The sequence below is a fragment of the Asterias rubens genome, chromosome 19, assembly GCF_902459465.1.
Source record: "Asterias rubens chromosome 19, eAstRub1.3, whole genome shotgun sequence".
NCBI classification, from domain to species: Eukaryota; Metazoa; Echinodermata; class Asteroidea; order Forcipulatida; family Asteriidae; genus Asterias; species Asterias rubens.
This window is the reverse complement of record NC_047080.1, coordinates 7,611,896-7,683,984: the sequence shown is the minus strand read 5'-3', so window position 1 is coordinate 7,683,984 and position 72,089 is coordinate 7,611,896. Positions and strand designations below refer to the sequence as shown.

Sequence of the window (72,089 nt, the reverse complement as noted above, 5' to 3'; positions counted from 1 at the left end):
CAAAATGATCATGACACACAACTGCTATACAGTGTTAGTAACTATAATAAAACAGTGCAGTCAATAGGCCTAAGGCCTAGTAAGTCCTAAATTGTAAAATGGTAAAAATTCTATCTCAAAAACACAAAGTCTCAACGACTATGTTGACGCGGCACCAGACTAACATTTTTCTAGGTAGGTGCTACAATTTTTAAGTCCCAAAAGACAGTCACTGCCCATGTTCAGAAAGCCCCAGTAAAAATAACGTAAAATATATGCTACATGTACAGTGCAAAACTGCAAGTACATGTACAAAAACTACAAGAATACCAGTGCCAATATATTATACCAGTGCCAACACATCTACTGCTAAGTAAAAATAGACACTACACATTAGAAAATGTAAAAACATGGACAGTTCTTTAAAAAGTTTAACTTAAAGTTGCATAAAATAGATGCCATGCAATGTTTTTTGCCCAACCAGTAATACTTTTGCAGGAACCCTACTCAAAAGTTGGGCATGACTAAATTTGGCATGTTTAAAATAAAATTCAACTTAAATTTGCATAAATGACATGTCATGCAATGTTTTTTGCCCAACTAGTATTACTATTGCAGGAACCCTACTCAAAAGTTGGGCATGATGGGTGTTGACAATGCCCAACCTTTATTGGAAGAAATATCCCACTCAAACATTGGGTATTACGCATATTACAATAACCCAACTAATGAAAGAAACTAGGACTTTTGCCTAAAAGTTGAACGTTAGTAGCTCTAACATTGCTCAAAAGTTGGACAGCAAGGCTTAACTTACATGACATGAGTTATGGCAAGTTGTCTGCTGGAAATTGTAAAAAAAAAAATTAAAAGCAAAAAAGCAAAAACAAAAGGATGAAAACCGACAAAAAACCACACACACACATACAACTGAACCAAATATCTACCAAACAAACAAGCAAAAAAACGCCATACCATATTTTTAACAAACGCATACATTTTTTGTCGGTTTCATCCTTTGTGTTTTGCTTTTTTGCTTTTAATTTTTTTTTTACAATTTCCAGCAGACAACTTGCCATAACTCATGTCATGTAAGTTAAGCCTTGCTGTCCAACTTTTGAGCAATGTTAGAGCTACTAACGTTCAACTTTTAGGCAAAAGTCCTAGTTTCTTTCATTAGTTGGGTTATTGTAATATGCGTAATACCCAATGTTTGAGTGGGATATTTCTTCCAATAAAGGTTGGGCATTGTCAAACCCATCATGCCCAACTTTTGAGTAGGGTTCCTGCAATAGTAATATAGTTGGGCAAAAAACATTGCATGACATGTCTTTATGCAAATTTAAGTGAATTTATTTTAAACATGCCAAATTTAGTCATGCCCAACTTTTGAGTAGGGTTCCTGCAAAAGTATTACTGGTTGGGCAAAAAAACATTGCATGGCATCTATTTTATGCAACTTTAAGTTAAACTTTTTAAAGAACTGTCCATGTTTTTACATTTTCTAATGTGTAGTGTCTATTTTACTTAGCAGTAGATGTGTTGGCACTGGTATAATATATTGGCACTGGTATTCTTGTAGTTTTGTACATGTACTTGCAGTTTTGCACTGTACATGTAGCATATATTTTACGTTATTTTTACTGGGGCTTTCTGAACATGGGCAGTGACTGTCTTTTGGGACTTAAAATTGTAGCACCTACCTAGAAAAATGTTAGTCTGGTGCCGCGTCAACATAGTCGTTGAGACTTTGTGTTTTTGAGATAGAATTTTTACCATTTACAATTTAGGACTTACTAGGCCTTAGGCCTATTGACTGCACTGTTTTATTATAGTTACTAACACTGTATAGCAGTTGTGTGTCATGATCATTTTGCTCAATTTTAAGTTTAAGTGCCTCATACTAAATTAAAACAATTAAATTAAATCACTAGGACATGTTATAGTACACAAAAACATTCAGCTGTTTTCATAACCCCAGCACTTGAGAAAACTCTTCTTAATGTATTTACATTTTTGTAACTAGTAAAACATTCTGAGTAGAAAATTTAGTATCAGTTATGTTTTATTCATTTTTCACACAGATAATGCAATAGATATAGAAGCCTTGGAGCTGTTAAGAGAAGAGGACATTACACCGCTAATTCCAAAAGTTGGGTTGCGAGTTAAGTTCTTGGCAAAGTGGAAAAAGCAAGTGAGTTGTTTGCCTTTTTAGTATTGTAAGAAGAAACTATGTTGTGCTACAAGTGCTTATCTGAAGTCCATGGGGGAATTAAGGGTCTTTTCAATCACCTAAAATACATCCATAGTTTACATTCTGGTGCATCAACATTTGTCATATGTAGACAAGATGGCTGTTTGGCATTTTCTCATTATCGTTATCGACGTCATATTGGCAAAGCATGCAGACATGCAAGAACATACCCAAGGTGAAGAATCAGAAAATGAGCATGGCGTGGTGGATATGAAGGAATGGACGTGCAAGATAATGAAAGTTTGGATGAAGATCGACAAACATGCAAAGATACCCTTGCTGAAGCAGTTTCTTATTTTGTAGCGAACATGAAAGCAACTGCTATACCATATCCAATGTGCAACAGATCATATATGAAGTTGAAGGGCTGGTGGAGATCATTGCTAATCATCTACAGCATAAGCTTTCCTCTATTGTGGAAGAGGTTCAAACACAGTTCAAGGAGGCAAATCTCTCAAAATTTGAAACAGTTTTTCAAGAATGTGAGGTTGTAAAAAAAACCTTTGAAGGCCTTCGATCACAGTACCAACAGGACAAATACTTCAAAGATAAGGGATATTTCATCAGCCCAGAGGAAAGGGTGCTGGGTCAGTCATTCACATCACAGAGTGATACCTCAACTGGAGGAGTAAAACAGAAAGTAAAAAATGACAGCTTCCAATATGTTCCCATGAAGAAAACACTCAGGAAACATCTGGAGCAGCCAGGAGTGATGGCTGCAATTCTTCATCAAAACCCTGTGAGGATGGCTTGTGTTACAGTCCTATCGCGATGGAAGTTACTTTAAGGGTAAATTTTCTGCAAGTGCCGATGTTGTCATCCCTATTCTATTGTATTGTGATGATTATGAAACAGGGAACCCCCTCGGTTCTAAAAAAGGAATAAATAACTCACTGGCTTTATATTAGTCTGCTTTGTCTGCCTGCTCAGTTCCAGGCTTCTCTTAGTAACATTTTATTGGCAGCGTGTGCAAAAAGATCTGAAGTTGCCAAATATGGCATTGACAGCATACTATCAGTGATTGTGAAAGACCTGAATGATATCGAAAGACAGGGAATAGAAGTTTCTTGTCAATCCTATTCAGGCTTGGTAAGACCAGTTGTTTTTCAGGTGATAGGTGACAACTTAGGGCTTCATGAAACACTCGGTTTTGTAGGTAGCTTCAGTGCTAACTATCCTTGTCGGTTTTGCAAGGCACCAAAGGAGATCACTAAAAAGCAACTTGTAGAAGATGTGTCACTTTTAAGAGACAAAAACAGCTTTGAAGCGGACCTTGTGTTGGACAATGTCTCAAAGACAGGGATCAAACGGTCTTCTGAACTGAATAAGTTGACTGGCTTCCATGTCACCGACAATCATGTAACATGATGTAATGCATGACTTACTTGAGGGTATTTTCCCACTTGAAATAAAACTTACTCTTGGTGAGCTCATTGGAAGGATGTTTTACTCTTGAAGAAGTAAACAATCGCATTTCTTCATTTGGCTATGGGTTTGCGGATAAAAAAAGTAAACCAAGTATAATTCAGGATTCAGCACTCAGGAATCCATCAGGTTCAAGTGGTCAGAAGGCTGCACAGACAAGAATCTTAGCTTTGTATCTTCCCTTGATCATTGGTGACTTGGTAGATGAGGAATCTGATGTGTGGGAGATGTTCCTGTTGCTGCTTGACATATATAAAATCGTAGTAGCTCCACGCATTAGCCATGCAGGCGTATACATTTTGAAAGCTTTGATTGCAGACCATCATCGGCTCTTTCTGAGCCTCTTTCAAGACCGTCACCTTATCCCGAAACAGCATTTTTTAATCCACTACCCTCGGGTAATACAACTTCTTGGACCTCTGGAACAGTACTCAAGTATGCGCAAAGAGGGCAAGCACAAACCTTTTAAAAGGTGGGCTAGAGCTTGTAACAATTACAAGAATGTTGCAAAGACAGTCAGTATCAGGCATCAGCAGCAACAAAGCTATACTTTCTTACTGAGGAAGCCATTGAACAGTGAATTAGAAGTAAGGGATCAGATTTCTGTTCTGGTTTCTTCTCTGGATGAAGTGAATGATGTGTGTTCCTTCCTTGGGTGTGGAAAAGATGCTCAAGTCATTTTGTCAGGAAGTGTTTCCATTCAGACATACATACAAACCAAACTGCATGATTCTGGTTGACTGGACTGCCAAAGAGCCACAATTCTCACAAGTAAAGCATATCATAATAGTTGAGAGCAGTATCTACTTTGTCCTACGGTCATGGCATACCAAGTATTACAACAGGCATAGACACTCTTATGCTGTGGAAGAGTCTGAAAGTGTTTTCATCAAACAGCCCAAAGAACTTCTCGTGTGCAGACCATTCCATGCAACTAAGTGCAGTGGTAAGGACGACTCTTCGTGGTACATCATAACACCATTCAACCTTGTATGATGATACTGTACTGGTATGTTTAATACAGAACCATTATTATTACTTTTTTTCCTCACTAGGAAACATAAAACAGACTACTGTAAGAAGCATGGTTATTTTTGCTTTTCTATGCTTTTCTTTGAGACAATTCCAATTTCATCTGGCAGAAGGAGTAGTGGTAATTTAGTAAGTAATCTATATTTAATCTAGCCCCTTTTTGTATTTGTTGTACAGTTTGGACCTCGGGTAACAGCAATACCAATTCAGCTACCAAGGGATATGCTTGACTTTGGACCGGAAACGGCTTCTTTTGATTGTCAGTCAATGCTGAGTTCCAGTTCGGACTTCAGTGAAGTTGCACCTGTGTTAGGCACACCAGTAACAGGGGATGTTTCCAGTGCAGCCTCTTTGTCAGACTCGGGACAGTTGGGCTTCTTTTCCATTGTCACAGATGTCACCCCCACCCATGAAAAGAACGAAGAGACTTTTGTTTGTAAGTAAGACGTTTGTTTTTAAACTTAATTATCTTTAATTTTTATGCAGATAGAGCTTCTGTTTTTTCATTGTGTTGTAGCTCAATGGTTGTTTGCTGATTTTGTTTTAATAGTTTTACAGCAGCTTTGCTAAAAGATGATTGAGCTTCATGAAGTCGCACAAGAAAAGTGAAGACAAGAAAGGTGTTCCCAATTATTGAATAATCACCCTACCATCTATGCCGTTGTGTTGGCATTATAAGTATACCAAGGGTAGAATTGAACATGATATTTGCATATTCTTGTGTATCCCTTCCTTACCCATAATGTATAAAGAGACTATTACCATCTTTACCACACACAGTTTCCTTTAGGACAATGCCACAACTTGCTATGGGTAAACCCCCCGACATTCTCAGTTTTTAAAAGTGACCGAATCTCCATTGGGAAAAACAATAGGGGCCTGGGAACAGGGACAATTTTGAAATGATATGTATGAAAGCAATTTAAGATAATTTGAAGGACTCCTCACCTTTTTCCAGTGTGTACAACGGTTTACCTTGCATACCAATCTGTAAAAGACTATAGCAATATATCCAATCTTCATATATATCACTGTTCAACAGGATACCAAGAAGATTCTTAGTGAATCTCCAGAAGGAAAGAGTGTCACTCGGAGCATCGAGCAATCTGGATTCTTGACGAAAAAAGTCAGGCATCAACTAGTCAGGATATTAGTGAGCTACTTGATTTCCCATCATGGAAAAAAGTAAGTACATGTCTATAAGGCCATTCGAATATAAAGTTGGATTTTGTTAATGACAACATGGATATGGGAACCTTCACACCAATTTTGTGAAAAAGAGAAACATGTTCAAATGACAAGAATGATGTTCATGATTGATACGTGCTCCAAAAAGGTTTTAAAATAAAAAGAAAAGAATATAAATTTATTTGAAAAGTTACAGTGTCATTTGAAAAGTGTTAGATTTACGTAACCAAGAATGACAGAATGGCCTGGAAAGGGATGACAGAAATAACAAAATAAAGTTTTCAAATGCTGCTTAATCAAAATTCTCAACCCAGAGTGTTTTTGGGGCAGTCAAAACTTAAAAACTAATGAGGTTTAAAAGAAATTACATGTTCATGACAGTAAAATAAGTCTTGCATGAGCAAGGCCAGCCAATAAGTCATAAACATGCTTGTTCCTGTTTGTTGAAATGTGCTTGCTGAAATTGTTGTTAATTCATATACCTTCTACAAATTGATGACAAAATGTTTGTCCTTACTATACAATTCCTGAAAACACAGACCAAAATATATGGCAGTGTACTAAGTACTTCATTTTGTTGGTACTATTCCGTTAAATCCTCTCCCATGTCACACTTTATGCTCATTATTATAGAAATGGCTGTGTTTTAAGCAAGTATTTTCTTTGATGTTACAGCCCTGGTGCATTTGAAAAGAGTGCTCTGGCTGAGAGTGTGATTGCTGCATTCCCAAGCCTGAAAGACCCTCAAGGAATCACAGGATATGTAAGTATTAATGTTTGCCTTATTGAAGGGCAACCCATCCGAATCAGAGAGGCTTGTACATTGAATGGCCCTAGTCATCACCACGACTATTAAAGCTTTTATCTGAAGATTGGAAATAGTATGCACACTTGGTTCACTTAGCTTATGAATATTCATATATTCTACATTAAATTTCAATAATTATTAAAATTTTGTGTACATACTTTCATCTTGGAAGGTTATGAGACAATCAACTCCATATGAAGTATGGCAAATTGTGACTGTCCACCACAAATGGGCTTTAAAGTAGGTATAATAATATTGAGGTATGTCCAACAATAGAAAACACAAGATTTAGTCACAAGCGGTGACGTTTTATTTTCTGTCCACCAAGCAACACAAACACACAATGTACAATTTTAAAACTTATTTTCAGGAGTCTTAACTTGCCAAATAATCTAAAACCCAACTTTTTAGCCCATTCCTGGTGGATGGTCACAATTGTCAGTGCATGTGAAAAACAATTAGACCTGTCTGTGTAATTTACATATGCTTTGTCATTGTTTTACTAAAGGAAGCCTTTTACACTAAAGGATCCAAAGGATGCCCTGCAGGTGGTTATCTTGAAGAACACTTGCGTTATGTGAGGAAAAATATGATAAGAAAGGAGGAAGTTGGAGAGCATCAAGGAAGGAAGGAGGAAGTTGGAAAGCATCAAGGTAATTGACCTATTACCCCCCCCCCCCAAAAAAAAAAACAAAAAACAAAAAAACCCATCGACGACAACAACAAAAACTCAAAAACTAATATAAAAAAAATATAACAAAATAACAAAATCCCCAATGCCCCATAAACAAACAAAAACTATGCCACATAAATAGAAAACAAAATTAATTAGAAGGCCCCATGCCCGTGTTACAACCACAGATACTAAAGGATTCTTTATCACAGGTCTTGTTTGCATTGCTTGCTTGGAATGTGTAACAACAGCACTCAAGGAAGTTTGTGTTTTAGGGGCTGGACAAAAAAAGGAAAGTGGTATTTCTGATGCACAAGTATCATTGTCATGTCATATAAATAGAGTGTGCTCATAGTTTTCAACTTCACGAGTTGCCTCAGGAGTACCCAACCAACTTGGTTCAGGACATGGAAGCAAGGACAAAATTTAATGAATCGCTATAACAAAGGGACTGAATGGATATTATTTAATATAATTTATCTGGAGGTTATAATAATATTGATGTGTTTGTACTTTTTAACAGTTAATGCAAGTGCAGCAACTCCTGATGAACCCGATGAGAAGCAAGAGACAGCCGAAGATGTACTTGCAAAGGTTCAGTGGCTAAAGGACAACTGTGCACCTACTACCAAAGTCAAAGAGTACATGTCATTGACATCAAAGCACAGGGCAGAATGGGTGAAAGATAGGGAGAGAACTGTTGCAGAAATCTTGGAGGAGTTCCCCAGGCTGCTTGGTATTGGGATGGTAGGTTACTACAAAGTCAAATCATTTCAAACTGTGGTAGTCAATATTCTTCTTTTCTCGAGCTCTTTATTTGTCAAAGCAGTGAGAATAATATTGTCTGCATTACATTTATGGGGTGTGAGAAACTTGGTTAATGATTATTTAGGAGGCTACCATAACAGTCTTGAAAACCATCCTGGTAGTGCTGTAGCTATCACTCAGAAGTCCTGGTTAATTCTAATTGTCTTTGCTTCGCACTAGTTAAGTTTTATACATCATTTTCATAACTCTTTTGTGTACTCATAATGCTTTACATACCCTTAAAACCAGTCAGTCCTAGCTAATGCTGACTTTGATTTTCTTTGTTTCTGAAGAGTTTGCAATATTGGTCAGCATGTAATTTAGCTTTGGGGAAGTCAATGTAGTGCTCCACAACCAACAAGAATGTTTCATTTAATCACTTTTACTTAAGATTGAGCAAGACTTCCAGCTGATGTACCCAAAAGTTGCTGACAGACTGACTGACAAATGGGGCGGCTTGTCGGACTCACTGATAGATTATGCCACACAGATGTTTCCTCTTTGGAAGGATGTGTTAGGTCTTGATGCCAGTACTGATGTAAAGAAACTGACAGAAGGTATTTTTCACATTTTGAGAATGTCGGGTTGTCCGATCATTGCTTAATTCATTGGAAGAGTTGGTAAATTTTCAGAATATAATTTTGAGTGTTCTCAAGACAACCATCCTCCAGATTAATTTGAAGTGGCTGAGGATTTCCAATTAAATGCTGCATTGACGTAATTCCCTTACGTAAATATGATTTCCTTCATTACGGTGATAACTTGGGTAAGACACACAGAATGTAGGCCTTTATCATGCTGAATTCATTTTGGCCATGCGCCATAGTATCCAATAAAAGTAATGATTGCCCATATTTATTTACATATAAAAAGGAACCAAACTATTTGTCCTTTCAGCCTCGGTTTGGTTACATGACTTCAATGGGAGAAATACAAGATGGCCTCACAATGATAAAGGTCTATTGAAGTTGATCCTAATATGGCAAAGTTAAGGCGGTTGATGATTACTGTTTTGGACCATTATCCTAGTGTTGATATAACTTGCTCAAATTTCCATACTCTCTTTTTAACAGATGAGAAGATCAACCTGTCATTCTTTGTCATTCCAATGATATTTGATGGCTGCGACAAAAAGAAAACTGGTGGCAGATTTGGGCCAAAGGAAACAATGAAAGCCTTTATTGATGTACAACTGGTGAGTATTGTCTTGCAAAATGATATTAAAACAAGTATCTCGCATTCCTTTGGCGGATCTAGGGGGAAGGGACTATGTGGCTTTAGGGCTCCCCCCAAAAAAATAAAGTAAAGAAAAAAAAATAAGAAAAAATGTTGAAAAACAAAACTGCCCTTTAGGGATCACACCTCAGTTAAAGTACCCCCTTATGGTGTATCCAGGCACTGCCTCTTCCCAGGTTTATCGTTACTTGGATGTGATCCCTGGCCATAGGGCAGTGTTTGGTTTTATGAATTATTACTGCCATCCAAAAAGAAAGGTTGCTGACAATAAATAGGGAGACCGTAAGCATAGGTCAGTTCCAGTGTCATAGGGAAATCTGTTCCATAGTAGCTTGACCCCCTCCACAATTCTTTTTTTTTGGAGGGGGGGGGGGGGGGAACAGTTTATTCGAGGGTTCAATTTAGCTGTCCCCACCAGCATACCAACCCATAGGTGGCAGATTCAAGTCCTGCTCCAGTAAATTTGTCTATATTTGCTAAAAATTGATATTTTCTTATTACTTTGACTTTTCGCAGGATATTGTGCACATGCCAACGTACTTAGAAAAAATTGACGCGACAAAACATCCTCAGCCATTCCTGCTCGTCCTGTACAGTGAATCAGTGCTAAAACCTTCCAGTGTATTTGTGATTATTGAGAAGAACACAATTCCGCAACCATCCCTACTGAAGGCCATAGATGTCTGCTATAAGGCTCACTTCATACTCGACTGTAAATACCAGCAACTTTGCACAAGTGTGTGGAAATTCTTTGAGAGGTATATTTTCAACCAGCCTGGAATTCCAACAAACAAAGACAGTCCAACTCTAAGAGCCCTGAGGGCATTTTTGGCTTTCCGAAATTTTCCATGAAAGCTTCCCAGATTGACCATGGGCTGTTTGACATTTTGTTGTTTACCTATTCATTCATTCCTTGTTACAGTGCAGACTCATTAATGGTCATGACATTTGCCTTGTTTAGAATCGTATGACTGTCAAGAAATTAGATAGTAAGACTATGGGGGGAAAACATGGTTGTTCTTTGACAGGTTACTTAATCTTTCAAACCTCTATTTGCTTTCAAACTTAAAAGAAACAAACAATACTACAAAAATCATGACAGTTAAAACTAGTTGAATGCAATTGAAAGATGTATTAATTTATTTTTTGTTTCTCTTACTGGAAACAAACTCTTATAGTGTTATGTATAAAGTATCTCAATCATACATTTTTGTAAAACAAGGGCAGACTTTGCAGAATTGTGTGGAAGATCTTTGAGAGGTGCATTTTCAACCAACCTGGACTTCCAACAAACAAAGACAGTCCAACTCTAGTACAGGCCTGAGAGCCTTTTTGACTTTCCGAAATCTTCCATGAAATTTTCCCATCTCAATCATGTTTTGTTTAAAACAAAGGCAGAGCTTGGGGAATAAGGGGTTTGCCCTTTACCAACACTTTGAAATTAACCCGGCTGTAATAAAATACATGCCCCTAGATGGACCCCCTTCTGAAAACTCCTGAATCCGCCTATGTTAAGGGGTGATAATTCAAACTGTTTATATTTTATATTTAAAATAATAACAGACATCAACAACACCACTACCTCAAGATTTTAATTAAGAAGCAAGTGTAAAACATTGTTTTCAACTTAACAAAGTCTGACTATGTTGTACACCAAGTTGATAATATGATTATCGTTTTTTATGAAGAACAAACCCTGAATATTATGTTTACTACTCGTTGTATTCAACTCGTTTAATTTACACACTGTAGTGCTTGTTAGCAAACTTGTTTAAAGATAAGTTCTGTACTTTGATTAATTTATGTAGACTATTCCGAGTGTTGTCGGCAAAGTAACACAAATTGACACAACTCGACACTTAACATTCAGTTTATTTGCGTTTTTCCAAAGGTTCACGAAAGAAGTCTATTGGCGAGTTATTTTTGACATACGTTTTATTAGTGCACAGTTGTCTTTAAAAAAAAGGGCATTACAAGCAAGTTTCCCAAAGGTTTAATTTTGATAAACTAAAATTTGTTTGTTAACGAAAGTCTTTTGCAATTTTTAGGTTACTTTTAGTCAAGTTTATTTATTAAGCCAAATTGTTACTGTTCAGAAACAAAAAGAAAGGCAAGGCAAGCAAGCACCAGTTGTTTGAGATTTGTTTATATTTTTATTGGCATGTTATTTAATACAAGTTGTTGTGCCATTTTTGAGAAACAAACAAAAAGAAAGTAAAAACAAGCAAGTGTGTGTTTCAAAAGCTTTAACTTCGGTAATTATAAGATTATGTGTGTGAAAGACATTGCTGAAAGAGCAAGTTACATCATGTTCTAATTGTTTTTATAAAACAAATGTTTTTTTATAGAGCTATTTACAAATCATTTTTTCACGAATTTGTTTCGCAAATAATTTTTGATCCTTGAAAAGCCTCACATATATTTTACTGACTACTAAGTCTGTTTATCAAAAGAAGGTCCTACCTTTGAGGTTGCTTAAATTGTTGAAGCGTACTTTCAGTGCAGTTAAGAAAGTTCAATAAATAAAACATAAACAAAGGAATTGCATTAACTGTTTATTTTCTTTCCCAGCATGTGTGTAATTCATTTAAAATATTCCAACAACAATGGTTAAAATATTTACCAACATTTGGTGGGAAAAGTGACCAATTTATGTACAGAAATTTAAACGAACCCAATAATTGGATACAGCATTTACCAATACATGGTGGGAAAAGTGACCAATATGTGGTCAGAAATTTAAACAATCCCAATAATTGGATACAGCATTTACCAATACATGGTGGGAAAAGTGACCAATATGTGGACAGAAATTTAAACAATCCCAATAATTGGATACAGCATTTACCAATACATGGTGGGAAAAGTGACCAATATGTGGACAGAAATTTAAACAATCCCAATAATTGGATACAACATTTACCAACAATTGGTGAAAAAAATTACCAATTACCCCAAAAATATTCACTAACAGTTGGTTGAAAATTGCCCAGTATTTGAACAAATACTTTTAACCAATAAATGGTATACAAAGCATATCCAACAGCTGTGTAATTAGAATTAACCAACTATGTGTAGTTGGGTTTGCCCAATAATTTAGTAAATGGTTTAACCAACGGCTGTTGGGCAATAATTGCCCCAAAACTGGTGGGGCTGATATTTGAACCAACGTTGGGTAAAAAGTTGGGTAATTTTTACCCTTTTTTTTTTACAGTGTATGTTGAGATACACCAAGTAATAAGACTGGTCTTTGACAATGACCATTAATGTCCAGTGTCTTTAAAGGCACTGGACACCATCGGGTAACTGTTGGATACTCTGAATCCTAACATGCATAAAATAACAAATCTTTGAAAATTTTGACCCAATTGGTCATCGAAGTTGCAAGAGAACAATGAAAGAAAAAACACCCATATTGAACCAATTTTGATGCTTTCAGATGCCTGATAAAGGTGTTCAGGCCTGAAGTCTTCTATGATTTAGTTTAAGTGTCAAATTACATCTTTCTAAAAAACGTTGTTACTTCAGAGGGGGCCGTTTCTCACAATGTTTTATACTATCTGCAGCTCTCCACATAGCTTGTTACCAAGTAAGTTTCTATGCTGACAAATTTGTGAGTAAAAACAATTAGTGTCCAGTGCCTTTAACATTGACTGTGAGGAAGGACAGGTATTTTCCAATGAATACATAATATTCAATTGATTTGAACTTGATATTCAGTAAATTATACAATGCTCAATTGGAAATCGGTTTTAACTGCATCGTCATGCTCTGGACAAGGAAATGCAATGATTGTACAAAAATATGTCAAAAATAAAATTATTGCACCGTAGATGTCAAACAATATATTTTGTATTCGAGGACAAAGTAACAAGCACTGTAAACTCAACACCTTTTGTGTCCTGAGAAAAAAAAACTAATAACAGTAAACTTTTGTTTGGACATTTTTGTTGATAACGGCTAAACATGTACCAATGCTGCATTCTCAAAACTAATTCTAATGTAAAAACAAAGAACAAGAAAAATTATAACAACTATTATTTGTTTTTACCCGTACACCAAGGTGTATTTGGCACTGTTTACTCGGTACTTCCCCCCCCACCCCGAGTTCTGTGGACAAAAATCCACCGGCAAATCACTTGGGTGGGATTCAAACCCACAACACTCCATTGCTAGAGCAGATGTCATACCACTACACCACTGAGCTAGCCTGAATGCTTAATGGCAGGTCGAATCCTTAGCAGCGGGTACCGCAAAGATTTAATAGATGCTATTTTTTTCATACAAACTGAGTATTAAGGTTGTCGAAAAACCATTACTAAACTTTCATGTAAACATACAACTTGCAATTTACAAGTTAAAAGAAAAACATACACTTGTTCCCAGAAAAGTATTTATCATCCATAAAGTTAAAATTTAAATGTAACGAATAGACAGTATCATTTCTCCTATTGTTCATGAATCAGAGAAAAAAAATACGTAGTGAACTTGGCACTATCAAACTAAGATTATTTTAACTTTAAGGTGTGCAAGTACATCTACTACGCAAGCATCACCACAAATCGAGAGAATGTTCAATTTTGAAAGGGAAGCCCATGACAAAACTCCATGCCATAGAGCCAATGTATTGTAGTAATAGTCCATGAACCACCGGAAGACCCTGTTGTATTGTCTGATGAACCTGCTTCAGACGAAGTTGGCTCACTAGAACCTGAAAGTGATTATGTTCCATCAAGTCATGACAGTGAAGATACCAATACAGTGAAGATAGAGTGGAAAAGAACAGGAGTACAAATGTGAATTGGCACTATTAAACTCAGATTATTTTAACTTTGCTGGACGGTGAATGTTTCCTGATTAGGAAGTGTGTTGCCTGAATAAAATTGTAACCATGAGCTACAAAGCTTCAAGTCATGACTTGAAGCTTTGTAGCTCATGGTTACAATGTTAGCAAGGCTAGTATAGATATATTGTCGTTGATTTTTGGTGATTGGTGCTATTGGTGTTTTCTTGCGGCCACTGTATTAAACAACTAAGTTTAATTCTACTGTGAACAGAATAAATTTCTCGCACCATGGCTATGTCGGAGGGATTTGCTGAAGCACTTGCAGAGTCGCTAAAGCAGTCGCATCAGGCTATGGCACAAACATTTGCAGGGGCATTTAAGAACTTGAAATATCAGAAAGCCTCGGCATTGAAACTCTCAAAGTTCAGTGGTCGTCCGAAAAAAATTGGGGGATCTTACACTAAAAGAGTGGTCAGATGATCTCAACACGTATTCCCGACAACTAGACCTGTCAAATGAGGACAAATTGAATGTTGCAATTGATCACCTTTTGATCAAATTGAATATTCCTACTGCTACAATTATAATTGGGAGAGTCCCGGCAATGTGTGTCCTTGACACGGGTGCTGAGACCTCACTAATTTCTCTAGACTTTTATAGTAAACACTTAGCACAGAATGTAGGCAAATTGGACGATATGGGTAAATTTATTAGGCTTTTTGGAGCAAATAATCTTGAAATACCTATTGACGGCTATCTAGAAACTGAAGTGGAGATTATGGGTCACAACCTTATGGCAAGTTTTGTTGTTTCACATGCTGGTGATCACTCGAATGCTGTTAATACAGGCAGTAGAAGTCCAATCCTTTTGGGATGTAATGTTCACTCTGTTTTCTAAATGTGTTTGTAGGGTGTTTGTTTCTACTTGTACACTTATGAGAATGGATAAATAAAAGAGAAATTGCCAAAAAATTACAGATACATGTCATGAAGATTTTGATGTCTGTGTATCAAATTCGGTGAAGTGCATAACAACAACACAAACAATCGCATAACTGACCGCCAGTCAATTTAGAGAACGGTGATTGGTGGATCGAAACCATGTGATGGTACCTCGTTAATAAGTAACTACTTGCCATTTGGAACTACACTGGACTGTAATGGTGTGTCTTTATATTGTGTGTATGCATTTACATGCATGACATGTAGTCACTGACCAGGGTACAGTGATGTTCTAGGGTCTGGAATATTAAGTTTGTATGAGTTGTGTATTGTTTATGCTTTAAGTCACTGTACTTGTATGTTGTGTAACCCATTTTCTTTACACGTTGTTTTAGCCAATAGGAGAGTTTTGTAATATGTAGCAGTGATCATGGGAGGGGCTTAGTAAAGCATAAAAAAGGCATGTTTTGCCCAATTCTGGGAGACGGACTGGGGAGGGACCCCAAGGAACAAGGACCAGGAGGTCCAGGAACAAACAGGATCTCACCAGGACTGGAGGAGGGAGGACTGGATTGGATCATCGGATCCTTATTTAGGGAAAGTGTTGCGAGGCCGGAACTTGGGATCTCTGTTTGGGTTAAGGACCAACCCAATACATAGAGACCGCTAGCTGACAGGGATTTAATGTCAGAAGCTACTGAACAGTATAGTTCAGAGTAAAATTCACCAAGTGCACTCTAAAAAAGAAGTGTAAAAACTTGCTGAGTAAATGTGCTGCGTACGAAAGTTGAGTACATTCTTGCTCAATATTGGGTGAAATGGCGATTTGGCCAATACCCTTCAGAAGGTAATTTTTACCTTCTGAAGTTTCACTAAAATTATCGATAGTGAAAGCAACTTCTGTTTGCAAATACACATTTCCCTCGCTACGAGGTCAAGTTTACCTAGCGACGTACTACAAAGTAGATGGACATGCCCTTTTTGGGGTTAAATGTTGCATTATGTTGAGTAGTGATGTACACGTGAGCGCGCTGTTGTCGTGTATTGTGTGGAAACAGTCCCAAACGACAAGATAACATGGCGGATGCGGTAGTTGCCGACAAGTTGAGGCAGTGGGACTTGGAATCCCTGATTCCCCGGTTTGAAGGTAAGTATTGTCAATGTTTAGTGATACTGAAAGAAGCTGGTGTCCCTGTGAAAAATTGGGTGTTGAATTGGTTGTAAATAGAATGTTATGCTTTATCAAAATCCGGTCTTTGTCAGTGAAAACTGCACTCTGTACGTTGTGTTTATTACAGGCCATTTGATGACATAATCACACAAACACACACACGTTACTTTCGTTATGTATAAAGAACATTAAAAGTCCGGTGTACTTTCAAAATTGGAAATGATTCTCAGTCAAAAAAAAAAAAACAATCCATATTGTATTGCCAACATTTTTATAACAACGTAAACGTTGTAAATACGTTGCAGGCCTTGCATATTTTTAATGTGCTGTAGAGTTGTGTTGTCTCTGAACGTTGATGTACATGCAGTGTTGTTTTGGGGTCTGTGTGATACATGTACATGTACGTCAGCTAGGCCATTTTTATTTAACTGCTTTTTCTATAGTAACGTCAGTTGAAGAACGTCTGGTCCTCCGACTTGACCATTATTAAAATCAGGAGTTCATTTTTCAAACTTTTTTTTGGAATGTCCAAGCCAAAGCAAGAAAGACATACATTTATTTAATCAACAGTATGGCTATGGAATACAAAGAGCAGTTTTCAGCAAATTATACAACTAGACTGAAAGACATGATTTTTAATTTTTCTATTTTATTCTTTATACATCTATTTATTAATATATTTATTGTTTTACTCATTCGTATGTTGGATGGTTCAGTCGTTCGTTCGTTTGTTGATTCATTCATTCATTTGATCGTTTCTTCATTTTTATATCTATTTACATCTATTCATTTTATCGTTTATTAATGTTGTTTATTTTGAGAAAATAGAATTAGCTGTTGCAAACAACTTACCAACCAAATGGACCGAGAGTATAAATGCAAAAAATAGTTAATGGCCTGACGTTTCGACCCTAGCAGAGTCTTTCTCGAAGGCTAAATGACAACACAACAAACATGAACAGGTAACTAAGTGAAACATAAGCAGTGAAGTGGAAATACATGAATGGGGTTAGAAAGCATACATAAAAAAGCAGGGGGTAAACAATAAATAGGGGGACAAAAAAGGGGGGGGGGGTGAAGGGAAGGGGCTGGCTTGACCACAAGCAAGAATATGGAAACACAAAGGACAACATCGAGGGTGGTGAGGTTGGGTAAAAAGTAATTTATATTAGTGAATGAGGCTCAGGCTAAAAGGCTATGGGGAAAAAAGGAGACGGCAAAACAAAAGGTTTATTAGTCGTTTCCTTCTTGGATGTTCAGACCATGGGGTTGAATGGTCTGGAGGCGTCTAATCCAGAGTTTCTCCCTACTCAAACGCACAGTCTCTCTGTGGTTGCCTAGTGCCTCTATGCCCTGTAAGATCATGTCAGAAATGGAGTGATTAGGAAGATTGAAGTGATGACCTACAGGTGTATCTAGCTTTTGGGTCTTGACTGTAGATCTGTGGCCGTAGAAACGCCTCTTGAGTGTAGTTCTTGTTTCACCTATATATTGAACACCACAGACTCTGCAAGATATGAGATAAATGAGATTAGTGGTGGTGCAGGTGACATGACCCCTTGTCTTATGGGTGGTACCGCCGGTGTTACTGGTGAAGGAGTCCGATTCCCTGATGTGTTGTCTACAGACGATGCATTTGGAGATGTTGGAACACCTAAAAGTTCCCTGTGGTAGAGGGGGATTAACATCATCATTAATGGGAGGGACTTCTGCCCGGACAATGAGATCCCTGAGACTTGGTGGGCGTCTGTAGGCAACTATGGGTTCTTCCTGCACAGCACGTTGAAGTCGATCTGATGTGTGAAGAATATGATGGTTAGAACTGGTTATTTTACGAATGGGAGGAAGTGAGGGGTGGAAAGTGACAACAAAAGGAACTTTCCCCGTAGGACTCTGTTGTTTCTTTGGTCCTTAGAAACAGGACCAAAGATACACCTTTAGGTCATCACTTCAATCTTCCTAATCACTCCATTTCTGACATGATCTTACAGGGCATAGAGGCACTAGGCAACCACAGAGAGACTGTGCGTTTGAGTAGGGAGAAGCTCTGGATTAGACGCCTCCAGACCATTCAACCCCATGGTCTGAACATCCAAGAAGGAAACGACTAATAAACCTTTTGTTTTGCCGTCTCCTTTTTTCCCCATAGCCTTTTAGCCTGAGCCTCATTCACTAATATAAATTACTTTTTACCCAACCTCACCACCCTCGATGTTGTCCTTTGTGTTTCCATATTCTTGCTTGTGGTCAAGCCAGCCCCTTCCCTTCACCCCCCCCCCTTTTTTGTCCCCCTATTCATTGTTTACCCCCTGCTTTTTTATGTATGCTTTCTAACCCCATTCATGTATTTCCACTTCACTGCTTATGTTTCACTTAGTTACCTGTTCATGTTTGTTGTGTTGTCATTTAGCCTTCGAGAAAGACTCTGCTAGGGTCGAAACGTCAGGCCATTAACTATTTTTTGTTGTTTATTTTGATAGGCTTACTTATTTAGTTTCTCTTTCATTTATTTTTAAAAATTAATTCATCCAGTGATTTATTCTTTCACTAATTCATTCAATCAGACCATCAATCAATCAATCATATTTGTTTAGTTTTGTATTTATTTATTATTTTTTTTTTGCAGAAAATTACATTGACTCATCTGCATTGGAACTTCTGGATGATGACTGCATAAAAGATCTTATCCCTAAAGTGGGCCAAAGGGTGAAATTCATGCGCCAATTTAACTTGATGAAGGCAGATAAAGTGAATACACCTACACTCACCTTTCAAAACGAAACACCTACATACATATGCTACAAATGTCTGCAGCAGTATGATAGTCTACAGACATTGTGGAGGCATCTCAAACAACAGCACGAACTAACCACAAAAACCAACACTAAAATCATATGTAGCCAGTCAGGATGTAATCATATTTACTACAGTGGATACACTTATAAGAGACACTTAGAATCTGCTCATTCAAATTTGACTGGAAGGGGCCCTGGTCACACTAGGACACACCACAATTATGCCAAACATATTGCCCCCTGCTCAGAATCTCATCCAGCCACATGCATGTGGTTCAGAAGAAATGTTTGTGAAGGACCAGAGTGAAGATGAACTTAAAGATGCAACTGCTGTCTACATTGCAAATTTAAAAGACTCATCAATTCCTTCCTCCTCTGCCCAAAAGATTCTTTCTCTGTCACGTGAATTAATTGGGTCTGTAGTTTGTACAATAGAGAAGGCCGCTGCTCCATTGTTGGATGATATTTCAAGGAATGTCATTCCATGTAAAGATGAAGTGGAGACCTTTCAGTCCACATTGAATACATTAAAAGATCCCATACAAGCTTTTAAACTCTCAACTGAATATCAACAAACTCAGTTCGCCATCAAGGCTGGTGCATTGGTCAAACCAGAGGAGAAAGTGTTAGGACATGTGTACAAGGAGAAAATAGACAAAATCACTGGGCGAACAGAACAAATACTGTCAGACGAAACTTTCCAGTATGTTCCAATAGAAGCAAACTTGAAACTGTTTTTAGAGCAGCCAGGATATATGTCAAATATAACTGACTACAAACAAAATGCCTCACGTGAAGATTATGTGGTAAAATCCTACCTTGATGGCTTATATTACAAAGCTAAAAATAATCAAGTGTTAGACAAGAGCATGACAATTGACCTACTTTTGTACAATGATGAATTTGAGACGGCCAACCCACTAGGTTCCAAAAAGGGAAAGCATAAAGTACTTGGAATATATATTTCTCTTATCTGCCTTCCTCGGAAGTTTCAAGCCAAGCTTGATAACATATTACTTGTGGCATTGGCAAAATCATCTGTCGTCTCAAAATATGGAATTAACGCAATACTAGCTCCTCTCACAAATGAACTGGAATGTTTGTATACAAGAGGCATGACAATCAACAGCCCTGGTGAGTTTGTGGGCAATATAAAACCAAAAATCTTCCAATCAATTGGTGATAATTTAGCCCTAAACACAATATTGGGGTTTACCACAAGTTTTTCAGCGAACTATTTCTGCAGATTCTGCAAAACACGCAAAGCTGATACACACCACCAGACTGTTGAGGATAAAACATCTCTTCGAACTCAAAATGGCATTGGTGATGACATAGAAGTAAATGATGTGTCCAAAACGGGTTTCAAAATGTCTTCTCAACTGAATCAGCTGAGTTACTACCATGTGGCAGAAAATACATGTCCAGACATCATGCATGACTTTCTTGAAGGTTTGCTTCCAATAGAAATGAAACTTGTTCTTGCAGAACTTGTCGCACAGGGGTTGTTTTCTCTTCAGGATTTTAACAGCCGGCTCCACTCATTTAGTTATGGGTTTAATGATCAGTCAAACAAGCCCAGCCCCATCCCTCAAGGGAAGCTTTTGAATCCCTTTGGATCAAGTGGACAAACATCAGCCCAGATGCATTGTCTTTCCTTGTACTTCTTGCTTATTGTGGGTGAGAAAGTGTCTGAAGGTTGTGAATACTTGGAATTATTTCAAGTATTGCTTCAAATATACAAACTTGTTTCTGCACCAAGCATCAGCGATGAAGGAGTCCTCTTTCTGAAGTCCAGAATTAAAGAACACCATTTGTTGTTTTTGAAACTTTTTCCAGATTCCCATCTTATTCCAAAGCACCACCACATTGTCCATTATCCGCGAGCCATACAACTCCTTGGTCCATTAAGTCAGTACTCATGCATGCGCCAGGAAGCAAAGCACAAACCCCTGAAAGCAGTTGCTAAAGTATGTAATAATTACAGGAACATTACAAAAACCTTGGCTAATAGGCATCAGGAATTACAGGCATTTAGTATCTTAATGAAGCATCACATTGAGAAAGGATCTGTGACAATCCATAGACAGGAGGTCACTTATGTTTCCTCATTAGACAATGAGGAGGAGATGTGTAGATTGCTACACTGCACTCCAGACAAAGAGATCACTTTGTGTGGACATGTCAAAATAAACGGTTACAGTTATAGACCCAATACATTGTTACTAACTGACCGGAACTGTGAAATGCCATCATTTTCCCAATTGAATAATATTGTAAGGATGGATTCTAAACTGTTGTTAGTGTTGCAGCCATGGAAAACACATGATTACAATTACCATTACCAAGCCTATGAAGTATCTGAAAGCAAAAACCAGAGTTTAGAGTTGAGAGAACATCACAATCTCTTTGATCACAGACCTGTACATGCTGTTAGAAGCTATGAGAGGACTGATCATGATTGGTACATACCAACCCGCTATATTCTGGCTTAGTAACATCTTTAAGACATGAACTAAAAACCAGATAAACATGCAGAAAAGCAAGTAAAATTCGCACTTTACTGAACTTCTTTGGAAAACCAAATATGTATTGAAATTATGAGCTTGCAATTCTTTTTCCCCAAACTACACCATTTTGTAATATAGCAATTACACCACCTACACTTATTTAAACTTGACACATATTTTGCCATTGATAGAACACCATTGCAAATGTACAGACACATGTACCGAACACCCACCCTGTGTCCATCTTGTTTTGCTCTGCCAAAAGCTGGCTTACTCCATTTTGAATACATTCGTCAGTACACTCCAGTTGTCCCAATTTTTCTGATGACCCTGTCAGCATCATGACTGATATGATGTCAACTCAAGAACCTCTGTGGTTGCCTTCTGGAGATGAATCACAATCAACAATGTCACTCTCCACAGCTGAGTCTTTGATTTCTGAAAGCCAGGGTTCAGAGGATCTATTTGAAGATTCTTGTGATGATAAGATCTGTGCATCTACCCACTCTTCCCCACTTTTCCACAGTGCTAGTCCCACGCTTTCACAACAGCCAGTTCAGAAGAAAAAAAAGATCTTGTCGATTTGTAAGTATGATTAAATTTATTTTGTGTATTTTTGAGTTGATCAAAGATGCATTACTTCAGTGTTATAATGTCTTGTCCAGTTTTGCTCCTCTTTTTCTTTTAATATATTGAAGTTAGAAGTCGCAACAGCATATCCAACTAAAATAATTACTTCAGCCCAAGAAAAATATGTATTGGATTCCACTTTGAAAAAAGGTCAACATATGGTTTCCTGTTCATAAGCAATTGTTGAAGCGTGGAATTTGTTTTCACTGTCCACAATGTAGTATCAAAATCACAAGCTGTTTTATTAGTAACTAATGAGTTAAAATAACAAGAACAAATATGATCTTTTTATTGTAGGATGTAGTTGACACTTTGAAGGGGTCTGCAAAAGGTCAGAAAGTCATTTCTGATTTGACTACCAGTGTTGTAGGTCTCGAGACCACTTTTTGCTGGTCTCGGTCTTGGTCTCGGTCTCCCCACCCTCTGGTCTCGGTCTTGGTCTCGGTCTCGGTTCACAGCGGTCTCGATATTTTGCTGGTCTCGATCGAGACCAACAAAATATTTCCCAATAATAGGCCTACAAATTTATTCGGTCGCGATCATTTATCACGCGCGATAAACAGATAGCGAATAGTTTTAGAAAACTTGCAGTACGTACGTAGAGACAACCTCGCTTGTGGTTAGTGCCATGTGTGCTTGTGCCATAGGCTTCACGCATCATGAGTTCAATAAAAATTGGGAGAGATACCAAAACACGCACTACTCGTTGTGAAAGGTAAACAGTTGCATGGCGCATGGTGCAAACATGAGCATTACCACCACTGTCAGTGATACACACCAGCTGATCCTACACTACTCGTTGTGAAAGGTAAACAGTTGCATGGCGCATGGTGCAAACATGAGCATTACCACCACTGTCAGTGATACACACCAGCTGATCCTACACTACTCGTTGTGAAAGGTAAACAGTTGCATGGCGCATGGTGCAAACATGAGCATTACCACCACTGTCAGTGATACACACCAGCTGATCCTACACTACTCGTTGTGAAAGGTAAACAGTTGCATGGCGCATGGTGCAAACATGAGCATTACCACCACTGTCAGTGATACACACCAGCTGATCCTACACTACTCGTTGTGAAAGGTAAGCAGTTGCATGGCGCATGGTGCAAACATGAGCATTACCACCACTGTCAGTGATACACACCAGCTGATCCTACACTACTCGTTGTGAAAGGTAAACAGTTGCATGGCGCATGGTGCAAACATGAGCATTACCACCACTGTCAGTGATACACACCAGCTGATCCTACACTACTCGTTGTGAAAGGTAAACAGTTGCATGGCGCATGGTGCAAACATGAGCATTACCACCACTGTCAGTGATACACACCAGCTGATCCTACACTACTCGTTGTGAAAGGTAAACAGTTGCATGGCGCATGGTGCAAACATGAGCATTACCACCACTGTCAGTGATACACACCAGCTGATCCTACACTACTCGTTGTGAAAGGTAAACAGTTGCATGGCGCATGGTGCAAACATGAGCATTACCACCACTGTCAGTGATACACACCAGCTGATCCTACACTACTCGTTGTGAAAGGTAAACAGTTGCATGGCGCATGGTGCAAACATGAGCATTACCACCACTGTCAGTGATACACACCAGCTGATCCTACACTACTCGTTGTGAAAGGTAAACAGTTGCATGGCGCATGGTGCAAACATGAGCATTACCACCACTGTCAGTGATACACACCAGCTGATCCTACACTACTCGTTGTGAAAGGTAAACAGTTGCATGGCGCATGGTGCAAACATGAGCATTACCACCACTGTCAGTGATACACACCAGCTGATCCTACACTACTCGTTGTGAAAGGTAAGCAGTTGCATGGCGCATGGTGCAAACATGAGCATTACCACCACTGTCAGTGATACACACCAGCTGATCCTACACTACTCGTTGTGAAAGGTAAACAGTTGCATGGCGCATGGTGCAAACATGAGCATTACCACCACTGTCAGTGATACACACCAGCTGATCCTACACTACTCGTTGTGAAAGGTAAACAGTTGCATGGCGCATGGTGCAAACATGAGCATTACCACCACTGTCAGTGATACACACCAGCTGATCCTACACTACTCGTTGTGAAAGGTAAACAGTTGCATGGCGCATGGTGCAAACATGAGCATTACCACCACTGTCAGTGATACACACCAGCTGATCCTACACTACTCGTTGTGAAAGGTAAACAGTTGCATGGCGCATGGTGCAAACATGAGCATTACCACCACTGTCAGTGATACACACCAGCTGATCCTACACTACTCGTTGTGAAAGGTAAACAGTTGCATGGCGCATGGTGCAAACATGAGCATTACCACCACTGTCAGTGATACACACCAGCTGATCCTACACTACTCGTTGTGAAAGGTAAACAGTTGCATGGCGCATGGTGCAAACACGAGCATTACCACCACTGTCAGTGATACACACCAGCTGATCCTACACTACTCGTTGTGAAAGGTAAACAGTTGCATGGCGCATGGTGCAAACATGAGCATTACCACCACTGTCAGTGATACACACCAGCTGATCCTACACTACTCGTTGTGAAAGGTAAACAGTTGCATGGCGCATGGTGCAAACACGAGCATTACCACCACTGTCAGTGATACACACCAGCTGATCCTACACTACTCGTTGTGAAAGGTAAACAGTTGCATGGCGCATGGTGCAAACAGGAGCATTACCACCACTGTCAGTGATACACACCAGCTGATCCTACACTACTCGTTGTGAAAGGTAAACAGTTGCATGGCGCATGGTGCAAACATGAGCATTACCACCACTGTCAGTGATACACACCAGCTGATCCTACACTACTCGTTGTGAAAGGTAAACAGTTGCATGGCGCATGGTGCAAACAGGAGCATTACCACCACTGTCAGTGATACACACCAGCTGATCCTACAGTACGAATTTGCTAGATTAGCACGATAAAACTTTTCGCTGGGTTTTTTACCGATTATCGCAAGATGTCCAGCAATTCTGCTGGGTAATCTTCCGGTCGTCGCCACCAATTTATCCGCCGTTAATTAACTCCACAACCACTGAATTTTTTTCTTACCTTAGAAGAAGGGTTAACGCCAAAGCAGGCAACAAGAAGCATTCGGCAGTTTGTATTTTCTGCTCTAAGACAAGACGAATCACGGAGAGATCAGGAACAAGTTCAGCATTCACTAGGCATTTAAGTCGGGCCCATAAAGCCAAGTAAGTAACACAAATTAACATATTTTAAATTGATTTCATTGCTCATGATTCTCAGTAAACTGCAAATTGTCAATTATGACATTGATTAAGCCATATCTTAATTTCACTTTTGTATATGATGCAGACTGATGATGTTCATGAAAAATGTAACGTTTTTACACTATGAATGATCAAGAATACCCCCCCCCCATGACAATGCATGACCATAGTCTTAGGGCAAGTACCACATTCACCATCAAAACAATTTAATACCCAATCAATTACTAAATTTCAATCATGATGTCAACTTATGTTAATAATAATTCAATGTTGCCCATTAGTTTGTTGCCCTGTTTGTTTGTTTATTTGTTTTTAATCTATTTCAGTATTTATTTTGCAGTTTTTGTTTTTGTGTGTATTTTTTGATGGCATAGCCTTGGGCCCATGTCATTGATTTGGTAATTTGTCATCTGATTACCATCATTGTCAGTTAGATTTTAAAAGTACATGTATTTCTAACATTAACTGAATTAAAAAAAAAATTCTGAGAAAAGAAAATAACAAATTATCATAAATTGTTGAATCTTTTTCTCGGAAAGGTATGAAGAGTACATACGGATGGGTAAAGAATCTCAAGCAAGCCGGCAGCAGGGCATCACAGGATTTTTAACACCAGGCGCCGGTTCTTCAACAGGCACCACCCACACCCAGACTGTACAGGTGTACAATATCAAACATCCGCGTCAGAAAACGATCAACAATGCCATCATGAGAGACTTGATTGTTGGATGTTCAATGCCACTGTCCATCGTTGAGAACCTCCACTTTCGAAACTTCATGAAAGCGATAGAGCCAAGGTATTTCAAAACTATGCAGCATGTTTGTTTTACCAACCACATTGAACTGTGGTAATGTAGAAATCACAAATCTTTACTTTGACGCAAGCTCATCCAGGTGTCAATGTGTTTTGCACTCAAACGAATTAACGAAACTAATATTGAGGTTTGAATTTATTATTCTGACATACCATCATGCAAACTAAGTTGCCTAGAATATAATAGTTGGAACACGTGTTCATTTCACACTTTAAGCAAAAGTGATGCACTTTGTTGGCCAAAGTGTACATGTGTTGGGGGTATTTGTTTGCTTTTCCCGTTTTTGTGTGTTGAGTTAGGTGTTTTGTCAAAGTTTGTTTTGGGGGGGATGGTTTGTTGGGGTGTGGGTGTTGGGTTTTTGTTCGTTTGTTTTGTTTGCTAAGGTTTTTTTTAAAAGATAACAATCATAGTCAATATTACCATCATAGTCTTATGTTCCAATCCAGGTGAACTACTCACACCATCTGTGTTTGGACTAATTTTAGCCCAAACAAACCGAGAAGCGTCAAGTGGGCTCTGGGACAGCATTCGGATAATTTTATCGAATGTCTCCCTGGCAAGAAATTCCGGAAGGAGGATGGGTCGGTGCCAGAACAGCATCCCATCCATGTATACCGGGAGGTCATCCTGACACTTTCGGCTCCCAAGCAGTGGGTATTGGATGCATGCTGTGGGACAGGTGCGTTTCTGTGTGAACTTTTTAAAACCGAGATTTACATAATAAAAATGGTGTCTGTTGCAACGTTCACATATTTAAATGTCAGTACAGTTCTAGTTTGAAGTATATTCCAATGATACAGTGTTATCTTGAATAGGGGAATCAATGTGTGGTGAAGAGGTTTTTAACAAGTGGTTTAATCCCAACGAGGCCTGGTTCTTGGTAAGTTATCAAGAACCAGACCTCGGCGGGTTTAAACCACTAGTTGTAAACTAGATACGAAACACTACATTCATAAATGAAAACTACAAATTTTTGAATTCGAAATGTATTGCACAAATAACTTGAATTTACCCAAAGCTTAACTGAACAATTTTACTTGTAAACTGTGTAAAAAAATCATATGGTTTTAATTGAACGAAATGCACAATTTCTTTATCATTTTACTCAGGTACTGGACTAATTGCAAGTTTACAGGAGGGTCGTAATTGTGTTGCTGTCGACACCGATAAACACACTCTACAAGACCTTCAAATGCGATGCCATTCCCAGCTTACCTTCCCCAAAGGTAGAAAACATCCTCCAAGTCAAGAACCAAGAACCACATGCGGGCCATCAACTTCCACACCTTCAACTTCAACCGAATCCACCAAAGAGCTACCAACAGTTTCCGCTTCAGCTGATAACCAGGACGTCTGGGGTCTTTTAGACACAGTCCTTGAAAGTCCTTGAATTTCACTTTTCATTTTTCAAGGCCTTGAAAGTCCTTGAATTCCGAAAAAGGTCCTTGAAAGTCCTTGAATTTCAAAATGTGCTCCCCCAAAAAATTATTGATATTATATTTTAACCAAAATGGTAATAAAATGTGTTTTTTTGATTCCCTTTTTCCTTGTTTCAAAACCCGTTCCGATTCTAAAATCGTAAAGTGAAATTGCACATTTTTATTTTTATTACACAACGACCGGCACATATTGAGAGTCTGGTCCCTATCGCCCTCAACGGGTATCATCGCATAATTCGCATTAGCCAATAACAGACGGCCTTTTAACGATTTTTGGTTGAAGTTTTCATGACGCCATTTTGAGACGTGCATGGTTGTTCGTCTGTGTACGACTTCGGAAGTATTTTATTTTGCAAGATAAGATGCCGGGGAACTGTCATTTTCAGGATTCATGGCTACAACATGTTGATTACGGAGCATGGCTTCTCAAAGTAAGCGGTGATCGGTATTCAGCTAGGTGCAAAGTGTGCTTGTCAACTTTCAGCATAAAATGCATGGGCGAGTCGAGTCTGAAAAGTCACCAGAAAGGAACTAAACACAAGGATCGGGTGAAATCATCAGGTAGGAGTGCATTGAATTTTACATTTTGCTGTTATTGTTGCACGCTTGTATATAACGTGGTAAGCTTATTAAGAAATGAGTAATCTAAATCAGGGGTCGCGCTAGGCTGCATTTTAGCGTCCCGTAACGGAAGCACCTAAAATAAATTTTAAAAAGCAATTTCACGTATACAATTGCATCAAAAGCAAGAGGTTTCTGGGTCCCATGGGACGCAACAAAAACACCTTAGATGGGGGAATTGCGTGTACCATTTCCAATTATATGTCATTTTTAGTCAAAAGCTTTGAAAATCCCAAACAAAAAAACATAATATCTGATATATTTTCAATCAACAACACGATTTTCCGATCATGGGGGCAGCCATATTGTTTTGATTTTTGATTGTCTGATTTTGGACACTAGATGGCGCACTCCAGTTCGATTGATTATCAGGGGGTATGGGACCAAGGTCATTAAATTTTGTCATTTAATTTCTGAAAAGTTTTTGAATGGACAGGTGTAAACTTGGTGATTATAGTGGAAGATTATATCAATATAAAATTGTTGGACATGACCAGATCTACCATTGGCTGAAGCCAGGTTTCATTCGGATCTTCGTAATTATGCTAATGAGCTAATTTGCATATCTGGGTCAAATCTTTTATTTAGTTATAAATCTTGAAATAAATGAGTGATGTATGTCAAACCTGCATAGGTTGGACGGATATGGTCAGCATTATAAGCTGAGTAAGTTTCCTCTTGTTTACAGTTTTTCATAGTATGATAGTAAGCTTGTTTGCATATTTCACTAAAAACTTAAATTGACTGTAACTCCTTATTGCAATGATTAATGAAATAATTTATAGTTTATTGATTATACTTCTACCAATTAAAGATGGGTGATGAGCAGGGTTAAGGCTACCGTGTGTAAGTGTTGGGCACAATCATTTGCAGCTTTCTAAATTATGCTAATGAGCTCATTTGCATAATTATTTTGGTCAAATCATTAATTTAGCTTGATCTTGATATTTATTCAACTTTTAATTAGCCTCTTTTTCTGCAGGTGCAATGGTGAATATTCATAGTTTCTTCAAGTCTAAAGAAACTGGTGCAGGTACTGCAGAAACACCCTCAACATCCTCCTCCACGAGTGAAAGTGCTCCCTCAACATCATCTTCAAAGACTCAAGTTGTTCTACCATCATCCATTTCAAAGACTGGTAACCTCAAGGCAGAAATATTGTGGTGTTTGAAAGTGGTGGAAGACCATCAGTCTTTTAATTCCTGTATAGGAAATAATGAACTCTTCCAAAGGATGTTTCCTGATTCGTCAATTGCCAAAAACTTCCAGTTGTCGGCGTCAAAATGCAAGTACATGACAGTCTTTGGCTTGGGACCTTATGTACAAGACTTGGTACGTGCCCACATCAAGGAGAGCTCATATTATGTTATTTTATTTGATGAGAGCCTAAACCAGAAATTGCAGAGTAAGCAGATGGACTTTCTCATTAGAATCTGGCAAAATAATGAAGTCCACACCAGATATCTCATGTCGGTCTTCATAGGACATGGTACTGCTTTGCACCTCAAGGAAGAACTCACAAAGGTCCTTCGAACTTGTGGACTAAGTAAGTTGTTACAGATTTCAATGGATGGACCAAATGTGAATTGGCGCATGTATGAGGACTTTGGTACTGAATATAAAACTGAACTGAAGCAAAATGTACTAAACCTTGGATCATGTGGTTTGCACATTGTCAATGGCGCCTTTGTTACAGGAGCAGTAGCAGCAGATTGGGATGTAGAAAGTTTTCTGTCGTCATTGTTCTATCTCTTCAAAGATTCCCCAGCAAGAAGAGAAGACTTTCAGAAGAATACTGGCTGTATAGGGGAGTATGTATGGGGGACCCCCCGTGCACCCCCCCCCCCCCCAGAACTAACCCACACCTATGTTTTTGGGTGCCTTTTAGTGTCCTTAGACACAATTGAGATGTTAACAGTGAAAAAAAACCGATGATCTTGAGATATCCAAGATGGCGGCCAAAATTGCCGCCAAAATTAATCAAAATTGGAAAAAGTCATATATCAGCAAAATAATGTGATAAAAGAATAAATAAAATTGTAAGTTATGTGTTTGTTGCCCCTACGAATTCATTTCTGGTATCTATTTTTGGCTATCATGCTTAAAATTCAAGATGGCGGCCAACATTTTTGTCAAAAGTGGTCGAATACGGGAAAACTGTATGTATTCAGCAAAAAAATTAAGAAATGCATAAAGTATATTACCAGATTTATGTATTTAACCCTTGAAAATTTATATATGTCACTCTGACAAATTATATGGTCACCATCATGGTATTAAGCCTAAATACAGCTATTATAAAAAGGCCCCTTACCCAAACAAAACTTTATATTGCTGTGGCCAAAACAAAAGAGGGCGCTTTTTAGCAGCGGTAACTAATTGAAATAAATGTGCATTGTTTTTCATCCAGCTGAAAGATTGTCATAATTTTTATTCCACCAAAGGTATGTTTTCAGTTATTTTTATTGTCAGTTGTTTACTTAATGTTCATAGATTAAATATTACTACCTGTGTGAACTTTATTTTTAAAGATGTTTAAGGATTTTAAGGATTAGAAAGTTACTTAGATCTGTTGTTTAAAAGTTTGTGCATGAGGCCTATGCCTACTTGTGGTTTTGCAATACATCAGATTCATCAAATTACATTCACTCTGTCAATTGGCAGGTGGAGTTGTGGCTTTGATGCCTTAGATACTTGGTGTAGCTTGGTTTTAGGGAACTTGTTTGAGACAACCACATTCTATGCAAAAATGTGTGCTGTTGGCTTAGTTACAGTAGGGCCATACGCAAAGAAAGTTGCGTTTGTTAAGCAAGGCATAGACTTGCACTACTTATATCTTTTATACAAATCGAACAATTGAATATTACATGCCCTATGACATGTATGGAAATGTTCCTCTCGGTGATGAAATTACTTAAAGTGTACACTACATGCATGCCCATGATGCTAGGCATAGGGCTTAGGCCAGGCTGATAGGGAACGATGTTTCCATCATTTCATATTGTACTGAAGATTGTTTTAGTTTGCCCAGCCAAAACATTCGTCATTGTCCCCTGGGTTACTCTGGCTACAAAATTTACAATTGGGACACATATTGATGTCATATTTCAGGTGAAGTTCTGCCGAAAGTGTAGCGGATCGTGCACATGTAAACATGCCAAAGAAACGCAAGGAGTTTAGCCCACCCACCTCCAGACCAGCAGCAAAGAAGCGAGAATGTTGCATTATCCATACTCCTGGAATCAAGCATGGGCCTTTTACTGTCTTTTCAAGTGAACCGAATGAAAGACTTAAAGTACTTAATGTGCTTCATAATGTGCGTGATCATTGCATGGCTGAACCTGCCACATCAAAACACAGAATGCCACACGTTTGCTTAGGAATCCCTGATGAAATGAATGATGAGCAGGGGTACCACCGTGGCTGTTACCAACGGTTTACAGGTAACTTGAATCGGTTAACCAAGCATGATGATGAAGCACCATCTACTAGAGGAGAATCTACCACTCGAGGTCGACCAAAACGCAAACGAAGTACGGAACAGATTATATTCGAGCCTGATTGTATTTTTTGCAACAAGACAGGTAGAATTCACCTTAAAAGAGCAGGGGCTGACAGTACAGAGGGCACTGCTTCATTTGAAAGAGATGGTTGGCAGAATGTCTTAAAGCTAGCTGAACAGAACCATCACGAGTGGCTACTACGAAGAATCAGAGGTTTCGACTTGTTTGCATGTGAAGCAAAGTACCATCCGAAGTGCCGCAGACAGTATATTGCTGATCCGAAGTACTGGAGAAGTGGCAATCCTGGTGCTTCTACTGAACAGTCGGAATTGGAAGCTGCACATGACTACAGTTTTAGACATGTAGCACGGTATATTGACGAGACTCTTCTACACAGCCGCTAAGTTGTCACGCTGTCTTCACTCCGCCTGATGTATATTGCCAAGCTGGATGAGACCAGATTTGCAAATGCAAACTTTCGTTCAGATAGACTTAAACGTAAGCTCGAGAAGCATCCTATCTTAGGGCCCCAAACTTGTATTTACGAAGGTGCAACCACAAAACAGTAGCTGGCCTTTCTACTTGGTCTACAGTTTCAGCATCTCTGTTGATGAAGCAGTTACACAAGCATACCATTTAGCATCAAGGGATGCCATTAAAGACGTGGCTTTGCTTCTTCGGGGTGTGATAGAAAGAGCATTCAAAGAATCTAAAGATCTTCAATGGCCACCTTCCGCAAGTGCTCTAGAGGTGACGGATAACGTTATACCTGACGAATTGAAAAGGTTCTTGAGCTTGCATGGTCATCTCTGCCGTACCTACAGCTCCATCTAACCAGACAGAACGGGTGATATTTTCCTTTGGTCAGAACATTTGCAGGGCTGTTACAAATGGAGAATGGAAGCTTCCGAAGCACATCCTACTCTGCATGACTCTGCGCCATCTCTACCGATGCAGACAGCTAATTACACTCCTCAACAGACTAGGTCACTGTGAGAATTATCTGTTTTCTTTGGAGTTGGAGAATGCAGTTGCTGTCACTCTTGAGATGAAATCATCGGTCCTAACTCCACGAATTGTCAAATCACTGGGAAATATATTTTCCATTCTGAGTGGGACAACTTTAATCAGCTTCTCACTGGACTTCATGGTACATGGTAGGCCTGCCTTCAATACCTCAGCTGGTATCATGCTACAGGAAGCTGAAAAGTCTGATGAAACCTTACCAACACCACACACCAATCTCATTTCAATCCCCAGAACCAAAGAACGGACCGTCAAACTGAACGCACCTTCTCCTTTGCCAATTTTTCACATCTCAAACAGAAAAGGCCCTGATATGGCGTTGCCCAAAGTCCACCAGTCACATGCAAATATGGCTGCACTTTTGCAAGGATTGAAAGTATATCTCATCTGGGCATTCTGTCGTAAAGCAAGTAGTACTGACAAGCAACTGGTACCCGCTTTTGGGGGATTCATCTCTGCTACCGGGCATACTCCAAGTAAACTTACCACCATTGAGTTCTACCCCTCAATTACTGAGCCCATCACACAGTATAATGTCGTGAAGGAGTTGTTACGCCAATGTGAGAAAGCCACAAAAGAAGTTGGACAAAAATATACTATCACAACATTTGACCTTGGTGTGGTCATGAAAGCCATGCCAATCATATGGAACAGACCTGCAGAGTACAAGAATCGCATCATCCTCATTGGTACTTTCCATACTATCATGAACTACTTGAATATGCTGGGGCATAAGATGGCGGGCTCCGGATATTCTGAACTCATCATTGAGGCTAACCTCACCACTTCTGGTTTGAAAGGAGTTCTGAATGGAAAAGCCTACAGCAAGTCCCTCTGGTGCCTCAAGATAGTGAGTGAAGCCGTGGAACGGCTACTTCTTGCGGCTTACATTGCCCAGAGGGACGAATCTGCTCACAGCTCAGCAAATGCCAACGTTGTAGATGTTCTCATAAGACTATGCAATGAGGGACATCTTGCAGAAGCACTACAGGATGACACCATGAACGAGTACCTAGTGGATTACATGTCCTTCCACAAGAGAGTTAGGAATGTAGAACTAGGCAAGACAGGTATATTTTGGATGTCTTTCCTGGATCATGCTCGTCGGGTGTTCTTGCTACTATATGCTGTCAAGACCAATAACTTCAAATTGTACCACAAGTGCATGGGCGATATGGCTGATTTATTCTTTGCCTTTGGAGGTATGAATTACTCCAGATACCTCGTATGGTTTGATGTTTTCCTCAACAACATCAAAGTCAGCCATCCTGGTGCCACTCAGCTACTGGAAAAGGGAGCTATATCTGTTGCCCGCTCTCATATACCTGGTAATCGTTGTGCTGTCGATAAGACCATGGAAGAAACTTTCATGAAGTTTGCCAAGTCTCGATGTGGTGCTGGAGGAGCAGGGCTTACTGGAATCCTAGAGAACTATGGCGCATATCAGCGGTGGATTCGCACAACCTCAGAGCGTGCTAAGTATTACCAAGCCACTCTTGAGATGACTGGAATGAGTAATGACACAGATACATGTAGCTTCAAGTCTGACAAGCACCGTGAACAACTACCATCAGACGTGAAATGAAGTGAAGCTGCAGTACAACGAGCTATAGATGCTTTGCAGGGATTTCTCAATCCATTTGAAGTGGCTGATAGAGACCGCTTGTATATACTGTCATCCGGTAATCCAGTACCCCCTGATGTAGAGCATGATGTACTGAATGCTGAAGAGGCTGGTCGGTTGGAGAGAGAAAAATGTGTAAGTGAGAGGCTGCAAAAAGATGACACCACAGAGGGAAAAGACTTCTTTGATAGACTGAAGAAGCTAAAGCTACATGTGAAAAGCATGGAAAAGGTCAACAAGAAGGTGAAGCTGACAACTGCTCAAGGCAATGTCATCAAATACCAGGAGCAGGGAGATGTGGCATTCCAAATACTGGTCAAATCACAACTTCTGTCTCAGCCTGTTGACATTGAAGAGCTGATGACGTATTCGATCACTCCAGTACCTCACTGCTTGGGTACGCCGGATGGCTACATGGCAAAGACCAACAAGGCGGCATCAGTTCACTACGTTACCAACGATGTGCCTGAAGCTGAATTGCCTTCTGCAAGTTCTGGAGAAACCCTTTTCATTGAAGATGACAATGCCCACTTTCATACTTTGAAAGATCTCCCCCAACATTCAAGGACATTTGTCTTAAGTTGCTGGATCAGCTATCTTGCAAACCAGATGTAGTCTTATCCACTGATATGTATGTACAGGACTCCATCAAAAGTCAAGAGAGGCTACGTCGAGGAAGCAGTGCTAAAATAATCCTTGAAGGAATCAACACACGAAAGCCTGCAGACTTCAAAAAGTTCCTGCAAAATGATGAAAACAAAAAGCAATTAGGCAAGTTCATGCTCCGCATCTGGGGTTGTCCTGATGCAGCACGGCGATTAGATGGGAGAAAGGTCATATTAGTAGTTGAGGGTGTTTCCTTCCAACTATCATCATCAGATGGAAAATCTGTGCAACAAGAGGAAATCCCAGGTCTGAGGTCAAACCAAGAAGAGACCGACAGCCGTGTTGTCCTATACCTGCTTTAAGCCAAACAACACGGTTACAAGCAGGCTGTTGTACACAGTCCAGACAGTGATATCTTCTTCATCCTGATTGCATTATGCACAGAAACTGAGGCCCCTGATCATCTTATTCGATACCGGTAGTGGAGCGAATCGGAGACTGTTAAACATCAGTGATATCGCTGAAGACTTGGGGCATAAGTACTGTCAATCGCTACTTGGCATCTACTGCTTCACCGGCGAGGACTGTAACTGTGCCTTCAAGGGAAAGGGCAAAAAGACACCTTTGAAGAAGCTTGAGAAGAAGCCACGTTATCAAGAGTGTTTTGCCAAACTGGGTGATAGCTGGGAGGTAGATGCTAAGCTGGTGGCTGAACTTGAGGAATTTGTATGCTTCCTCTATGGATTCCCCAGGGTCAAGGAAGTTAACACAGTGAGGGCTCTCATGCTTAAGAAGATGGTTGGTGAGGGCATGACTATCAAGAGGTCATCTAAAGTCGATTTGTCCAAGCTTCCACCATGCAAGAAGTCGCTGGTACCTCACATCAAGCGTGCCAATTACAGGGCAGCGCAGTGGAAGAGGTCAGATGTGCCCATCCAGGAAATTCCATCTCCTACAGAACATGGTTGGACCCGATGCGGAGACTTCATTGAGCCAGTTTGGTCAGAAGGACCCATTTTGCCGTCCCGTCTTGAGGACATCTTGACTGAAGTTACTGGAGACGAAACTTCAGATGACGAAGACTCTGATATCGATGGAGAGGATGAATCGAATTGTTCTGGTCTTGACAACTATGACAGCGACTAATGAAACATGTATGTCATAATCAAAGTGGTACAAAAGTGCTAAACAAACTGTTTATCGGTTATACTTATGCTTTTATTTGAGATACCTCAAGACTAATTCCAGAATGGGCATATTTTCTTAAGTTTTGCCTTTTTTTCAAACTTGACCGTTTTTTTTCTGCCATTTTGGTAGCCATTTTGGAATTTTTGTGAATATGGTAGCAAAACAAAGTGCTAGAGGGTTAAAAACAGAAATTTATTTATTTTCACTGCCGAAATTTTTTTTTTTGCCAATTTACAATTTTTTCGCAAATTTGACCACTTTTGCCGGCCGCCATTTGAATTTGAAGCATGATAGCAAAAAATGGGTACCATAATTGAAAGTGTTAGGGTAAAAAACATACAATTAACATTTTTATTCATGTTTTTATTATTTTATTCGGCTGATATATGACTCTTTCAAATTTTGATTAACTTTGGCGGCCATATTGGCCGCCATCTTGGATATCTCAAGATCATCGTATTTTTTTCACTGTTAACATGTCAATTGTGTTTAAGGACCCTAAAAGGCACCCAAAAACATAATTGTGGGTTAGTTCTGGGGTGGGGTGCATGGGGGGTTCCCCATACATACTCAACTATTGGCGACTTCAAGAGAGGAAGAATAGCTGGTGAAGCTTCAAGGGATCAGTGAGCCATCATGGATCTAACTCATTCAGAGTCATGGGAGCATGCACAGGAGCATTCGGATCGCAAAGTGTTGTTCAGGGCTCCTCAAATCAGAATATACGCGTTTAGAAGTTACAGAACATTTTACGCTACAGCCTTCAAACGAATGCTTCAAGATCCACACAAAAAGCAAGCACAGGCGCAATGGAGCAGAATATGAGCTATGTACGCACCAACTGGATAGAAACAGAACTTTGGACACCATCTGTTTGGAGCGTTTACTTCAGATCGGTAAGGACCAAAAATGATGTAGAGAGGTGGCACCATCGCTTGAACAGGAAGGCCAAGAAGAGCAATCTGCCCCACTACATCTTATTGGTACTTCTCCACACAGAGTCACAATTCGTAGACATTCAAGTCAGGCTTGTGTAATGGGGTGAATTTGCAGCCCCCCCCCCCCTTTTTGTTTGTTACCCCTAGTTTACCTAGTTTAACTAGTTTACCCCTACAATCAAGGCGTATTGAGGAAGGGATGTCAAGGGGTCAGTGACCAAACCCAAGAAAGTAGTTTGGCACTTGGCTACTGGACACTGACAGAAGACGGATAGTGTAAGAATTAACCCTCCAAGTTTCTTCAAGAATCGTTCTATATTTTGTGCATATAATTTCACATTGGAGTACAGGAGTGGCAAGCTCAATGGGGATGCAGATGGCCTGTCTCGTCGCCCCCATCATGAGACTGCAGCTAATTCACAGACTGTTCATGTTGAAGCTGTAAAAGCTGTAGTAGGGCTCACATAGTGTTTACCTTGCCAACTCAGCCGAGTCACCCACCCCATTTGTAGAGACTCTAGCCCTGCAAGGCACAGCAGTTCCACCAGACATTGATAATCCTCCACTATGGCCCGGCCAAAGTCCCATTCCTCAGATGTCCACAGAGGAGTGGAGACAGTATCAACGTGAAGATCCTACCATTGGGAAGATCGTTCGATACATGGAGGAAGGACAATGTCCCCAGGGGAAGTTGAGACATCGAGAAAGTCATGATGTTGTTGCAATCCTACGGGACTGGGACAAACTCACATTTCGAGATGGTGTCCTGTACCGCCAACGTACAGAGAAAAATGGTGGTAGAATTTTCCAACTTGTTCTCCCCATGCTGTACAGGGATGTTGCTTTCCGTTGTCTTCATGATGAAGCTGGTCACTTTGGTCGTGAGCGGACTCTTGACTTGATCCGTTCTCGATCCTTTGGCCCTACATGGCTTGTGATGTTGATAATAGGATTCGCTCATGCCCCAGGTGTATCAGGCGTAAGATGCCCCCAGTTGCTATAAGCATTACAACTTGTGAACCAATGGAACTGGTGTGCATCGATGATCTTTCCATCAAAACCACTGGTGGTTCACAAGCGGATATTTTGGTTATCACCGACCCTTTTAGCCGTTATGCCCAAGCAATCCCAGTACCAAACCAAACAGCTAAAACGACTGTCCGTGTACTGTTTGACAATTTCTTTGTCCATTATGGATTTCCTGGTAGACTTCATTCTGATCAGGGAAGGGGTTTTGAGTCCGATGTTATACACCAGTTGTGTAAAATAATGGGCATCACTAAGAGTTGAACATCCCCATATCAACCCCAGGGAAATGGTCAAGTCGAACGTTTCAACAGAACATTTCTTGAGATGTTAGGGACATTGCCAGAGGACAAGAAGTCAGTGTGGAAAAAGTATGTTGCCCCCCTTGTCCATGCATATAACTCCACCAAGAATGATGCAACTGGTTTCTCACCGTACTTCCTTATGTATGGTAGACATCCAAAGCTTCCAGTCGATATCTTTCTTGGATTGGAACCAAGAGAGTCAGCCAATCGAACCCAGGGAGAGTATGCAAAGCAATTGAGACAACGCCTTGCTGATGCATACAACCTGGCCTCAAGTCACTCTGAGAAGTCAAACTCCCGTAATAAGGCTCGTCACGATATCAATAGGAGAGCTGCCATCTTGCACCCTGGTGACAGAGTTCTGGTTAAGGTAGTCGCTCCCACTGGGAACTAAAAGATTGCTGACCGATGGGAACAACATCCTTACAAGGTGGTCAAGCAGGTAAACCCTGATATTCCTGTGTATGTGGTGAAACAAGAGCAAGGTGGATGTTCTACTCGAACACTCCATAGGAACTTGCTCCTGCCCTTCAACTCGTTGCCACTCCCTGTACCTACTTCCACTGAAGGCATAGCGAGCAAGGCAAAGCAGACACAGAAACCCCAACTATCAGAATCTGATACTGAATCGGATGCACCCATAGTAGAAGACTCGGTGTCAGATGACGATGACCCCCTTGTACGGGTCCCCAGGTCCCCCCTTGACAAAGACCCAGCAGAGTTATCAAGCCCCCTAACCGTCTTGGCTTTTCCCTCCAACGTGGAGTACCAGAATGGAAGGAAAAGGCAGAGTTTCTTCAATCCTTTATGAGTAACTTCAGTTTAGAGGAAAGTAAGGATGCGTGCATTGCTACAATTGCTATTTCTTTGTCATATTTTTTTAGGCATTTTACTTGCACAAATGGACATGCGTAGCGGTTGTTTAGACTTATGTCGGGACGACATTCAGAAAGCAGGCGCGCGTGTAATGGGATGAATTTGCAGCCCCCCTTTTTTTTTTTACCCCTAGTTTACCTATGTCCTGCTCGGACTAGGGCGAGTCTAGAGGTGGGTGGTTGCCTGGTGTTGTGTGATGAGTGGGTGATTGGTAGCAGGCTTTGCAACCAATCACGGCGTATTGAGGAAGGGATGTCTAGGGGTCAGTGACCAAACCCAAGAAATAGTTTGGCACTTGGCTACTGGACACCGACAGAGGACGGATAGTGTAAGAATTAACCCTCCAAGTTTCTTCAAGAATTACACTTTGCCTTTGTCGGACATCTACGTTGGATTGCGCCAGCCCAGCTCATTACATCTTAATAATTGTATATTCATCCCCTGTCCTGCTCTAGGCCTAATCCAAACCAAGAGAGCCAGCAGGAAAGCGTTTCAGCGTTACAGCGTTTCATCAACTGTCTTCATCTTCACTGCATTTTATTTGTCGTAACCAGTTGTACCAGAACAGTAATCCTGTCCCCTGATCAAGGACAAGGAACTGTTTCTGAAGTCTTCAAGTTTACCATCATAATCTTCGCAGCCCCAATATCTTCAACTTTGCTGGAAGAACTTTTTCATTGTCACACCATCTTCAATTCAAGGCATCTTCAATTCAAGTTATCGTCAGCGTCCTTCCAAGTCCACCACCAACAGATAGGCCATTCATTATTTTTGTTTTATATTTCCATTGTATAAAGTTTCACTGTTATTTTTGTTGCATTTTACTTGTCGAGACCCGCCGGGTTTACTTCTCCTCTTTTGTAGTTGAGATTTTATTATTATCTCATTTGCATTGTATAAATACAGCGTTTTAAATTCGCCTCTCCCTTTATAGTAGTCGGTGTTTGAATAAATCTTTCTTCATATTTTACAACACCACTTAAACAGCGTGTCCCTTGTAAAATTTATTATGTTTCAGCACAGAGTGCGCTAGCCGCACTCAAACCTGTTACACTTGTTTCGGAGAAACTAAAGCGGCATCAGAGGCTTAAGGGATGACTGTTCCAGTACTGGGACGAATATGCGAATGGAGAAAGAAGTGTCAAAGATCTCTTGAGTGTATCTGCAGGGGCACATGGACCGAAAGCAGTGTGAACTTTTGAATGTTTTTGTTTTGGTATTTCAATAGTTGAAATATAAACTTTAGTACTGATATGCTGTTTACTGTTTATTATCCTTATTTTCTTTTTGCTTTATTGCATTTGATTATTTACTTTTTTTTTATTAGAATGTTTTGGTCGGTAACAAACTATTTACCATATTTTTAAATGAGTAGTTGTTTATCTTTCAAATCAACTTTAGTACTGATTTATTTGCTGTTCATGACCTGAATCCTGCATTAAAAACTCAACCCCATTTTACCCAGTCCCCTAATTCGGCACCGCTTTGTATGTGCACTCATGTGGAATATCTCACCACAAGATAAACAAAACTTCCAGGAAATGTTTATTTTGTGTAATTAACTGTATTATGTGGACCCCATCCCTAACTAGCTCCAGACCACCACTGCCCCTAGGGCATGGGCATTGGTCACCCACAGTGTAGGAATATATTTACCTTACTGAAATTGCAACAGTAAGTAGGCCCTTTATTTATTTGTTTGTGTCATTTCAACAAAAAATTTGTAATATTCATTCATTTGAGTTGTTTGTATTTTCTTTTTTTCTCCAATCAGTGTTTGTGATCACATAGTTTTTTTTACAACATTATTTCACAAAATGTTTAATCTACTTTTTGTTTGTGAATACTCTCAGACTCAGCATTGGCGACCCATTGAATTCTACTGATCTAAGTTTTGGTTTATAACAGGGGTACAATAAACTTTTGTTTTCATGAGCACTAGTCTCCCGCTTAGTGCTGCTAATTTAGAAAGTAAAACTGGCTGAAAAAATCATCGAATCTCAAGTTCAAGCAGTTGATGAGTTAGGGAGATGGGAGGCGGCAAAGGTACAGTAAGTGGTAGGGAGGCACATCATTTTCTAGTTTCGTTTGCTGGATGGAATAAAGAATGGGATAGATTGGTGGACATCAATAAGATAAGAAGCCCAGTGCCGCCAAAGAAAGAACAGAAAAGACGTAAATACTGCAGTGTTAAAGGCAGTGGACACTATTGGTAATTGTCAAAGTCGTGTATCTCAACATATGCATAATGGTGTATCTCAACATATGCATAAAATAACAAGCCTGTGAAAGTTTGAGCTCAATCGGTCGTCGAAATGAACTATTCCTAGGATACTGTGGTGATGGTATTTTAATTACCTTATAACATAATATTGTGCATAAATATTTGTATTTGGTGTAAACAACAATAACAGGTCTACTGAGTCAATACTTCCATTATTGTGTTTGGGTTATAACAAACAAAAATCAGGTGACCGCATTAGGGTCTTGCACGTTTCACCCAAAAACAACTCATTTCTGCAGAGAATTAACTTGTCAACAACGAGAAAAACCCATATTGATATACGTATGTATACTTAAAAGAAACTTATGATGGGAAGAGTTTCGGCGGCTAAAGTTGGTGCAGTATCAACAAGATGAATGAATGTTATTAATGTTCATTTAGACTTTCGAAGAAAGAGGGAAAGTTGTGTAGATTGTTGAGGACAGATTAGGAAAGATTTAATCATCCAGCAACTGAGACAGAGGTGCCTTCAGCCAAATCAGGTCCAGTGCCATCAACAAAAGATGCCAGTAGCAAAGACTGCCAAGGAAAAAGATCATCACCAACTGCCTTTCTCGCCAAATTAACAGGACAGGGCAAACTTGGAAAACTACATTCAAGAAGTAATGCAAAAAGATCATCGCCAACTGCCTTTCTCGCCAAACTAACAGGACAGGGCAAACTTGGAAAACTACCTTCAAGAAGTAATGCAAAAAGATCATGACCAACAGCCTTTCTCGCCAAATCAGCTGGACAGGGCAAGCTGGGAAAACTACATTCAAGAAGTAAGGCAAAAAGATCATCACCAACTGCCTTTCTCGCCAAATCAGTTGGACAGGGCAAACTTGGAAAGTTGCATTCAAAAAGTTATGCATGAAAGCTGTCCTAGAAACTTTATTTTTTTAAACTGGACAGTGAAAGGCGCTTTCAATGTAGGGATAAGGAAAAGAATCATTTCATACAGAAAATCGGTGTGGGACATTGCTCTCAGCAGGTTCCACAGACCAACATTCAAGCCTTCCAACAAAGTGTCTGTCAAACTCACAAATGACATCGGAACAGTGAAAGGCGCTGTCAATGCAGGGATAAGGTAAAGAATAATTATACAGAAAAATGGTGTGGGACATTGCTCTCAGCTGGTTCCACAGACCGACATTCAACCCTTTAAACAAAATGTCTGTCAAATTCACAGATGACATCAGAACAGTGAAAGGTGCTGTCAATGCAGGGATTAGGAAAAAAATAATTTTATACAGAATGGCAAAGGTTTTGGGTTCCAATCTTAACCAAGTTATGTGCCTGTTAACCTTATTTTTGCCCACATGATTTTGGAAAGTTCTGAGTATACAGTGCTTGTAATCAGTGTGTGGTTAAACCAAAAGTAATATTCTTTATTGATAAAAAAATTACATTTTGTAAAATAGTTGCGATACTCCCAGCTAAAAAAAATATCAAACTACTTTAAATCCCAAGTTGACAAGCTCGGTGGTCTTGTGGCAAGACGTCTGCTTTAGAATGGCAAAGGTTGTGGGTTCCAATCCTGCCTGAGTAATATGTCTGATTGGCCTTTCCCCCCCCCCCCCCACCCACATGATTTGGGAAAGTTCTGATTATACAGTGCTCAACAATAATCAGGGTACATTGGTTAAACAGAATAATATTCTTTATCCTCAATGCAAGTGAAACATTCCAGTGAAATTGTTGCGATAATCCCTCCTAAAAAAAATATCTTTACCAAGTTGGCAAGGTTGGCGGTCTAGTGGCAAGACATCTATCTGTTGTAGAAGGCAAAAGTTGTGGTGGTTTCAATCCCACGAGTAATATGCCAGTTGAGTTTCTTAATACAAAGCAGCCGTTTTTACAAAACGCTTGGATTTATCCTATCTCGAGTTAGGATGAGTAAACCGTCCTAACTTAGGAAAGGTTCAATGCATTCTACACGAATACGGAACTGAACTCAGTCCACCTTCATGTACATGTAAGTCCTAAGATTAATTTGAAGTTGGGAAGAGTTTCATGAAATCGACGACAGAGCTGGGAAAAGTATTGAGTGTACAGTGCTTAACCCTTTAGAGACCACAACAGTTACCAATATGCCTATTACGACTGCAAAAGGTCAAAGTACAGAAAGTGTTTTGTTTGTTCTTGTAAATAATTTCTAAAGTTAATGTTTCACATTATTTTTTTTGATGGTATTTTTGCTGTAAAAAATGCACAATTAGTAGTATGTCTAGGTATAATTTCACAGAATGAGTGGTCTCTGAAGGTTTAATACACATCAGTGTATTGGTACAGCACCAATAATATTCTTCATCCCCAATGCAAATTTTACACTTAAACACGCATCAGGTTTTTAAAAGCTTAGCTTTCGTTTCATATAGTCATTTTGATAATTATGTTGTCCATAATAAACATTTCAATAATGCATTACATACATTTTATATCATACAAAATATCAAAAAAATGTACAAAAATAATGCAGTAAATCTTTTGGGCCATATCTCCTGCGCCCAAATTGATTTCTACATGTCACAACGTTACCATGCGAATAAGATTCTTATTGCATAATTGGCCAATGTACAAAATCAACGGCTGTGAGTTCAATAAATATAATACTTGGGAGTTGTGATACTATACCTCACTGAATCAACACAAACTCTTGGCCATGTTTCTGTAGACACTTATGAATGACCTGAATGACGGTGATGAGTCGACGATCCATTGCCTGCAGATGGAGCGCAGTCAACACAGGAGCAAGTGGATCATGGGATAGCACTCGAGCCATCACGAGGCTTAAGCGGCCATCTTGGAGTGACAACAGCTTCGTCCATGTTGATTTCCGTATTCTAAGTGGCAAGCAGATTACGCATAGAAATTTCAATAAATAAGGATGTCCTTCAACAAAATTAATGATATATCCTTTAGTTCATAATCCTACATATCTGTGTTGCTTCATTTTATGATTATTATATTTATTGACCAAACCAACAGCGGACGAGCCGCCAATTACAGGAAAGGATAAAAAACAATTAGAAATATTCATATAGCCTATATAAAAACAATCTGATATGTACAAAGTTAACAATAAAAATAGAATCATCTTAGGACAGAAAAATTAAAGCATACATTGAAGATTAAATAAAATAAAATAGGGAACAGAAACAGACCACCATGAACGACTGTGAAAATATATTTAAAATAAATTTTAAAAGCAAAAGCCTACATTAAATTATAAAATAGAATAAACAAAAAAAGACGAGGGAAATAAATTTAAAAACAAATAAAATATAAACAAAAATATTAACAAATCGACATAAACAATACCGAATAAAAATAAAACAAAGCACTGTAAATACATGTATACGTACATTAGTTACTGGAAGAGGATATGGCACGCAAAACCTGACCACGAAAGGAATTAAGAGAAGGGGCTCCGAACACATCACAAGAACCATTGATACTATTTTATGTGGAGGAAATCCTTGACAAAAAGCCACACTTTGTCACATCTACCCAATTCCTTGGCACATATAAGATGTGTTTAACAGACTGTCTAGTATTACGGTTTAGGTACATGTAAGCCAAAGGGGTTGAAACTCAGTGTTGCTAAAATGACTGTGGAAAGATTTGTAGAGAAATAGACAGTCATTCAAAATTCTTCTCTGTCTAAGGGGTGGAAGTCTGTCTATTTTACATAGGTCAAGATAATCCAAGTTATAAACAGTGCCATTGTTTAGTGTCCTGTGAATAAATTTGAGAAAACGAAACTGAACTCCCTCTAGTCTATGTGCTTGATGGGCTGAAATAGAGTTAAATACAATAGTACAAAATTAAAGTTAAGGTCTGATGAGAGAACAAAACAAGGTACATAAAACATGCTCATTCCTTAAGGAGCGAAAGTTACACCATACTAAACCACTCATGCGATTGGCTTTTTTGATAATAGTATTAACATGCGGAATGAAAGTGAGTCTGCTGTCAATAAAAATACCAAGATCTTTCTGGACATCAACACGACTAAGAATATTATCACCTAAGGTATAATCAAATTTGACAGGCTTCTTCTTAAGAGTCGGTACACTATGTACTACATGTATCATACCCTTGTCACCAAGCCGGGGTGAATGGTGCGACTAGTGTCAAAGTCGCGACTATTGATTGCTTAGTCAAGAAGCAAAGTTTCTACTGTTTTTCAACTCCTCAGACTACTACAAAAATAGTCATGACTACATGCTTGGTGAATCAATTGCCAAGTAGTAAAGTACACTAGTCGCCCAGACCTACTTGTCACTTATATGATGATAATAATATTAATAATAGTGCCTTATTATATGGCACTCCGAGTCGTCACTCAGTTGCGTTCACGGTGCTTCAGCATTCAGTATTTTTCCTGCAAGGTATGCAGTAATTATTTTGAGTTATTATAGGACAGGATGAATTATAATAATGTTTGAGCGCCATACATGTAAGCGTCACTGGGTGACGGATTTGAGCGCTACATGTATAAGAAGCCACTTCTATTCTATCCAACAACCTTACAGCATAACCTTAAACAAAATGATGAAACTTACTTGCAGCATTGCTCCAGAGGCGCTAGTACACTTCTCTCATCATGGTGTGGATTGCCAAAACTGAAAAATTATAGAATTTGTTTAATACATTAAGTTTGTCAACGCCAAATTTTGAAATAGCCATACTCAAATTTAAATTTCTCCATCATGACTACACACTAAAATTATAAAAATTAAGAGTTTGAAGACCCTTTTCATGCTAAACTTAATACGAAACTGGGACCAAAAGTAAGTGAATAAAGCAGGAGAGCATAGCTATGCGCTCATTCAGTTCCAACAAGCTATTAGGAAAATTAACTTCATTACAGGCTTCATTTTTTTTAAGAGAGCCGAAATTGTTCTTGTGATTGAATAGCTTATTGCACTACACAAATGTATATTTGTTGCAGAGGACATATACTCCACAGGGAGCTGAGATGGTTTGAGAAATGAATTTAATAGCCCAGTGACCAGGAGTAATGATGTTGGCAGCGCTTTGAGCACCCCTTCGGGTGTGAAAAGCAAAGCAAAGGTAAAAACAACTGTTATTGTTATTATTATTATATTCAAGACAGCTCCAATCTTGGTTTCTTTTTCATGTTTTATAGCTACATATGAAAATCATATCAAACATGCAACTTTGTAATTGCAATACTGTGGAAATGTCCCAGCACAGAGAACATGGTACACTGTTTTATTGGAAGAAAAGAAAAAGGATAAGCAGTCAATCAGCTGAGAAAGTTTACATGCACGTATGTTTGATTTACCTTTTAGCACTGTCCATGAGCAGCAGCATTCCCTGGTCCCCATCCTCTTCAAATGTTTCATACTGATGACGATCAGCGTTACCAATTAAGTAATCAAAGGCTGCTGTATCAAACATATCAACAACCTGTCGATGTTCCTCAATGGGGTAGGTCTGTAAGATCTCTTGGCAGTAATTAGTGTCTAACTCCCACCTGCAACATCACAATCAAAATGTCTTGTATTAGACTGAGCCATTAAAAGGATCGACATATTTTCACAAGTGTACCAACTTGAAGGCTCAGGTCTAGGAAGATTCCACTTCATGAGGCAGAGCATATAGCTATAGACTTGAGTGGGGACTAAGCTTGGGCGATATCACGATATTATCGAATATCGCGATATTAATTTGGACACAATTTCGATATCGGATGGATTTGGTTTTAATCGAAATATCGATATATCGCGATATATCGATATATCGATTAAATATCGCGATGTATTTGCTAGCTGAGACATCTTGCACCCCATAGGTTTGGAGTAAAACCAGAAGAATAGGTCATTAGAACACCTCTCTTATGCTAGGACTGTCTCTTCTACAACTTTCACTTGGAGTTTTAAGACTGATGATGTCAAATTTCATTAATCGCGATTATATCGAATACCGCGATATATTGTCGGCGATATATCGTGAATAAAATAAATCGATATCGCCCAAGCTTAGTGGGGACGATTTTCCAAGGAGGCCTGTGTCCTAAGCAGCTAACGTACCATAAAAAAAATTAAACAAACTGTACGCTAGGGAGGAGGGGGTTAAAATGCCTGCCGTATCTTTCTGAAAAATGTCACGCTACAAAAATTTACATGCACATGTAGCTTCATGGCCCTCTTTTGCACCCTTACATAAGACGCAGTTTTTTTTTCGTTTTGTCTGTTTGACCTTTTGAAAGTCAGGCGGTCTATTATTTCTTATAAAAGTGTGTTCATAATTAACAAGGTTTGCCTGCAATGCACATTCAAGTATCAGGTACATGTATCTTTATCTAGATAAGTGTGAACAAATTTTTGTTTGTCTTCGTACATTTTTAGGAGGAGGGAGGGGGTATTGAAAAAGGGTATACATGTAGTTTGTACGCTTGTAAAAATGTTGCTTGTGAATGGCCCCTTACTTACTGTAGTGTTAATACATGAACAACACCTCAGAGCTTGAATTTTACACACTGGACGACTAGACAAGTCCGACAGTTTTGTGTTTTTCAATGCAATAACAATACCTCCAAATCATAAATTTATCCCAAATCGTGCAGGTGGGCATCTTTTAGTGCAAGGGTAAATGTTGCTTGTGAACGGCCCCTTACTTACTGTAGTGTTAAAACATGAACAACACCTCACAGCTTGAATTTTACACACTGGACGACTAGACAAGTCCGACAGTCTTGTGTTTTTCAATGCAATAACAATACCTCCAAATCATAAATTTATCCCAAATCGTGCAGGTGGGCATCTTTTAGTGCAAGGGTAAAACCAATGTATTTTCTCTATCCCAACCAACTGCAATTACTACATAAATTAAAACCTTTTTGTGCTCCCAAACAGAATGAAATTGGCCAAACTGGTAAATTGGCCAAATTTGGATGCTATAATGTATACACTGCCTTGCTATTATACCCCAAATAGTGGGAAACTACGTGTAAATAAGAGGTGGTCTTTTAAAAATCGCTCGAGGCTTACATGTACACTATCTCTTTTAAGATGCATTTTTGTACACACAATTCATGCTATTACCATATTCTTGGATATATGCGGACAAAAGGTCGGCAGGGTTGGTAATTAGCGGTTGCCTGATCGTCAAATCAGGGCTCGAACTTGGGGGGAAAATCCACAAGACCGCAGGGCTTGTTGCTCAGAATTTTTACTGGACCGGAAGATTTTTTACAAGACCAAAATTTTATTAGGAAAAAAAAAAGTTAACACGATAGAAGAGCAGGCTTTTTTCATCCCTTAGGAGGCTTTTTTTTGCTGTGAAACCCAATCAATAAAGTTCCATATACCTATACTTCACGTAATTCTCGCCGCCTCAAAAAACAAAATTCTGATTTGACAGGCAAATCACCAACAAAACACTGCAACGTGCAGCATTCATAAAAAGATCGTCATAAAAAGATTGACCAAAAATTTGACAGCACTAGTCAGAAGCTCATCACTGTTGGTAGCCATACTTAGCAAGACGTTTGGCAACAAGACCTTACTTTTAATCCATGCAACACAGGGATTGCAACCAGACCTTCTTAATGCAAATTCAACACTCCTTTGTAAGGTATCAGACTTTACACATGGTCAGTGGTAAACAAACATCGCTGTACTAAGGTGTGCCGCCGGGCCGGGTACCAACACATCACTCCCCGGGTGCATAAACATAAATGGTTGGAGACTAGATGTAAAAGGTGTGGGCATGAGTAAACTGAATGGAAAAATTGTATGCAGCCTGATGCACGTGAAAAAAGGACGGATTGACGTTCCGCAGGCGTGCTAAGAACACTGGCGTGCTCAGAACACTGATTTGACGACAAGTAAAACAAAAACTTTTATTTTAAATGAGATTGAAATACATTTTTTAATAAAAGATAATATATTTCATATAATTATTTGTAATAGTAACTATATTAGTATGCATAAAAAAAACACAAGACCGCCGGACTTGTTCGGCATAAAGTTTACTGGACCGAAGCTAAAATCACTGGCCTCAGGCCTGCGGTCCAGCGTGAAATTCGAGCCCTGCAAATGCCAGTGAAAACAGTGACGGGCAAGTCAAAACCCTTTCTTCACTAGCCCGCAGGGCGATAAAAAAAATGGTTCCTCTTTACAATGGATAATCAAGGATAGCAAACAAGCAAAGAGATTCCTGCTTCAGTTTAAGGATGGCGTTGCCTTGGAAAGGGCGAACTGGTCTATACAACTCATCTTTGTAACTATTTGTTACAAAATAAATATGGTTACAAGATAACAATGATCCACAGAAATATCCCTCAAAGTTGCACAGTTTTCCTTTTACTTTTCTAACTGACACGGTCGGTCATTTTGTGGAGTCAAACATTTACTCCCCAAAAATAAAAAAAGACGTACATTATTTCAAGGCATATTTCTATGGATCATTGTTTTTTACTTTTAAATCATCTTTCTCACCATGCTTATTTCGAAACAAATAGTTACGAACACTATAGACCAACTCGCCCTATCCAAGGTAACGTGTTCCTTTAAGCTGAGCGGTGTAACCTTTCCCAGTGGGTACTTACTTTGCTTTCTTATTTTCGCGGTAGGTTCTTGCCCAAAGATGCCTCCATTTCTTTAGTTTCTTGTGCCTAGGCAACCACATGGTTAATGATCCTTCCATCATGCCGTCTTCATCTGAACACGCTGGGTCTGATGGTTTACAGTAGTAACATTTGCCATAGAAGCATGTCTGTTTGTCTGTGGAAGACGGGAGTTTAGGCACAGTTAAAGGCACTGCAGCCGATTTCAAGAAACATAGCTTAATCCTATCTCAAACTAGAACAAGTAACCCTGCCTAACTTAGGATGGGTTCAATGAGTCCCAACGTCTTCGGATATGGAACTTAACTCATCCTAAATCCTAAGATTTATCCCAAGTTAGGAAGAGTTTGGTGAAATCAACGGCTGGACACTTACTCAAAATAACTGTTAGCATGAAAACTTACTCAATGACGAGCAATGGAGAGCTGTTGAGAGTATAAAACTTTGTGAGAAACGACTCCCTCTAAAGCAACTTAATTTTTTAGAAGAGATAATTTCTCACTCAAATATTAAAAGACTTCAGGCCTGAAGCCTTTTTTTAGGCACCTGAAATTTGTGCAACAAGGGTATTCATTATTCTCTTGCAACTTTAATGACCAACTGAGTCCAAGTTTTCACAGGTTTCTTATAATGCATATAAATTTTGGGATACACCAAGTGCTGCATGTACCAAAGGTTTTCAGTGCCTTAAAGATGGTAATCTTGTGAATAAGGTCTTTAACACTGATGAAAGAACAAACATAATTATCATAAAACCCAAGTAGCCTTTGCTGAATTCTTTTTCTCTGAATATAATACCCACTATTGATTTGAGTCTTTGATCACCACAAGTCAATAATATATTTGATCAATTCCTGCAGCAAGAAAAGTGGAACAAACCAATTAAGTGCTTACCCTGAGTGGAAAACGTTTGCAGCAGTGACTGTGATGCCACTGGCTTAATTTCAGTACGTAAATTTACTCTTCTTCCGACAACAATCGGTGCCCTGTGAAATCCCAAAACCCTGCATAAAAAGAGAAATGTTTCTCATAACATTCAATATTGCCATCTTTAAAATACTACCTTCTCAGTCCAAACAAGACCCAACAACTCATGAGGGATAAAGCAACCTGGCACCATTTCATCAATGCTGCTTCTACTATTCAGTCAAAGGAAGAAGGAATGATGAAAAAACTACCTCATTTTTGAGGTCTTGAATGTTAAAAAGTTGGTTTGGAGCATATGTGGTAAGGCCAAGTAAAAAAAGAACACCAGTTGATCGCCCAGGTTTTTCCTAACAGAAGAGGATGAGGGCCTTCTTACATGTATTTGTTATTCCTTTCAAAGGTGGCTACCAAGCATTTAACTCAAACTGGCCACCATTTCTTCAGTTTAAAGTCACCACTTACTTTATTTAGTTACAAGTTCTTGAAAGATTAACAAGTTTTAAGAGATATCAATATAAACCACAAGGGAAACTGACTGGGTAAATTTGTAAATGATTTTTGGGGTTGAACAAAGAATTGACTAGAGTGGGATTCGAACCAACGACCTCCAGATTATTGTGCCGGCGCTCTACCAACTGAGCTATCTAGCCCTATATTGGCGATGTCCCTATTTTGTCAATATCTTTGTTCGGGGGTGCCAGTCAGAAGAGAAGAGGATGAGGGCACGTTAATATGGAGGTCGTTGGTTCGAATCCCACTCTAGTCAATTCTTTGTTCAACCCCAAAAATCATTTACAAATTTACCCAGTCAGTTTCCCTTGTGGTTTATATTGATATCTAAAACAAAAAGTCTCATCCCCTTAAGGTGATCCCCTAGCCGCCGCTTCCCAGGTTGTATCGTAATTTGGGTGTGATCCCTAGCTACACGGCAGTTAACGGTTGTATTGCTTAAAATTAGAAAGAAAATACATGTAGATGTGGCCTCACAAAAAGATGAGGGAGGGGACCATCAACTGTTTTTTTTTTCATTTGCTGGCATTTGAGTTCATGCCACCTACATGTACATTGTTGCTCCCCAAATGTGGAACAATCTCCCAGAATCCATTAGAAATTAAAACTCCTTGCCAATTTTCAAGAAATCTCTTAAAGGGTCTGGGTACTTTTTGTAGGACACAAAACCTAATGGCTACATATTTACATAAAACTTACAGTTTGAAGATAATATCAATGGTAGAAAGCTTCCCTTCAAATGTTATGCTGAGGTGCTGTAGTTTTTGAGAAATGAGTATAACAAGTCACAACAAGAGTTTTCGTCCTCGTGAGGCATTGAGAAACAAATTATTTTAGCAAAACATTTTTGTGTGAAATTGTTTAAAGCCATTGGACACTTTCGGTAAACAGTATTTTCAAAGGCCCACACTTCGTGTATCACAACTTGTATACAAAATAACAAACCTATGAAAATTTAGGCTCAATCGGTCATCAGAGTCGGGAGAAAATAACGGGAAATCCCACCCATGTCTCCGAACATTTTGCCGTGTCATGACATATGTTTACTATAATTGTTTAATGTTTTCTCAAAAAGTAAAGGATTTCATGGAACAATATTTCAAGAGAAGTCTTTTACCATTACCTTATTATTTATAATAAGTTATTTGTAAATCTGTGAACTTTTTTTTTTCTGTTCCGAAATTGTATAATGGCTTTAAACAGTCACATTTCTCAAAAACTACAGCACCTCAGCAAGTAGGGGAAGCCTCCTTATATCATTTAATGTAATACATTGCAGTGTAGTTCCACTGTAAAAAAGTGTTGTTATGTAAAGTAAGATCAGTTCATGTCTTCTTGATAAAATTATATCACCGTTAAAAGATTGAATTTCAGTTAGTTCTCAAGACTCAAACCTGGTTGCAAAAACGTAACCCTCCACACTCGGGAGGAGGGTTACGTTGTCACAACTACATGTACATGTACCACAAACCATACCTAGTGAGTAGTGAATTTGTCAGTAAATTAAAAGCAACAAAATAATCCAGTTATTTTTGTTGCGAAAATCACAATACCGGTACTAGTGATTATTTGTTTTTGACTCAGAAGAGGGAGCTGAGGCAAAGTGGCATTTATTAAGCACCATGGGTTGAGAACAAACCTAATGGCTTTTCTAATCATTGACCACTCACACAATACACTACAAAAAAACACAGGCAGAAAACATTAACTATAAAGTAATGTACACAATATCTATTCATGAACATTATAAATTACCATGCAGAAAACAAAAGACAGAGCTACATTTACCATGTTTATCTTATTCTGACCATTAGCCTCCACGTCCTAACCATGCTTGTTGCTCCACATGATTTTTTGCAGTGATTACAGTAGGGTAGATTTTCCACTGCCAGTGTTTAAAATATTAAATTTTGGTGTAAAAACCAACACAAAGACCCCTCCACTCTCCAGAACAGAAACATTGCAGATTGCAGCTCTACAACTGTTCATGTGCACAGGCCAGCATGGTCTACTTGAGCCAGTGTTAATCCAGACTACCCCCCCCCCCAACACCTCCATCATGCCCCCACACACAGAAAGTCTTATGCAAGGGAAAGTATCATATTGCACTTCTGGGAAACCACAGGTGCACATTCTTGTCCTTGCTCTACTGTGCCCAGCTATGGTTGGGCACAGCCAGTAGTGGTTGTTTATTGCAATAAACAATAAAGTCTGGAATGTGTAATGGTGTAACTAAGATTGAAAGTGTTGGTGTTTTCCAAACCTACAGTACCTGGTGCTTCTATGAGCTGGCTTGCTGCATTTATTGATACAGAACAACAGGGTTAACAAAGTATGTTGCATTGCATACATGGGTGCATACAATTCACCATGGTGCAACTTGTACATATTTGCATAACTGCATGCATTACAAGTACATTTATCTGCTCAGAATTATAGGTCCTTAAATAGTGCAACAAAATAAAAAAAAAATTAAGAAACGGATTATTGCATGGTTTGTAACTCCTCCTGGCACTAATGGCAATTGGGGTTTATTAACGCCATTGGACACTTTCGGTAAACAGTATTGTCCAAGGCCCACACTTCGTGTATCACAACTTCTATATCAAATAACAAACCTGTGAAAATTTAGGCTCAATCGGTCATCCGAGTCGGGAGAAAATAACGGGAAAACCCTACCTTGTTTCTGCACGTTTCCTCGTGTCATGACATGTGTTCAAAACAAATTTGTAATTCTCGCTATCGAGAATTGATATTGTTTTAATGTTTTCTCAAAAAGTAAAGCATTTCAAGGAATAATATTTCAAGAGAAGTCTTTCACCATTACCTTCTGTAAACCCTGTAAGTTATTTGTTAATCTGCGAACTTTTTTTTCTGTACCGAAAGTGTATAATGGCTTTAAAGGCAGTGGACACTATTGGTAATTACTCAAAATAATTATTAGCATAAAACCTTAATTGGTAACTAGTAATAGGGAGAGGTTGATAGCATAAAACCTTGTGAGAAACGGCTCCCTCTGAAGTGATGTAGTTTTCGAGAAAGAAGTAATTTTCCACAAATTTGATTTCGAGACCTCAAGTTTAGAACTTGAGGTCTCAAAATCAAGCATCTGAAAGCACACAACTTCGTGTGACAAGGGTGTTTTTTTCTTTCATAGTTATCTCGCAACCCCCGACGACCAATCCTGATTTTTCAAAAAAGAGAAGGATGAGTATTTAAAATCAAACAGACCACCAATTCTTTAGTTTGAACCCACTGCAAACTTATTTTGTACATAATCTATTTGTCTAATGAGGACCAGGGTTAACCCTAACAGTGTCAGATTATTACACTTAAAAAAAAGATATATTTTTTACTAATCTTTTAAGAACCTGCAACTACATAAAGCAAATGCTTGGGAGCCACCTCGAAAAGAAATACAAAATGCTCCTTATTAAAAAAAAAAAAAACAGACGATCAACTTTTTTTACTTTGCTTTAAAAAAAGGCTGTGGACACTATTTGGTAAATCCATAACTATTAGCATAAAACCTCGTCTAATAAGGGTGGTTTTGTACATGTAGGCCCATGTACATGTAGGCCCATGTACATACACATGTAGTGCAATTCAAATACTGAAAGCCTATTAAATAGGTGAAGGCCACATCTGTATGCAATTAGGTTCCTATTTTCTTCCTCAAATTGCTCCTAACCACTAACCAACTGTAGTACTACTACTACACATTGAGTAATGACCCCATGGCACACAATAGTTATTACACTGTAGTGTGTGGAGTCTGTGAAAGGGGGAGGGGTGGGGTGATGAGGGGAGTTTTTCTCATGTAAAATGTATGGTAGCATTTGAGATTGAAACATTGTGGAATGATTGTTGGTTGATGCAAATTCACTGAAATGCTTATTGCCTTTGTGTTTACTGTGTGATTTCTATTTATAAGGCATGCTAACCCTCTGGCAATTACGGCTCTTTGCTGCAATGCAAGTGACAATGTAACAATTCAAATCCATTTAGTGAGTGTGCAAGCAGGCTGCCCAATTTCCATGATAACCTGTGAAATTCACCGCTTCCAAAATCCGAATGAGAAAGTTTCAGCTGAATTACAGACCCAGTGTCTATTTGCTCGAAAAACAGCACAAAAAAATGTCTCAGTATTTTCACACGAACATCAAATCAACCACATCAGTCTGGCTGCAGCATTCATGCATGAATTATTTCTTAAAATATAATATTTTAATGATTTGTAAGGGAGAAATTTCAGGTTTGTAGGATGCTTTGTAACAACGTTGTCTCCTGACGATGACTACAGCAAGCTAGTCCAAACAATGAGACAAATTTTAAGAACTAACTCAGCAAGGTTGCAGTTAATAACGATCCTATTAAGCTAAAGTAGTAGTCCCAGCTAATTTTCAATACCTTCTGCCCAGGTAGTAGTTAAAAAGCAGGACAGTTCTTTTCAGAACTGAGAAGTTTCCAAAACAATCTGATAAATCTACTACGCGGTAGTAGAATATAAAGACAGTTCTCTAAAGAACAACTCTACTTGGCAAGTAGATACACACAATGATGTTACCGCAAACCAAATACAACTATATAACAACCAAGTTTTGGGATAGAAATTGCACCTTTTATTGCAGGGTCGCTACCCGACTTGAACTCATTTAACACTGTATGCATTTGCTACAATTGATCTGTACACTATGGAGTTAAGAAATGATATCATGTACAAACCTATCTAAATGGAAAGCTGCAATTTCTCCAGTATGTCTGTCGTAGCCTGCATAGGGTGTGCCTTCAATAATCTCATCTCTCTTGTATCTACAAAAATAAAAAAAGTAAAAATATGTCAAATAAATTACTCAAATACTACACTTACAAAAATGATAAGACAGCATCAGGCCTTGAATTGCAAAGAGGTAATAAAGCACTATTTGCAAAATTAAAATGTCCTTGCCCTGTCTAAGATGAAATTCGAGGCCTGCAACAATAGCTATCCATGAATGATGGCAGGCTTTTTAAAAGATTTTGTAACAAGGATTTCAGCCTGGAGACTTTTGTCAGACTTTTAGTCATGCAGTCACATTATTTTATTGTTAACCCATTAAGGGGTGGACAGGATGCAACTTATTTGGTCAATATATTATAAACCTAGAGTTCCTTTTACATTTGGTACCCCCCCCCCCCCCCATGGTGGTATTCCCCGCCCCATATACTGTCTTCATTGGAAGTTGTTGAGGGGTGGGTGGGGGGTATTTCGAAACAAGAGGAAAATAGCGTGTTAAAGTATGGAAACATTCTCCCACATCAGGCATGTTCCTTTTGGGTTCCAAACAAGTAGTTACAACGTATAGGCCTAGAAAACTAGTAAGAAATGCATTTAGGAACACCAGGAAGAACATGGGAAGACTTACAAGATCATGGAAAGAGCAATGAATACAATGCATCTGGGTTCTTGTAAAATTTCAAGACCAATCCCTCAACAACCCTTACTTATTACCGTGATTACTTTCTTGGAGCATTCGTCAAGTTGTATTTTTCAAACAATATTTGGGGGTTTTATGGGCTGATGGTTGAACAAATCATAAATCAAGATTTCAGCCTCAAATGATTTTTACACAACCCTTTTGAAAAAAAACATATGGGAATCGTTTAAGAATCTTATATGAATCAAATCTTTGTTTTAATGTGGATGTACCTTAGTAACCTTGTACTGTGGTGGTGCATTTTTATGTCTTTCATCTGGGGATGCAATTTGTATCAATATTATAACCTTGCAATGCCATATAGTTCAGCTTTGTGCTGCCATTTTTTTAATTTTTTAATAAAAATGAATGTACGAATGAATGTGTGAATAAGAAGCGTCAAAAATCTAAGAATCCTATAGGAATCTAAAACCTACATGTACAGGATTCTATGTACACAATTTACATTTTGCCTATAGACCCATTGCACAACGCGCAGTGTACTTGCACGTGCTTCCATTTTGGGGGTCGAAATGTGCACAAAAGGATGGTACACATGTTTATGCACCAATGCGAGTGTAAACACTTGAACCATCCTTTTGTGCACGGTTGACCCCCAAAATGGAAGTGCATGCAAGTGCGCTGCACGTTTTGCAATGGGTCTATAGGACTTTTTTGTCAGAGAATTTACCTTCCTGGTTTGAAGACAACCCACTGTCCTCCAGACAGAACTAATCGAGCCTTTAGTTGTGTCCCTTTAAAACCAACGTCTGCTTCAGCAATGCGCCTCGTTGCCATAGCATGAAGAACTGCTCCAAGATGCGGATTGTGTCTTGGCGTAATAGCATCAGGTTTGACCCAGCTTGCCGTCAGGTTCCATATTGCACTTAACGTTCTCAAGCCACCGGGTAAGTCCCGAGGTATGAGGTCTCCTTCCAAATCCCACAAGTCTTTTTGTTCTTGATCTACCTCATCTACAATTCTAATTAGATGTGGAGGTCCCTCTTTGATGTCAATTGCATGGTTTTCGTCTCTCAGTTGTGCTTCCCTCTCTCTTTCTCCTTGATCGTCTGACGCGTCTTCATCGATATCAACAATTCTTATTCTTGGAATGGTTGGTCTGGCTCTTGGTGCAGCCTTTGGCTTGGATAGTTCTGGATTGTTAGCACCGTGCTCCTCCTGTCTACGAGGTTTATTATCGTTCAACTGGGATGGTGTCAACAAAATAATAGCAAACCAGATCAAAATAAAAAAGATTGTCGGTAAAACTAGTCTCCTTCTTTTCAGCCACATGGTTCTTTAGTTCGCACAAGAATAGTTGGTACATGTACACACATGGATCTAATCTCCGTTAAATGTTTCCATCTCATACAGTTTAAGAAGCACAGCTGCCTGCTGGTTTAACATCAATCTTCATTGCATTAAAGACTCCATGACCTGTGTATGAAATAAGAAAAACAGCTCAATAACAACACTATGACAGAGTTATTTATATAATGTAAAGGAGGCAAAAAGTTGGGCAAAAAGACCTGCTACATGTAGCTAGACTCAAGGGTCAAAGTAAATAGTAACCTGCTGGCCCGAGACCAGTGAAAATGTCTTTGGGCCACCGAAGTCACCAAAACCAGATAGCATGGTAGGACACTGAAAAACAATTATGTTCTTCAAAATATCACTGAATCCTTCTGGGCTGCAGTGTCCATTATGGGCCCAATTTCGAAGCGCTGCTTAGCGGCCGATTTGGCGCTTACTGTACAATTTTCATTTCTTAGCGCCGCTATAAACCGTAATCACATGAAAACGCAAGCTAACGCTACAGTGCTTCTGCACAAAAAATAAATGACATATCAATGCAAGTTCATAGCTAACGCAAAATATGGCCACCTTATTTTTCTGCTAACCAGTGAAATACGCTGGCACCTCAGCAATTTTTTCTGCTACAGTAAGCACAAAAATTTGCTGACAGTTAAACAGCGCAGTGAATATTATGGGCCCAGGCAGTACTATCTTTTGGTTTTACAATGTTATGGTTTTGATTTAACCGCAAAAAAATCACCCAAATAATAGACCCAGTAACTGGGGCGCTGTGTTCCTTTTTTGAAATTTTGACATATATGACAGAAAATGTCAAAATTTTGAAAAAGGAATACAGCGCCCCAATTACTGGGTCTCCGCATGGAGGAAGGAAGAGAAGGAGCTCGAATGAAGGGACTTCAAAAGTCAATCCTGTGGTACCGCTGTCGTTTAACGACACCTCGTAATCACCCACATACCTTATACAAACAATGGGCGACCTGGCGTATGTGAGTTTGCGCGTGCGCACTTGGTTCTTCACTCAACTATGGTGTCGTATGTCGTATGGATATAATACAGAAAAAAACAACTTTTTTGAGACCTGATAAAAATTGTGCACACTTGTGCCCACCAAATCGAAAAACACAATAGACCTTATGCATTGACGTCATACAGCCACCATCTTTGAGGTCAAATGGTGACGAAACAATCGATTGGCCAATGAACAACCTCCTTTTGACCTCAAGGCGAGGGCGCCGTACTGAAATGACGTCATGTGCATAAGGAAGGTCTATTGCATACCAACCACCCTCGTGTGCTAATACCCAAATTTTGAACCACCGCTAGTGAGCGGAAAGTCACAAAAAATGTAAAATATACCATGTTTCCGTGAAACACCATAAACGGTAAATGAAAACGTGTATATTCACAATTTTTGTCTCCAATGATTCAACTTTACACAAAGGCAATGGTGCAGAGTGGCGGTACCACACCTTATGTACAAAGAGATCTAATCCTGCTCGTTAATCGGCCGTCCAGCTGGAGGGTTTCCTATCTTTTTCCACTGGTCAGACAGGGGCATTGTCAGGGTTTTCTTTTGTTACTCTGTCTGTGGTTTTGCGGGTCGTTCGAGCTCCTTCTCTTCCTTCCTCCATGGTCTACCCAAATACAAACAAACATTAAACATTGAACTTCAAAAATATTGAACAAAAGCAAAAGGTCGTTTTAGAAGTTAAAACAATTACAATGCAATTCAATAGCACAAAACTGAAGAGATTTTGTTTCACTTGGTGAAATTCTGTAGACAGCATGGAGGTAGAAATGGTCACTGGTGTGGTCTGCCTACCTTGTTTAGTTGCGATAATTTTTTTATAACCCTCTCCTGGTCGTGAGGAGGAGGGTGAAACGCTATCGCAACTAGTGCTAAGTCACTAAGTGGGTCTGCAAAGGTCCTTTCCTCAGAAATTTCAGCTATAAACTAGCTGTACTGTACAAGCTAGCTCCACGTTTGGGCAAACTTAGAGTGACATGACACACGTGTACCTCCATCAACATCAAGATCTCTTGAGCCAATATTTTATGTTCGCAAACTAAATAACTAGCTAGGTCACTCGTGAATGTGACAACAGAGGGCGCTAACACAGTGCAAAAAACTATGCACGAAAAAACACTAGCTTTTTACAGTAAAACTAAGAGAAACAAAAAATTTACTCTTGTACTTGAATCTAAATTCTGCTTTGATTACAAACCAAAATGTCCGTGTGTTGCATATTGCTTTCTTCTGTTAATCAGCTGTTGTTTGCTTATCCTAAAAATCACGTGGAAATCAATGGTTTATCTTTATTAAGAAGAAATTTCATGCTTGTGCTTGGCAGCTCTGAAATTGGGCCACTTCATCTGAGTTGATTATTTCCGGCAAAAAATGAAGTTGTAGAAACGACTCGGACTTTTTTAGGAGTACATGTAGTAAACTTCAACGCCCAACCATTGTGATTATGGTTATAACGATGGAATGTTCATGATTATGTCATTAAACTTGTAGGTGAAACTTTGTTTTTTCATCAATGAAAGCGGTGCCAGTAATGAAATTCGGTCGATTGTTTCAGTCTTGGACTATTGAATAAAGTTTCAAGCTGTAAAAATAACTTTTCTGGGGATATTATTAATTATGGGCGATTGACGCACGGAGGAATTGGACGTACTTCTTCACTGGTTGGAGGAGTGAGGTATAATGTGGTTGCAGGAGTGGGACTGTCTCTTCTCCTGTGCATGCTCTGTGAGCCATGCACCGACATAACGCATCGCAGGTTGTATCCAGATTGTATCCAGGGGATCTTGCAACCCTAATGTCACCTTTTAACAAAGGACAAGGCCTCATCGCTAGATTTTTAATATCAGTTCCACATGGTTCCACCATGGAGGCATAATGGTTCCACTCTATGTCTCCGCCCATCACCTGCCGACACACAAACAGCAAAAGTGCAAGCCCAAGAGAGACCCTTCACTTTCAGTGGTATTGTTACGGCAATCATTATACCATGGAGGTAGTGGAGGTAGCTACCTCCATGATTATACGAACTCACACTGCCTTCTCGTTTTCTGAAGCCGCTGACCGTAGAAGAAGTTACGCGACATTGAGGAAGACATCAACATCGATCAACACCGCCATACCGGAAAGTCACGTACCCCCAAAATCCACTTCATTGCCCATCATATCGGTCGATTTGAGAGCGCTTCTAATGAACAAAGTTTTTTTTTCTCCTGGCCCTGTCTAGAAAATACAGCTTTCTCCATGGAAAAACAATAATTCATGTACATTATGCGACAACTGGCAATCAACTCGTCGTCAACGGCATATATTCTTCTGGATTAAAACTGAGCAATGGACTACAATGCAGAACGGATGTTCCACTCCAGCCCATCGAGATAAAGATGAGGAACCGAGTTACCCCGTTTCGAGGAGAAGTGAGGCAACATTTAAGCTCATCAGTGAGGGAGCAGAGGAGACGTGAAGAATTTTCCTGGGGAAACAGTACTCCCGGGATTTACCAACTATTGGAATCATATGAGAACGGTTGCTGTGTGGCGGTGGGGTTAAAAACTCTCGGGACTTTCCCGTAAGTTTATTTTCCGGGAAAATGGCTCCGAAGTCGTCGAGTCCGTGTTCCACCTGTATTATTGCGTCAGCATTTTGAGGAAATAGTGCCTCCAATAAGAACAATGACCACAATGATAGCATATGCTGAAAGTGAAGGGCTAATAATAACAAAAACAGGAAGAAGTATTATTGGTCACATGTTTTGCGAGCGAATTTTGTTGCCAACACATAAGTGTTGTCCAGCGGTATTAGGGACTTCAAATTGAGCAAAATACGTACCGTGGGTAATTCACTAAAATAACTGTTTCCTCGGTTTTGGGGAGGCAGTGAATATGCCATCAGAGGAGTCGGTGATATGATATTGGTCGTTCCAATGCCATACTGGTCAATGAATTTTTAGGCGTTTTGGCCTATCAGAAAAAAAAATAGTTGCAAAGGTTTTAACAAAAGAACAAACCAAAATTGACAAGGATATTTTAAAGTAAAAGAAAGTGCGTGGTGGAGTAAAACTATTTGTGTTCGCATGGAGGGCAGAGATTCACGTCAAAACAGACAGAGGTTGCGTTCACTTCTCTACCCAAAACGAAAAGTTGAAAATAATGGGGCTTAAGAACATTATAAAATTAAATGAATTTCGGTATAACGTAATATGCTTCACATAGTACTTTTTGTAGGCCGACATTCAATAAAAAACAGATCTCTTGAAAATGTTTTTTCTTAACAATATTGGTTTTATACTGAAATTAATGTGTCAAAAAATGTAGGCGTCATTGTTGTTCTTGAGTGTTATTGTTTTATTAAAAAAAAATTGTTATTAAACACTTACCGATGTCGTAGTTTTGTTTTTATTTGAGTGTATTAAACCGCAAGTTTGTCAATAATTGATGTGATTTATGTTATGCAAGTGGTCACCTCGATTATTGGTTAATGGTTGCATTTAAGAACAATTATAATTCAATATTTCTAACAATAAAAAATTAGTCATGTGTTATGATTTTGTTCTTCTTCATGTGTTCATATCCTTTCTATAGGTCTACTGATAAATTCTCAAATTTAACTATTTTCCAAAAGATTCATATTATTGAATTGAATTGACTAATTTCATTTCAATATTATGACTCTTTTGGAAAATAGTTAAAATTTAAAATTTATCAGTAGACCCAATAGAAAGGATATGAACACATGAAGAAGAACAAAATCATAACACATGACTAATATAAGAAACATTAAATTAACTTGATTATAAACGCGTGTATTAGTAAATAATTGTGTAGTAACTCAGCTCATAGTGTTTTAGATTTTGTTAGAGCAAAATTAAGTCTGACAGCGGACAAGTTCAGTCTCAATGAGTAAGGCCCCTATGCATCATTCATGAACCTTCAGAAACGCCTTGAAGTGAACATTGAGTTTGTCGTGCATGCGGCAGCAGGCAACCTAGATAAATTTTGCTTTTGGGAGGTTCAGAACCTTCAGACCTCCCCCATGCCATTTCCCTTCTCTCAAAAACCAAAATTCTATTTAATCTCAATTGTTTTCAAGTAGTGCATAGAACAAAGTGGTATTATTGACACGTACTTAATACTGCGACCAAACTTTGCTGACCAGAAACACCTGAGTTCGGTTTGTTGCTCTAAACCGCTCGGACGACATGCCACATGTTTTGTGAATTAATACATTTTATTTGGGGGGCCTTCTTGTTATTTTTAACATTATTTTAAATCATATTATTTTAATCCACACCCCGCCCCTCGCCGTGATGTACAGCGCCCTCTTTAGATACAAATTAATGTTATGATAATTTAATGAACGGCATCGCGGGAAGACGGCTGGCTGGGTAAGTGAATGGGACGGAAAATACCTGTCTGTTCTCGTCTCACATCTTATTTGCAACTTAATGTGCATCTAATAAGTTGACATTATCCTTAGCAGTCACCATAGACAGTAAAAATGGCTGCATATATTCGTGTTGTCGAAGACGAGTCGGACCCTGAAGTGATCGAATTACCGGTTGAGCCAGACGGTACTATGTTGTTGAGCACACTGACTGCACAGTTCCCGTGTGCATCGGGGCTGAAATACCGTAACCCAGGCACGGGTAGCTTGAGGGGACTTCGTGTAGTGGAAGGCAGGATACAACCTCCAGATGATGTGTGGGGAGATCATCTTTACATTGCTGTATTTCCAAAAGGTATATTCTTTAATTTAACTAGTAAAAAACATTGTGTTGCTGTGCTCCTTAATTAATTTAAATTAAACTTTACTTTGTTTTTGTTGAATTACTTACATTTTCAGCCTGCCTGAAACAATGAATTAATATTAACATAAATTGTAAACATTAGCTGCTGACATAATGACAATATTGCTACAATTGGTAGTCGTGAGTATCATTCATACAATGTCACTCTTATAGTCTTATTTAGGGCCTTGGCTTGGTCGTACTCTGGTCTTTTTTAAGATGTTATGTTATGTAATTAATGGAAAGGAAAGCACGGTAAACGGTACAATGTTGGTAGAAGTAGTAGAAGCAAGTGTTTACTATCAGTATCAATGTAGCTCACTTTGTTGGGCCGAGTATATAAATAAGACCGATGTTAAAAGAGAGCCATATTAAACGGCCCATCAAGGTGGACTATAATGTACCCATCCCCAATCATTTGACCTCCTTTGACCTTTGGTCAGTCTAGATAAAAGTGAAATTATTATTATTGCTCATCAGTCTCACATTGTCTGTATGGTATGTAAAGGATTAAGACAAGTTCAGTCACTCAGTCTTACAATGTTCATAGATGTTGTCTTTCCTACATTGTAAATCTAAGTGTACTTTAATGAACTCATATTGTTGATAGATGTTGCCTTTCTTACTTTGCTGACCCGTCTTTGTTTGTCTTTGTTTGTTTTGTCCCTTGTTCGTTGTTACAGGTAACTACGTTCATTGTTAGCAGCTTGTGCATTGAGCCTTTTTGAGTACACTTGTCCTCTCCGGAACATGTTTCCTACCTGGAGGGGTGTCTTCTTCCACAACACATCAATTTAAATAATTATCGGCTCAATGCACAAGCTTGCTCAGGGAACCATACCCTTACAAGCCTTGCTTCTGTATGGGTCCCCCACAGTTTCACGAACGTCAATGCTTATTATTCATTTTTATTAATCTTATCAAACAACTATTTTTTTTTTTAAGTTCCAACTTACTTTGCCTATGATTTGATACTGATTGTGGTTTTGAAACTGTGGAAAATAAACTGATTGATTGATTGATTGAATGTAAATCCCCATCATTCAAACCTTTCCTTTAAAAACATCCAAACTTTGTTTATTAATAAATTTATTTCCCTTTATTTATTATACAGTTCAGCCTAGGTTGTAATGAATAGGGCCTATTTGGTTTTACCCACATAGTAAGCGAATGGTATTCTGTCTATGTTGAATTAACCTGAGTTGTTCTGATTGTTCCTTTTTCAGATAATAAGCGAAAGGGTGATGATAGCAGTGAGAACAACTCTGCCAAAACACGACGTGTAGAAAACAAAACAGTCGATTTGATTGTGCTTGGCCTAGCATGGAAGACGACTGTTGGGAGCATGAGAGAATACTTTGAGAAAAACTTTGGTGAAGTTCTAATTTGTGAGGTACATCCATAATATAGCAGTGAGAACAACTCTGCCAAAACCCGACGAGTAGAAAACAAAACAGTGGATTTGATTGTGCTGTTTAGTTTTAATATACGTGTATAATAGCATGATGAGTAAGATTCATAAACAAACACTTAACATTTCACCACTGCTCTTTTGGTGCTTGTCTTCACTACATGATTGTATTATGTTGCCATTTTAACAAAATTTTGGTTTTCAAAGTTAAGGAGACACTGCAGTTACATTTGGTCAAATACAGACATACAGCTAGCCCCAGTTTACCAGAAATGGTTATCCTTAATGCAAAATGGTTTTGGTTAGATCATGCCTTGGGAAGGGAGATGAATATCTGTATTTGAAATACACTCTAACACTGGCGTTTCAAGGGCACTGTAGGGCAATGTGTTATAATAAGGGAATCAATGTGTGGTGAAGAGGTTTTCAACTAGTGGTTTAAACCCGCGCCGAGGCCTGGACTTGATAATTTTACCGAGACGAAGTCGAGGTAAATTACCAAGAGCCAGGCCTCGGCGGGTTTAAACCACTAGTTGAAAACCAATTCAACACACTTTGATTCCCATTCATAAATACCTTTTCGGTCAAAAAACATCAACAGTTCTTGGTCAAAAGGTAAAATAAATGCAACAATTATAATTTCTTAATGATTTCTTTCAACACAACACCCCTCCAGCTATGAAATGGTAATGCCCTTGGGTAAACAACTCCTTATAAGGATATGATGTGCGCGTCGCGCGTATCACTTGATGTGGCACAACTGTTTCAGCTGTTGCTCTAGACCAATAGGAATGAAGAAACTGTCTTATAAGCGCTGGTGGTGCAAGCTCGCGTGCCACGCCCATGTTACAGCACTTTTTACTGGTGTTATATCATCCATTCAAACAACCCCTCGTGATGCCCTCTCGACCAATCAGAATGGATAAACTGTCTTGTAAGTGAGTTTTCACAGTGTCAACTATGGACCTTATCCATACAACTTTTTTAAACGTCAAAGATGCTTTGTGTTTTCAAACAGATCAAGAAAAACATGGACAATCAATCCAAAGGGTTTGGCTTTGTGAGGTTCAAGGACTACAAAGTGCAATGTTTAGTTGTTTCACAGAGACACAACATAGATGGCAGATACTGTGACGTCAAAGTTCCTGATTCTAAAGTAAGTTTATTTCAAATTGTAGGCTTGTACAGATAAGTTGGGATGGTAGTACATTCTACATGTACTTTCCAGCCAGGCTCCTAGTGCCGTGGCCTAGCGGTTAAGAGCACCGGATTCAAACTCTGGTGTTCGATCAGCAGAGTGTGGGTTCGAAACCCGGTCGTGACACTTGCTACATAAAGTTGGGGAGGTAGTTGTTTCTACCAGCCAGGCTTCTGGTTGATGATACCCAAGCCTACATCCGTATGGACTGTAAAAGTCGGTAACCCTGTTTCAGCCCTTGGAGTAGGTGGCAACGGCCCCTGGAAGAACAAAAATTGTGACCCACACCTTGAAGTGGCCTTCAGGCCTTGTGTGTCTGGCGAATTGCATACAAAAACAAAAATCCTGCCTACATCATTATGGACCGTAAAGGGGGTAGTTGGCCCTGTTTCAGCTCCAGGAGTAGGTGGCTTCAGCCCCTGATGGCAAATCGGTTAAGAGTAGCTCTCACCTTGAAGTAGCTTTCCGTTATAATGTTAGGCGATCTCTCATTATAACAAAATAACACACAATCTCAAACGTGCATCCCTCACCTGTGGAGACATCGTTTGTTTTTACCATTATTTCTCTTTGAATTTACTGAACATCTTCCCATAGATTATCCTGTAGAAAATATTTCTTGTCGAGCACCCCTGCTTTGGAATTCCCATATAGATACCTTTAGTTTTCCCATTTTTGTTTTGTCCTTGGCCTTCCTAAGGTACGGAATATGAGCACGTATTCTTGTACTTACATATTATACTTTGAGATATAACAGCCATAGCCATCACAAATATTGAAAATAGGGAATTTAAAAATAATACTTTTAAAAGCTTGATTTTAATGGGTGCTGGCAATGCATAGCTTTAACCCCCTTCCCTAATGCCTAAGGGCCATATTGACCCAATTGACATCATCACAATAATCTTGTTTTTCCTTTAGGGAGTCCAAGTCCCTGTGTATTATACAGTGTACATTCCACATTTTAGAAGTTGCAGCATTTACACACTTGCATGTACCATTATTTTTACGAATTTCAATCCTGCTCCTGTATTCTATCATGTGATTCAGTCATTGCTATAGAAAGCCATGTGTAGAGTTTGGATGGTAAGCAATATGCATGCTTTTGAACTTAACTGTGATAAAATTTAAAAAATTCGCAGCAGCGTCTCGATATGTTCTGAGTTAGCAGAAGACACAGTTACTTTTCAGGGTGCAGTTCTATGTCCAACCAAGGTGTCTATTTTATCAGTAAATTTCTACCTTTATAATAATTTCTGGCTTATTCACAAAATCATTGACCACGATATGTCATCATAATGTTTGTATGTTAAAATCATCTTGCAGCAAGGCTCTTTACATACACATGTGTTTTCCTGAAGTGGAAGTTTCTGCAAATAGTTTTATGCAATCAGATTGTTGAGTTGAGTTCTAACAAGAAGGGATGTTTGTGTTTTTCAGAATTCTCAAGATTCCAAGAAGATGTTTGTAGGTCGGATGCCCCAAGACATGACTAAGGAGGATCTTTACAATTACTTCACAAAGTTTGGTGAAGTGACAGATGTGTACATTCCTAAGCCGTATCGCTGCTTTGGTTTTGTGACCTTCTTGAGGTCAGATGTTGCTACTATAGTTGCCAATGAAGACCACATATACAAGGTACCACTACGATTTACTACCCCCAACTCCAATAAGTCTGCTGTCCAGTTTCAATATTTAATAATAGGCATATACCCAGGTCGAAATTCTAGTTGAACCTAGTTAAACTGGGTTTAACTGGAACTAGTTGAAAACCAGTTGATAAACTAGTTAAACACAGTTAAAACCAGTTGGTTTAATATGGAAAATGGACAGACACCAACTGGTTTATAATTTAAACCTAGTTGAACACAGTTGAACCTAGTCCAAACCAGTTGGTTAAAATGGAAAATGGACGACTTTGGTCACTATCCAGTTGAACCAGTTGACCCCAGTTAACTAGGTTCAACTGGAATTTTGACCTGGGTAATCAGGCACTTTTATACATTGTATTAAAGGCACTGGACACCTTTGGTTATTGTCAAAGGTCGGTACTCTCACTTGGTGTATTCCAATATATGCATAAGATAACAAATCTGTGGAAATTTGGGCTCAATTAATGATCAAAGTTGCAAGCGAATAATGTAGGAGAAGTTGCTTTGTTGAACCATTGTAAAATATTCCTCTTCTAAGAAGGCGTTCTGTTGCCATCTTTTAACAGTATTACGACGAAGTAGGCATATTATAAGCAGACGAACAGTTGTTGAAATAAAAAACAATTTTTTCACTGTTAATATGGTACAAAGCGCTAGAAATTGACCAATGGTGGGGGTTAACAAGGTAACGATACCGGTTAACGAAACTCATGTTACCGTCTGCTCTGTTGATAATGTGGAGTGCACATCTGCGTCAATGTATCACATCACGTAATTGGCTATCTACCAATGGCCACTAAAACAATTTGTTACCGAGGTATGACAAGCATACTTGTTCCATATACACATGTATAGTAGGCCTTAATTGAACTAACATGATTTCTTGTTGGCATTGATGCATCTAGGGAACAAGTTTACAAGTGAACCGAGCGGAACCTAAAAATCCTAAGATGAGAATGCAGGGAGATAGCGATCACCACTCTGGCTATGGATATGGAGGAGGTAAGAACAGACCCCCCCCTCCCCAGGTCATTTTAGCCCCTTTATTGTATGCTGACTGTGGCTTTCTTGTCTCTAGGTATGTACATGTCTCCCTTCGATTTAGGACACAGAAGAGCTATGTTTTGTGCACATATGCGAAAAAAGGTATCAACCACCATCTGGTGTATTTTAAAGACGTTGCTACTTTGACAGTCCAGTCTCAATCAGAATCAATGGTTTATTTTTTACCAATTGGATTCTCAAATGCATTGAATTGAACCCATGCTCTGCAGCTGACATCACCAGAGCTTGGTTTCGTTGAACTAGACCACTAGGCCATGACACGCCACAAACAGAATTTGGATGATTTTCATGGCAGGTTATTCCGATCAAGGGAGGTATTATTCTCGAGGAGATTATTCGCAGAGCGGCAGAGGACGAGGAGGAGGGCGTAGCGGAGGGGGTAAGATAGGAGGACGAGGAGACGGATACAGGGACAGAGATCAAGGTAGTATTGGGGGACCACCAAACCAAGTTAATACTTCAAATGTAGGAGTTGGTATGGGTGGAGGTATGGGTGGGGGTATGGGTGGTGGTATGGGTGGGGGTATGGGTGGGGGTATTGGTGGGGGTATTGGTGGGGGTATGGGTGCCAACCCAGGGGGGCAAGGACCTGGTCAGATGGGGAACTTCCCCTGGAACCAGGCTATGTTGGCTGCTTTGAGTCAGGCTGGATGGGGGATGATGAGCAACATGCTTGCACAGGGTATGCAGCAAGGCATGCAGCAGGGAAACCAACAACAACAGCAGCAGCAGCAACAGCAGCAGCAACCGCAGCAGTCACAGCAGTCACAGGTTACTATGACACAGAGTAGTAATCAATCAACTCAGGTACCTAACCAACAACCAATGCAGCAGCCTCAGAATAGTGGTGGGGGCTATGGATCGGGCCAGCAATCCCTAGGCTGGGGTACCAGTCAATCCAATGTAAGTGATACAGGAAGTACTGCTTATTTAATGGGTGATACAAAGGGAGGAGGCAGTGGGTGGTAACGTGAGTCATTTACTGAAGGAATTGAACAACTCAAATAGAACTTTGGTACATGTCTGGTCTGTGTATAAACATGAGAAGGCAATGTGTAATGCGTTGTACATTCTGGTGAGATGTTATGCCTTCGCCCGTGGATGTATTTGGGAAATTGTACTTGAAGTGTTGTAAATTACAATTTAAGGCACTTGTGATTCCATGTACGTGCTGACGATCTTGTGATAGCATTCAAATACATAGGGAATGATTTGTGTATGCTGTTTGCTGCATATGAATGTACGTAATCTTAGCAACATCAAATCTATGAAGGAATTGACCAACTCAAATGCAACTTTGGTACATGTTTGGATTGTGTAAAACATGAGAAGGCAATTTGAACGAGACTGTTGTACATTCTGGATGAGATGTTAACATATATGCCTTCGCCCATGGACATTTTGGGGAAATGTACATTTGTGATTGCATTCCAATGAATGATTTGTGTAGCTGTATGTACGTAATCTTAACAACATCAAAATTATGAACGAATTGACCAACTCAAATTAGCCTACAACTTTGGTACAAGTCTGGTTTGTGTAAAACATGAGAAGGCAATGTGTAACAAGAGTGTTGTACATTCTGGTGAGATGTTATGTTTGCCCGTGGATGTATTTGGGAACTGACAGTTGTTCCTAAAGTGTAGTAAATTACAATTTAAGGCACTTGTGATGTACATGTACGTGTTGATGATCTTGTGATTGCATTCAAATGTGTATACATAGGGATGATTTGTGTATGCTGGATGCTACATGAATGTACGTAATCTAAACAACATCTACTGATTGAATTGACCAACTGAAATATAACTTTGGTACATTGTGTAAAACATGAGAAGGCAATGCTGAATGAGAGTGTTGTACATTCTTGGTGACATATAATGCCTTCGGTCACTGTTGAACGTGTGTGGGGAAAGGTATTGTTGTACTTAAAGGAACACGTTGCCTTGGATCGGACGAGTTGGTCTTTGAAAAGCATTTGAAACCGTTTGTTATGAAATGCATATGGTTAGAAAGATGTTTTAAAAGTAGAATATAATGATCCACACAAGTATCACTCGAAACTGCACAGTTTTCCTTTTACGTCGCGAACTTTCACGGTCGGCCATTTATGGGAGTCAAAATTTTGACTCCCATAAATGGCCGACCGTGTTAGTCGACAGGGTAAAAAGAAAACCACGCAATTTCGAGGCATATTTGTGTAGATCATTGTATTCTACTTTTACAATATCTTTCTAACCATATACATTATACAACAAACAGTTACAGAACGATTTTCAAAGACCAACTCGACCGATCCAAGGCAACGTGTTCCTTTAACGTGTAGTAAAATACAACTTAAGGCACTTGTGAGTTCATGTACGTGTATGTACATGAAATTGTACGGATTGAGTTGTGTATGTTGTGT

The 72,089-nt window shown here is 39.1% G+C and overlaps 5 protein-coding genes and 1 non-coding gene across 6 annotated transcripts in view; 3 read left to right on the top strand and 3 right to left on the bottom strand.

The window, feature by feature from the left end:
• Positions 1 to 394, bottom strand: part of LOC117303341 — an 8,146-nt gene extending 7,752 nt beyond the window's left edge. Inside the window, exon 1 of the mRNA XM_033787508.1 lies at positions 1 to 394. This exon is cut by the window's left edge and continues 318 nt beyond it. The gene's annotated coding sequence lies outside the window, so the exon portion shown is untranslated.
• A 4,687-nt stretch (positions 395 to 5,081) lies between these two features.
• LOC117303339 lies at positions 5,082 to 12,146 on the top strand. The gene is made up of 8 exons (XM_033787506.1): positions 5,082 to 5,123; positions 5,730 to 5,872; positions 6,551 to 6,638; positions 7,192 to 7,336; positions 7,880 to 8,103; positions 8,555 to 8,720; positions 9,237 to 9,358; positions 9,916 to 12,146. The coding sequence occupies exons 1-8, from the start codon at positions 5,082 to 5,084 to the stop codon at positions 10,249 to 10,251; spliced, it is 1,266 nt and encodes a 421-aa protein (XP_033643397.1). The 3' UTR covers positions 10,252 to 12,146.
• A 15,051-nt stretch (positions 12,147 to 27,197) lies between these two features.
• Positions 27,198 to 31,510, top strand: LOC117303338. The gene is made up of 4 exons (XM_033787504.1): positions 27,198 to 28,316; positions 29,359 to 30,191; positions 30,787 to 30,820; positions 31,488 to 31,510. Exons 1-4 carry the CDS (start codon positions 28,118 to 28,120, stop codon positions 31,508 to 31,510), a joined length of 1,089 nt encoding a protein of 362 aa, XP_033643395.1. The 5' UTR covers positions 27,198 to 28,117.
• An 11,847-nt stretch (positions 31,511 to 43,357) lies between these two features.
• On the bottom strand, positions 43,358 to 60,520 carry LOC117303285 (glycosaminoglycan xylosylkinase-like). The gene is made up of 8 exons (XM_033787446.1): positions 60,369 to 60,520; positions 57,921 to 58,666; positions 56,499 to 56,585; positions 51,231 to 51,340; positions 50,319 to 50,493; positions 47,049 to 47,240; positions 46,303 to 46,362; positions 43,358 to 44,577 (listed from the first exon to the last, which is right to left on the bottom strand). Exons 2-8 carry the CDS (start codon positions 58,520 to 58,522, stop codon positions 44,370 to 44,372), a joined length of 1,434 nt encoding a protein of 477 aa, XP_033643337.1. The 5' UTR covers positions 58,523 to 58,666; positions 60,369 to 60,520; the 3' UTR covers positions 43,358 to 44,369.
• Trnai-aau lies at positions 51,841 to 51,913 on the bottom strand. The gene has a single exon. It is a non-coding gene; the product is annotated as a tRNA-Ile (tRNA).
• Positions 60,521 to 63,942: 3,422 nt separating the features above from the next.
• Positions 63,943 to 71,674, top strand: LOC117303175 (TAR DNA-binding protein 43-like). The gene is made up of 6 exons (XM_033787301.1): positions 63,943 to 64,308; positions 65,583 to 65,749; positions 66,786 to 66,923; positions 68,406 to 68,603; positions 69,523 to 69,619; positions 69,978 to 71,674. The coding sequence occupies exons 1-6, from the start codon at positions 64,068 to 64,070 to the stop codon at positions 70,649 to 70,651; spliced, it is 1,515 nt and encodes a 504-aa protein (XP_033643192.1). The 5' UTR covers positions 63,943 to 64,067; the 3' UTR covers positions 70,652 to 71,674.
• The last annotated feature ends 415 nt before the right edge of the window (positions 71,675 to 72,089 follow it).

Bases quoted from the DNA above. Each gene is read 5' to 3' on its own strand.
- LOC117303339 (XM_033787506.1), top strand. From the start codon at position 5,082: ATGTCACCCCCACCCATGAAAAGAACGAAGAGACTTTTGTTT. The intron at 5,873-6,550 runs GTAAGTACATGT...TTGATGTTACAG, and splicing joins ATTTCCCATCATGGAAAAAA to CCCTGGTGCATTTGAAAAGA. The intron at 9,359-9,915 runs GTGAGTATTGTC...GACTTTTCGCAG, and splicing joins CCTTTATTGATGTACAACTG to GATATTGTGCACATGCCAAC.
- LOC117303338 (XM_033787504.1), top strand. From the start codon at position 28,118: ATGCCGGGGAACTGTCATTTTCAGGATTCATGGCTACAACATGTTGAT. The intron at 28,317-29,358 runs GTAGGAGTGCAT...CTTTTTCTGCAG, and splicing joins GGATCGGGTGAAATCATCAG to GTGCAATGGTGAATATTCAT. The intron at 30,821-31,487 runs GTATGTTTTCAG...GTCATATTTCAG, and splicing joins TAATTTTTATTCCACCAAAG to GTGAAGTTCTGCCGAAAGTG.
- LOC117303285 (XM_033787446.1), bottom strand. From the start codon at position 58,522: ATGTGGCTGAAAAGAAGGAGACTAGTTTTACCGACAATCTTTTTTATT. The intron at 50,494-51,230 runs GTAAGCACTTAA...CGTCTTCCACAG, and splicing joins GCAAACGTTTTCCACTCAGG to ACAAACAGACATGCTTCTAT. The intron at 46,363-47,048 runs GTAAATCAAACA...ATAATTTTTCAG, and splicing joins CTCATGGACAGTGCTAAAAG to TTTTGGCAATCCACACCATG.
- LOC117303175 (XM_033787301.1), top strand. From the start codon at position 64,068: ATGGCTGCATATATTCGTGTTGTCGAAGACGAGTCGGACCCTGAAGTG. The intron at 64,309-65,582 runs GTATATTCTTTA...TTCCTTTTTCAG, and splicing joins CATTGCTGTATTTCCAAAAG to ATAATAAGCGAAAGGGTGAT. The intron at 66,924-68,405 runs GTAAGTTTATTT...TGTGTTTTTCAG, and splicing joins TCAAAGTTCCTGATTCTAAA to AATTCTCAAGATTCCAAGAA.